The following is a 72,089-nucleotide window of genomic DNA, read 5'->3' as shown; positions in this document are numbered from 1 at the left end:
AGCTCACACTTCATACCTGATGACATCACCTCTGGTTTCCTTCTCTGACATGTCAAACACTACCTGACATCACAAAAGAAACAATCGGGGAGTTGATCCACTTTGAACTGAGAGATGTTTGATTTTTTTTTTTTTTAAACAGCAAACCCTCAATACAACTACAAAAATGAATCAGTTTGTGTCAGGAGTCCGGTTTTCCTCTGTTTTCTCTGAGATCCCCTCTCCTCCTGTGTCCCCTCAGTCCCCTGTCTTCTTGTCTGTGGCCACGCCCCTCACCAGTCCCAGCAGATGCAGCCACTCACCCCTGATCACCACCTGCAGGTGTGCTGCATCTCCCTGATCACCTCCCCAGACTATATGCACCCTGCCCCTGCACTCCTCTGGTTGTCGGTTCATTTTTGTTAGTCCTCCGTCCGTCCGTCCGTCCGTCTGTCCGTCCGTCCGTCCGTTCTGTTCTGTTCTGTTCCGGTTCCTCCGGCTGTCTGTTCCTCCTGCGGATCTCCCTGTCAAAGTCACCAGTCGGTGGAGTTGCCCTCCCGACTCGGAGGATTATTGAGTCCGTTCCTTCCAGCGTTCCTGTCCGCTGGTCTGCCGGCTGCCCTGCCAGCCGTGTCTCCCCGGATCTGTCGGTCGAGTTGCCCTCCCGACTGGAAGCAAGTGGACACGATAGGTGCCACCTTTTGGTTTGTTTTTGTTTATTGCAATAAAGACTGTATTTTGGAACTGATACCTAAGTCTGTGAGCTTGCATTTGGGTCCTTGTAAACGCCACCACATGACAGTTTGATCATTTATTAACGGCTTTAGCCATTTTTAAGCAGTAATGTCAAACATTTTGACAGATTTTTGTCATTAGGGAGTATTACGTGTCAAATAAACTGAGTTGTAGGAACACATCTCTCAAAGCAGCGGCACATTCAGACTCAAACATGTTATATTATATTATGATATTATTGTGAAAACTAGTTGTAGTCCTACATTTGAAAATATCACAAAAACCTGATGTTGTAATAAGCCGAGCTGGAACATTATGAAAGCTGTGATACGTGAGAACATGATGAACAGGAAACTGCAGTGGAGAGACTCTCCACCTCACCAAACATCCGGTCCTCCTGCAGTCACACCAGGCTGCCAGCTCTTGTCCAGCCCCTGCAGTCAATCCCCCAGACCAGAACCAGGTGGTACCAACAAGAGAAGCCCGGATGGGACGGCGGTCGCAGGAGTGAACTCCTGCAGCACGACGCCAGGCTTTCCGCAGGAAAGAGGCTCGTCAGGACGACCGACGCGTCGTCGATCTGTCGGAGTTTCCTCTGATCCATCGGGTTCATGTCTGATAGCTATTTGATCAAACTCCTAAATTCTTAATCTGTCATCTATGTCAGGAACTAGCTCCATTCTTAGTAACCAAACCTTCATCTGCTCCCATCATCACTGCTGCTATTCTCTTCATTTCATCATAATTCATATGCCCAAATAACAATTCATATAATTTATCCTTGGGGTAAATATCATTCAATAACTACACTCATTGAGACCCATCTGTTCTGTGTATTTCCTGGAAGACATCAGGAGGAGATCCCTTTAAAGGAGAAGTCATGCTTTAGATTATTTGACTGATCATTTTTGTGTATTAAAATCAAATCTTTTTCCCTCCGTTCGTAGGGTAGTGCCAGGAAAATCTTAAGTACAAATATGAATAATTGTGGCTTTATACTGCTACAGGTCTGATGCTTCGTTTTCACACTTCTGACATACATGGTCAACTTACAAGCTTTTTCCAGGGCTTCCAATCGCATCACATGGTGCTCACCAATGGAGGGAGTTTGCGCCGTTGTCATAGAGACGGATCTTTTGACATAGACCTCACAAGTATATTGAGTAATAGTAGTTTCAGAACGAGTGTCTCTGTTGAAAGCTCGTAAGTGGACCATGAGTTGGGATTCTTGTCTGACCACCTCAAGGTGTCCGTCGGGTTCACCGAGCGAGATTTAAGACTTCGTAAGACCTTTTTATTACCTCATAAAAAGCAGTCCGTTTCACGGCTGCAGTATTGCAGCATCACAGAAAACCAGTAGGCACCATATCAAGTAGAATTATTCTTTATTATATTATCTAAATTTAATATTGTTATTCTATGATTCAAGCTCAATTTATAGGAGAAGCCTGCAGCAGAATAATCCCACTTTCAGTGTATAAAATCTCCTGGAAACCTACAATCTTTTCTAGCAGAATTTAAGACTTTTTAATTCCCATTAAAGTCCTTTTTTGAGGAAACCTACAGACACCCTGTATTTCCAAAGCCATAAGTGATGCTAAACTTGTGGCCAACGTGGAGGAGAAAGTCTCTTGAGTTTACATGCCAACAGATTCATCTCATCAATGAAGCTAAATCAAATAAAACAAATAAAGATATAAGTGTCCCTTGGAGAGGGAATGTTTTTGTCAGTGTCCAAGTCTGCACACAAGCTGCCATGGAAGAATGTTACTGATTTAAAATGGAGTAAAACTGGCACCAGTATGATTTAAGATTTTGATACTTGACTGTTTTTGAAACATCTTGTGGTTCATACCAGAAGCAGTGTTAAGGTTTGCCTGGAGATACTTTGCTTCTACACGGCTAATAAAGTCTACTGAGAGCGGTTTGGCTCGGGAAGAAGAAGAGAAAGCTGCTGAGGCGGCGATGCCATGAAGATGTTTCAAACCAAATCACCACCAATATCTGCGCTGCGAGAGTGCACGGTGTATCGGGGCATGAAAAGAGCCGGGTAGAAAAAAAGCTAAATCAGGAAGCTAATGGAAACCAGTGAATAGCTGATAACAACCACATGCAAAGTCTTCTCGGTAGCCTGAATGCGTGCAGCAGGCAGGAACGCTGCATGATGTGATATAACTCGCATGGATCAATACTAACACAGTTCAGCCTGATGCATCTGGCTGAGCTGTGTGCTGGGTTAAAGCAGGATACAGACTACAAAAGTACATCCCACCCTGCTTTTATTTTAAGCAAAAAAACAAAAAAAGTTGCTGACCTTTTGTGCGTCCACCTCATTAAGACACAGTTCACTTCAGAGGCCAGCGTGCCAATTTTGGTAAAAAAAAAAAAAAAAGAAAAAAAAAAAAAAAGAGCACAGCTCGGATCAAAGCTTTTTTTTTTTTTTTTTTTTTTTTTTTTGAGCTGGGCTCTAAATGCAAACCAATCTGCTTGGATCTCAAGGTGATGTAATGCAGGGAGAGAGCAGCCATATGTTCTCTTATTTCACCAACAGTGAATCAACAGACAGGGATGAGGCAGCCTGCCAGAGAGCCGCCTGTTCAGAGATCCATATCGTCCGCACACCGAGAAGCTGCTGTTGCTGTAGCCACCGCTAATATTTTGACATACACTTTATGATGCAAAGCAATATTTGGGACGTGGCTGCAAATGATACCGAGGTCTACCTGTAGGTAGCTGCTGAGTCAGCGGTATCTCAGTGTGAATCCAGGCTATCTACCAGAGCTGCAGGAGGACAAAAGACCTACTGAGGGACAAATCCAGACAAACGGACATAACTGCTGTTATATAACACCAAAGCCTGCAGTCTACTACATACAGTCTTTTCTCTGCTCAGAAAAAAAACACCAACTTTATCGACAATGGCAACGCCAACAGGAAGCAGAGGAGAGGACAGTGATGCAATCCAAACTCTCCACGGAGTACATGAAACACCGAGTGTGACCGTACGACTTTACAGCAGCTCAAATCACAAAGGGTCAAATCAAGTTCAGTTTGATTGTTTTTCAGCTCTTCGTTTTGATACTTTACTGGTGAACATGGTGGAGCACAGGACAGACAAAGAACCAGACATTTCCTTCTGAAGTAGGTAGACACCAAAACAGAGCTAAAAGAGAGTTAATACTGGACTTACAATAAATATGATCTGCTGTCACTCCACATCTGATTTTCATTCTTAAATAAAACCTGGTCACCGTTCAGCTTGAAATAGTTTTAGCCCGGAACTGGTAGCTCCGATAAATTTGAGACTTTTAGCCACATTTCGACCAAACTAGTTGTGGCAGGTCACAACACAACAATCTGGCTCTTGGATAATACGAGTATTTGCTCCAAACTGTTTGCTATGTGATATCTATGATATAAACAATAACTGTCAGAAGTCTTTTTACATCTTCGTACCTGCAGACCCAAAACTTCTGGAGTTTGTTTTAGCAACGCAGCAGTTGTATTTGAAATGTTGTGGCTGAGAGTTGGAGCAGCAGTCGTATCATTAGTCTTGATATGTTTGTGTACAAACTGAACTTCACCGCTGAACAGACCAGACTGTCTGCATTTGCTACAAATTTCCATTCATAACAAAAGTACAAAGTAACTCCAGCTTCCTCTTGCCAACATTCAGGGTGCAGACATCTTTTATCATAGCAGCTGTCACGTTGCAGGACTGACCGAGGCTTCTGCGATTACCTTCAGTGGGTCTGGGCAGAATGTTTGATTTGATAGTAAAATATTTCATATGTTTTCAATAATGAAATAAATCATAATGCATTTAGAGTTGATAATTCCTTGGATTATGTCACAAAAGTCTTCTTGATATAATCCAAACAATAAATTGAGCAGTTGATTATTCGATCAACAGAAAACAAATATCCAAACATTTTGATTGGGCAAAAAGTAGCAATCCGAAGACGTCACCTCACCTGTGATGGTTAATGTACCAATGAGACATACAGGAAACAATCACATCAATAAGATAACCCAGATAATGAGCAGCAGCCCTCAATACCACTGTGACATGGTCATAATCTCATTTTCCAAATGTCTGACATGTATGGAGTCAAACATTAACCATCCTCTGTTCTGTTGATTGTCACTGGCACAACAGTTATTGAAGTTATTAGTGTTTAATAAGGAGAAATGTAAAATGTCTGACCTGAAGAAGCCCCGTTGAATAATGTAACCTATGATATAACTAGACATCTCATCAGAGAAGTTTCTGCTAAATGTTGTATGAATTTAGTCTTTTCCAAAGAGCAAACGTAAGGCATGAACTTAGGCCCATTTTGTTGTGTGTGTGTGTGTGTGTGTGTGTGTGTGTGTGTGTGTGTGTGTGTGTGTGTGTGTGTGTGTGTGTGTGTGTGTGTGTGTGTGTGTGTGTGTGTGTGTGTGTGTGTGTGTGTGTGTGTGTGTGTGCGCTAGGTGATTTGTGAATGAGAGCTGCAGCTGACAGGCCTTCTGCATGACAGGCTGCTCTCTCTACGGGGGTCACCGAAACCAGAGGCCCTTCCACCTCGCAGAGCAGCCCAAGCTGGGTCCATACGCTCGCCTCCGGGTCACTGACGGCATCCAACCCCCCCAGCAGAGGGCTGCAGCGCGGCCAAGGGCCTAACAACTCGCAGCGAGGGCACACATGCTCCGATGCCCATGCACCTCTACACACACGCACACACACACACACACGCGCGCACGCACGCACACACACACACACACACACACACACACACACACACACACACACACACACACACACACACACACACACACACACACACACACACACACACACACACACACACACACACACACACACACACACACACACACACTGCATGTAAACACCACACTTAACACCCAAGCGTACGGCGCTCACCGAGCACACGTGCAAGCTTTCCTGCCAACACGTTTTCCTGCACACGAGCACACGGACAAGCGAACGCGTAGGCAACGATGTAAACACACGCACAAACACACACAGGCGAGCGTATCCTTTCATTAACGCGGACGAGAGTCAATTTCCGCTCCCGTCGTTTTAAGCCGGCTGCTGGCGGAGAGGAAATCTGTTCACTTACGGCGGTTCTGACATTTAAGCTGGTGTCTCTGCGGCCGGGGGAAGTCCCCCTGATGGATGACCGTGGACACACCAGCGTCCCCTACCGCACGGCTACCTGCAGTGTTTGCCACCCGGATCCACGCATCTTACACACTTGAGAGTGCTGGTTACGTGACACATCTTAAATCACGAACGTGAGATTTTGCACGAGGAATCTGTGATTTATTACTGCTGTAGAGCTTAGGGTTAAAAAAAGAAAAAAAAGAAAAGGGATTTCACAGGTTGGAGGGAAGGACATGCAGTTTGATGATATATTGCATTGGGAAGAGATTTGTTCCAATAAGAGCAATGCAAGTTCAGCATTATATACTGCAGCCGCTGCTCATTTCCTACCGAGGCTGGAGCGGATGGTCAGAACGAACCCGCTCTGATGTTCGGAGCTGGTTGAGGACATAAATGGACCTCGTTTACTGATAATACATGTTATTATTTTAACAACTCATAACCAACCTGTAGAGAACAGCTCAAATAAGTGCTTTAACTTATGGCCGGGAGATTTCTAGACATTATATGGATATCGTTATATAGCCTAAATAGTGTTTTACGGCGTATGAAACTCTTCCAGCTGTCAGTCATTATATCTGCATTATTGATGATTATTTATCACAAATATTTTGTAAGAAGCACCAAAAGACATCACTACAATGTTGTTGCAATATTGGTACGAAGGTATTTGGCCCAGAAATATTATGATATTTGATTCTGTTCACCAACTGATTCATTTTGAGGATCAATTAAGTCATTTTATGAAGCAAAACTTCAAAAAATATTACTATCTCGTGGAAATTTGCTTATTTGATATTATTGTTCTATGATCGAAATAAAGTGAATATATATTAGTTTTGGACTGATGAAAAAGACAGAATGTCAATTTGGGCTCTGAAAAATGTCAAACACACATTTTTCACCTTTTTCTGGTTCATCAACAAAACCATTAATCAGTTATTAGAGAAATTGAGCAGATAAACAACAACAAAAATGTTCCTAAATTGCAGGATTTTTGTTTAGTGTTGAAAAACTGACCACTGATCATTTTGATGGTTAAACTAGAAAATGTGAAACACCGAGAGATTTACACATTTTTAGAGTTGACTCAGCAAAGTTCTCCAGAACTTCTCCCAGGTCAGATTCCTGTTCCTCTTCCTCTCCATCACACAGTTTAAACATACATGATGTAAAACGGATACTATTCAGTTCTACTATTCAGAGTTGTGTTTGTGTGAACAGCCACACTCAAAGGAGGGTTGAAAACTCTGTCGTCACCAACACAATCAGACAGTGATTGTTTGCATGTGGTGATGACAGTCCGGGATGATGTGTTCTCCAAACACATTCCCACTCCGTCACCGGGAAGACTTTGCTTTGATTCAGTGAAGTTGTGATTGTACGTTTGCTGAGCCTTTTCTCCTTTGATAGGAGCCTGTGAGAGCGGTGTGGACAACATGAGTGAGGCTCCACAGAGACAAGTGCCCTCACATTTCACCTGCTACCAAGGACACCGGCCTGACTGGCACTTGAGGGATGAGGCGCCCGCTGGTGACTCCAGAAGATGGAGCTGCATGAATATCAATGTTGTCCTCTGACTGCGCTGCCCTTGGCTGAACAGAGGGACCTTTGACGGGGTCACAGCACAAACTGGGAGTGTGTGCCATTTCATAATGCAACAGCACGCCGTGGGCTGGAGGGAGTCGCCTCCGGAGCCGCGATGCTCGTGTCAAAAAAAAAAAAAACACCACACACCTTTCTGTCTCCGGTGGTGAACACAGAGGAAGGCATTCGGGCTTCGGGCCTGTCGGTGCCACAATATGTCCCCGGATGGACATCTAGCTGGGAAGCAGTGACTGTAACCTACAGGGACCCATGACAAACGGACACAATCACACATCCGGAGTCGGTAGGTTGTTGTGGATGAACGCGCCGGCACACTGCGTTACAGCAGTTGTCAACAACATTGTTGTTCTGCATATAGATTTCCACTTTACATGTCATTGCTTATAAAATATGAAACAATAATAATTCTACCTGCAGCAGCTTTTCATGAGGATGATTCATACACTTGATTTCTTATCTTATGTGAGTAAAAGTCCAGTAATAAACATATTTACATGATCTTTGAAGCAACGACCATCAACTGATCGGGCTCATTTGATTGTCGGGTTGTCGGGCAAAAGCAGAAACAATCAGGGTCCAAATGTTCTATTGTTTTGATTATTCTCTATTAATTGATAAATACTTTGAAAGGTCAATAATTTGTCCATCGAATGCCCGTTGTAATTTCCCAGAGTCCGAGGTGATGTGTACAAATCCTTTTGTTTATTCGACTATCAGTCAAATATAACAACAAACATTCTCATTGGCGAAGCTGCTTTCAGACAACTCTGAATCCAAACGTGTTCCAAAACAACAAAGTAAAACAAGGTTTGAACGACGACACTCACACAATGAAACGATGGTTCAAATGAACACAGCGTAGGCAGAGACGTTGTGACGTTCAGTCCCGAGTCCACATCGTCCTACAGTTCCCACAATGCAACTCAATTTCCATCCGTTCCATTTGTTGGTGGATGTCTTTCAAACTCCTGCTGCTAGTTCGTCACACAGGCTTTCTATTAGGACTTTCTGATGGTGCAGGCCAGAGTAAACAACTGCTTTCACAGAGTAAACAACTGCTTTCACAGAGTAAACAACTGTTTTCACAGGCTGACAGGTGCACATAAACATTGTTAAATCACTGCTACGTCCTCTTTTTGTGTTACACATAACGCGGCGGTTTCATCGGGCAGCTTTGTGACTTTTATGTAAATATTTCTTCCATTTCATTGAGACGTGAACATGTCTCGGTACACACTTCATATTCAGCATGTAACACGCGGGACGAGAGAAAACAGGAAGTTACAGATGATGTTCGTGGGATCCTTCCAATCCCGTAAAGCTGCCTGGTCACGTTGTCCTCAGCGTGGAAAGGCAGAGCGGCTCTCCGATCTCCGCGTCAGACCAATTTCCAGCCGGTTTTAGAACAGATATTTCTGCCGGTGTTGTCATGCAAAAGAAATCCAAAACACTTTGTATTTGCGGTGAAACCTGCTGCCGTGAGGTCTGGGATCAGGTCGCAGCTTCTGAAGCATCACTTCCACCACCGCTTGGTGATCGGTGGGCACACGATGAATAAAAACATCCCACGTCAAGACGTCATAATCTTGTGCCTGTAAGCGAAGGCTTTCATTCAGACTCATTCGTGCTGAGAGTGAAATATAAATGTGTTGTTGCATCTCTTATTCAGACTTGAGATGGATTTATGAGAATCGGTCACATTTTAAAAGCAGGATGGAACATTTTTTTTAAAACAAAATATTCTTTTAGGAAGAACATCAGGTCCATGTTTTCCAAACCAGCCGTCCTACAACAACCACTGACAGCAGCTGCCTGCTGTTGCTCTTCAGATGAGTGATGGATGCAGGGACACAGCAGAGGACTGTTGTGTCCCTGTGCAGCCGTCTTAAAGTGAAGGACGACACCAGGGGAAAAGAAAATGATAGTAAACAACCACGGTCACAGCCACCGACTTTTCCATGGACTCTTTTGAGGAAAGAAATTCCCAGTCGAGGACGCGGAGTGACAAAAGAGAAGCCGGAGAGTTCGACCCCGTCGAGGAGGAGACGGCAGCACGACGAGACGCAGGGACGACAACACAACAGCAACAAGCGAGACAACACTTCACCCGCAACGACTCACGAAGCACATCTGTCTGGATCCGCCATGGATCACCGGGGCCGTCACGATCCAGAAATTTCAGTTGATGATTAATTGGCGATCAACAGCTTCTTTTTAAGTCACCGTTGTCGTCTGAACCTCCTGATAAACAGTCGGTGGCGCTAATTGTCAACTCGTGGGCCTTTAAAGCGAAGCAGAAACACACGGCGAGATGAGATGACGTCATTTAAAGAGCGCCACTCAAACATCAAACAGGGGGAAATATGTATTGATGAAAATATGACGTTTCTGTTCGTGTCATCCAGCTGTTTTTTTATAGCCACGGATGGAAAATGATTCTAACTATTCGGTTCAAATAATTGTGATCAGGCAATATGTCAAAATTGTAACAAGTCTTTGCATTATTACTTCACAGCAACGCCTTTTCCTTCATATAATAGGAGTTACAAATACATGTAACATGTGGTGCGTGTTCACAGACATCAGATTCATATTTCAAATGTTACGCTAAGTAAGCCTAAAATAATTGATCACAATTCATTCTGATCTCAATCAACTGATAGAGAAATGAATCAGTAATTTGAATAATTTACCAATGAAAAACTGTGAAACCCTCACGGGCTTCTTTAGTGGAAGTATGCAATCCAAAAAAAGCCCTTTAACAGACCTCACGTTGGGATTTATTTGTTCTCTTTCATCACATTTTACCAATAGATGAATTGATGATGAGAATATCCATCATTTAATAACTTGTTCAGGACCGGTGGACGCTCCCTTCCTCCCGGTGGCATGATAATATCGTATTACTCTGAAACATGGAGCTCCACTGAAACTCTGTGTGTCTGTGGAGAATCGACTCATCCTGAATCTAAAACCGATCATGTTCAGGTGGAGGGATGAAAGAATGTGTCCTGTTGAATTGGAGGGTTTTTGCAGCAGAGCTGTGTTGAAGCTGTCCTCAGATGCCCCCCCCCCCCCCCACCACACACACACACACACACACACACACACACACACACACACACACACACACACACACAAAATCCAGCAGGCATCATAGCACAGAGGAGTGTCTGAGAGCTGCAGAGCTGATATCCGTGCAGTGGGTCATGTTCTTGCTCTCAGTGGGCTCATCCTCAAACATACCGTTTATATTTCAGCGGGATGTTGAAGCTTATCCACTTGGTCACGACACTGACACCCAAATCAACCCACCAATTTAAGCTCAGTTGTGATTATATAATATTATCGGCGATTTGATCCGACGGCTAAAAAAACCCAACAACAACAACAACAACAACAACAAAATCGGCCCTGAACGAGGCTGTTTGTCGCGCATGATGTCATGTTGGATTCCTTGCGAGCAGGTTACGCAGGAATGTCCAGGCAGCGGGAAGCACGACGCTGTTGGAGCGGGGCGGCTGGGTTTGCTGTTGCGTGTGGCCGCGAAGCAAATACATCGCTCGTGTTAAGTTCAGACTCCGAAACGAGGTGCACATATTGAAGAAGCGAAGTGCTTGTATTGTCTAAAGACTCGGGGTCTGCTTGTTTATTCGGCATCCAGTCATCCAGTGAATGTGGACCTTTAGTCCTGATTCTCTTCCAAAGCTTCCTCCGGAATAGGAGTGAGCAACGGGGGCAGGAGGAAATACAACATTTAAAACGAGGCCGTGCTTGTAGGTGGATGATATATTTGCCAAGGAAAAAAAAAGAGGACAATTTACGAAACGTCTTGAGTCATGATCTTTTACGGGCATGCGCGCTCGCAGACGAATTACTAAATATTTAAGTGCCGGATTTTTTTTTTTGAATGGAGGCTGGTTCGCTACAAACGAGGCGCATAGTGCTGATGGAGCCCGGAGCACCATCACGCGCTGCCCGCTGACACGGCCAATATCCACGAGCCATACATGACCAATCACACACACACACACACACACACACACACACACACACACACACACACACACACACACACACACACACACACACACACACACACACACACACACACCTGTGTTAAACAGTCTCATTTGGGCTTTTTTTTTTTTTTTTTTAAGATGGAGTAACTGGGTAAAAGGCAGTGGCTGCTGTTATTTGAGGCACAACAACACCCGCACCGCGGGGTGCTCGAGCGTCGCACCGGCGGTACAAAGCGACGCAGATTAACAAAACACTCGGGACACTAGTTTTTCTTCCCAATGCCACACACACACACACACACACACACACACACACACACACACACACACACACACACACACACACACACACACACACACACCGACCCGAGTTGAGCTACTACAACCAGCGTCAAGCTACCAGGAATAACAAACCCTTCAAAATAAAACTACCCCACAAAACCGAGCGCTCCTGCCCCTGCCCGTGCTTTCACCCCGCCCCCCCGCAGCGCACTCCGCCGCTGTAACACCGCCTCGGCGGCTCCACGCGTCCACTTCCACACCTGTTTATCCTCACGCGACAAACGCGAGGCGTTTATTTTGAACTTGGGATCCAAACACTTCCTGTCTCTCGGAGGTCCAACTCCGGATAAATTGCCGCAGCTCACCACCACCACCACCACCTCCACCTCCACCTCCACCTCCTCCCTCTCACAGACAATGAATGAAGCCGGTTTGGGCAACGGGCAAAAGCCCCAAGACCGGTCCGGGTAGTCAAACACCCTTCTGACATGTTGGTGACAAACAGCACAAATACACGGCAGCGTGCCGGCTCAGCTCCATCCGCGCTGGTCACCTCACGGGACGTGGTTGGATCTCACCATTCAGAGGAAATAGAGATTTAAAACAAAAACAACAACAAAAACATGCAAAATATGAATACCCGTCCTGCAACACCGTGTGTGCGGTTGCAGGTCAACAAAGCTCCATATCAGCAGATGATAGGTGTAACAACGCCTCGCTGACAGCGGTGTGGTCCTACGTTACCTGCAGGATGCTCAACTTCACTTGTCTGCGGCGCGGCCGCGGCTTCACGCGCTGCGTCAAGTCCGGCGAGCTTCACCGCGACGAGACCGGAAACTCACAGGGGACGTCTTTCAAAGTAAAAGCGGACGGGTGCGCGTCTTCGGCCCGGGGTGTTGACAAAACAAAAGTCTCGGCTTTTAGTGGACTTGAAAACGTATGCGGCTTTCGGGTTTTGTTTAAATACAAGCAATTTGAGCTGTTTTAAGTAAAAACCTCACTCTTCTCGGCCAGCTGTTACATTTTAGACTGGAAACGCCGTATTTGATTGTAGCTGGCTTGATAGTGGCAGTTCATACAACACATCAGATGATAGGCATTATAATAACTCATTTATCATAGTACCTCCGGCTGCTGACTTCTGTCGGGTTTCAGCTCCATCGCGGGGGCTTTGTGCTTCACATCAGACTGTTACAGAGAGGGAGCTGAGCTGTTTCCGGCCACCACCGTGACTGGTCAGGTCCAGATGGTCCGCTGGTAACGGGACGGAGTGAATGCTCTTTAAAGTTGATGCTGCAATTTGCCTCCGCGCTGGCATCACCGCTGTCAAACCCCGGCAAGGAGAAAACATACACTTCCGGCCAAAAACTCCAAAATAAAAGCCAATGAACGTAGCCGACGTAAAGGTAAAAAAAAAAAAAAAAAAAAAAATGTGGCATTCCTGACACTTTAAAAACAACGTTTTATAAAAAAAAATAAAAAATAGCGGCCTGATACCTGATGGAAGATAGACGACAAAAACGCAGAAGTGACACAAAATGCAGGTAGTAATGCAAACTTGAACTAATTATTACCAAATATACCTTATCGGAAATCATACGAGAAGAAATTAAAGCGCTATATCAAATCAAAATCTGTCCGTTGTCACATTTCTGCAGATATTTTGACAGCATAATCGCTCAAATTCCAGTTTGTGTGTGCACCATTGAGGTTCACTTAACTGCTGACAACATCCCGCCACAGCTGGAGCGGAGACATGCTGCTGCTTCCAGTAACATTAGAAAATAACAAAGACCTTCAAATCTTCTTCAAAACCTTATTTTAGCAGTAAAGTCATCCACACACATCGTTGTTATTATTATCATGATTATTCGGTTCTCTAATGTTTTTTGTTTTTTTTTACAGTTTGGACAATTTGTATGAAAAGTGAAATTATAGCACAAGGAGACTCAAAACAAAGGATGCTGAAGATGATTGACAAAAATAATGTTTCAATTGAAGGATCTCATTCTTGATGCTGTCTTATAAGGATCAAGAGTTGCCCTCATTAATTATTCAATACATATTTGATTGTCTATTGTGTATTTTATTGATTTGGAGATTGAAATGTAAAATGTACAGGTTTCCCTTTAAATACGCCATGGCACCATCTTGATGAGTGATTATTTTGTCCTCACACACTTGGTCCTGAGAGGTGAAAGTCACAGACGTTCAATGAAGACCTCCGGGGCTGCCTATTCAAATATCTTCACGTGTCTCAGGACTCCATTTAGCTTGTTTTTCCACCTGGGTTGCCAGAAGCTTTGAACCCTCCACGGTGGAGGCTGCAGTCGCTGTTGACGACGACGACGACGATGATGATGATAAAGATGATGATGATGATGAGGTTCCTCAGGGAGGAGGGCGGAGGAGAGAGAGAAGAGTCCCCCACTGAAAGCATGATCTTATAACTGGCTTATGCAACTGATCAGAGCCTTGTTCAGCATTATATAACAGCATTAGCCCGGCCGGCTGCTGGCAGCTGGGCCGGGGACTCCCACTGTTACCCTCACCCATAACAATGTGGGTCACATCACAACTTTTGGCAGGAATATATACAGTACAGTGTTTAGTGTGTGCCAAGGTGCAACATCCCTGCATGTAACATCATGAGCCACTACATGGAGAATCAGGGTGAGTTTCAAGAGACAAACTGGATCAACAACAGATTACTGACATAACCGTGTGTCATTGAATTAGCCAGCTTGATGTTGTGGATGTCAACAAACCTGATAGCTTAGAGGGGACATTGGTTCACTCTGTTCTCAGTGGAAAAACAGGATAAAACTGGACGTTTAAGTATCAGAAATAAAAGTAATTATTAATCAAAATGTCCAAATTTAGAGAGTAATATTTAACATATATGAGTGATTAGTACGTTGCGTTATTGTGGCCGTGCTGAATAGTCTAATCTCCATCTGATCAAGTTCGATGTTGATATGAAACGTAGACAAGTGGAGGAATAAAGTCGCAGAAAATGGAAATGCTTGAGTAAAGTAGAGGTACATTTCAATTGTACTTGAGTAAATGTACTTAGTTTCCACCGCTGAACCTTCCCAACTACTTCTCACAAAGCAAAGGGATTTGTATGCCTCTACAGTTTAGTGCTGTATGTCACAATAACACTAATAGCAAATAAATAGGCAGCAAATTTACAAACAGCTTTTAAGACTTATTTATTATTTAACTCTCAAATTCTCAGGGAATCTTCTTTGTTCGGTTTATGTCGGTGCAGTTGGCTCAGATTTGACTGAAGGTAAAAAATAACGACTGTCATCATGTTGTGATTCAAACTGCTGAATCCTCACTGATGACATCACCTTTTTCCTACTGAGCCCCGCCCACTTCAAACCATTGAAAAGAAAATACATAAATCTCTCATGTGAAATACTGAAGCTGCTTTTGTTGGATGGAAAATACGTGTTTTTATGCAGCATCCCATTACTCACAGTAAGAGGCTGTGAGGAAATTAATTCTGGGCCTTTAAGGCTTTCATCAATAATTTTTGCATCAACTAAAAGTCTAAAGTCACTGCCATCATCTCTTAAACGTCTTCTTCAACTCAGAGAGGTCTGTTGCTGATGGCTGTTTCTGCAGTTGGGAAAACAAATGAGCCGATCAGAGCACAGAGGGGAACTCCACTGATTTCAGTACAGATGTGGCATCCGAAAGGAGGGAGCTGATTTGAGGCGTAGATACTAGTAATAATCCTAAATCCCCAGGCCAGGTGCATTTTGGGTAATGTAGGCACCAGCTTTTCACAAAAAGAAGAATTCATGAAATAAACAGTACAATCTGTAACTCTATTGCATTGATGTTAGATTGCTCATCGGTGGACATCGAGCAGCTTTGCGGGCTGTAAATAAACTGACGACTCTTAAATCTGAATATTCGCTTCACAGATGAGAAACAAACTCTTGAATTTGCTCATCAGTGTTGGTCTGGTGAAAATGGATTTTGGTAAATGTAGGATTTTGAGGTAAAAGTGAATATTTTGGTCTGTTATCTGACTTATATAATTTCATTTTGTGGAGTCTTCAAACAGTCTGATGCCGTCGGTTTATTTCATCTTCTGAATGAACTAAATGCAGATTTGTAATATTCAAAGCATAAATTAGTTGGTGAAAAACAAGCAGCAGAAATGGTAGATTTTATCCAAAGAGGAAGAAAACATGATGTGACTAATGGGCTGTTGTATTGCAGGTACGGCGTGTGGGATTTGCCCAAAAGGACTTCCTGGGCCGGTCGTTTGTCGTTGTTCCCCCGACACAGGCCTTGAATGAATATTGTGAAGGATAATGAAGTGTTGTGTTGGGCCGCCCTGCTCATGCTGATCTTGTGATAGAGGGGAAAGCACATTCCCTCTACATTACTTGCCAAATGTGTGTGTGTGTGTGTGTGTGTGTGTGTGTGTGTGTGTGTGTGTGTGTGTGTGTGTGTGTGTGTGTGTGTGTGTGTGTGTGTGTGTGTTTTGCACCAGGGAATCCTGCACAGAAGCAGCGCAATAAATCACATTTGAGCAGAATCATGTGATTAATGGAGGAAGGGCAGTGAAGCATTTGGAAATCTCTGCTGACCAGTTGATGACATTGTGTTTGCAGCTTCTAAAGAAAACGGGTTGATTCAGAAGGTAGTGCATGTAAAAAAAAAAAGATCGATTTACAATACGGGTTTAGAAATCTTGCACCACATTTGTCTAAATTATTTGAACATAATGAAAACCTGCTACAGAAACCGATGAGCTTGAGGGACAAGGCGCCACCTACAGGACACAACGAGGCCACGCTGATTTTAAAGAAACAGTCAGCTTTATTTATTGTCATGAAAAGTAAATGTTAGCAACTTACGTGAAAACTGAAGATCATAAAAACTTTTAAAGATTTCAAAGATGATCCCTCTAAATTATGTGTGCGCAAAATACAACAAGGTATTCTGGTTATTAATCTGAATAAAATAAACATAACTACAACAAGTAGACCTCTGAAATTTAGACTTCGAATTTCCCATGAAATCAAAGTGATTGAAAGGGAATAATAAACAGCGTAAATGTAGTGAAACAACCACAGCAGTTGCCCACAGAGATCCTTTATGATTCGTTTGGATATTTCTATAAAGACATGTGGTGCTTTCAGCTCTAATAATTGCAACAGTGAAGTGATAACGAGACCTGAGTAGAGAAACTGGAATGTGATTAAAGCTCAAACTCAAACAATCTTCTGTGTCTACAAAAATCAGTACAAACTGAGAGTAACTGTTACTATAAGCACTGACCTGAGGAGCATTGCAAGAACATCAAACATTCAAGCAGGACAATTTAAAGCTATCGTTCCTCAAGGTGCAAATAGTAGGAGGCGAGCGGTCACGTGTTGACAGACCGTAAGACTTCAGCTGAAGTCTCTGTCGGGGAGCATCAGCGGGGCCACCAGGGTCCACAGGTAGAGGCCCAGGCCGAGCCAGCTGGAGCAGATCTTCACCCAGACGGCCGGCATGGAGGTCTGCATGGCGTGGTAGTCCGTGTCGGGTCTGGTGGGTCAGAGAGGGTTCACAGGGGGGTCAGTGCCGGAGGAAAGGCGATCTGTCTGAGGCAGCGACAAAACGAACCGTAAACTACAGGTACTTACTTGTACCAGTTGGTGAATGTCATCATGATGTAGAGCGAAGCCAGGAACAGGCTGAAGTGGAAGAAGGAGTAGCTGTAGGTGACTTCCTCCTCTTCGTTGTCCACGGCCCGGCGGACTCCGTCATCGCCTGTGGCGGCCTCAAAGTCGGTGGCCAGACCCTGGCCTTCCTCCGTCCGCATCAGCTTGTTCACTTGGTTGTTGTTAGAAGAGCGGATGCTGCGGTGGGCGAGAGACGCACAAGTCAGCTGGACGTACGGGAGCTCAGATCAGATCAGATCAGATCAGATCAGATCAGATCAGATCAGATCAGATCGGTCCTTTTATTGGTTTCCAGGTTTAACTTGATCCTGAATGATTTGATTTCTTGCAGAACTTCTTTGTTTTTTCTCATATGAGTTGGCTGGAGTTTGAGCTGTATTTACATGTCAACATTTTCATAACACATAATAAGCACAGATTTTATTCTAAACAGGGTTCCCACACATCTTTACCAATCACCTTTCACACCTTTACATAATATCTGACCCTGTTTCTGTGACTTTATGTACAGTTAAAAATAGGAAGGAGAGTGCACCGGGCTGAGCTCTGAGCTCCTGTGATTGGTTGTTACGCTGTGGGAGGGTGAAGGTTAGCGACCAGTTGACTGACAGCGACACAACCAATCACAGCAGCGTAGTTTAGAGAGCATGCAAAACCACAGCAAGTGATTCTCCCACCGTCACGCAGCCTGTGAAGCTCTGGACTTTAAAATGAGTTCGACAAGGAACATATTTCCCTCAATGTTAAACATGTTTTGGGATTTTTGGGAACATCTTTTAAATCAAACCCCAAATGATTGCAGATTCTAAACTTTTGCAAACATTCTGTTAATTCCAAACCTCTTCCAGGCCGAGACAACAGTTTTTCTGATTTCATAACTTTTTCAGGAGTTTCATGACCGTGGGATTTCTGTGCAAAGCCAGTTTGAAGTATGAGATAGAGGAGAGTAACGGCCTGGGTGAAGCAGTGAAACCAAGCAGCTGTCTGGATCTCTTGGCGGTGAAAGAGCAGTGACATCACTCCATCTGAAGGCAGTCGCTGCTTTTAAAAATCCCCCATCCATGAAATGGTCCAGGTGCTTCTCTTAAAGACAACTAGATAGGTTGTAGCTGCCAGCTACATCCAAATGCAAACCAGGACACAAGCAGCAGTCCTCCACCTCTGTTCTTACTACCGTTAACTAATGGAGCGTTTCTGGTTTTGAGGCGAGAACACCTGCAGCACCAATGAACTACCTGGCATAAAGAGTGCAAAACAAGAAGATGATCAGTCCCACGATGCCCTGTGCGTCCCACCACTGGACGTTTTCGGGGGCTGTGGTGGGAGCAGGTTCTGGAGGAGGAGTCGGACTGCCGGACTGGACCAAACTCAACAGACTGGGGTTACACCGGCGGTCTGAAAACACAGGAGACTGTCAACAGCTGGAAGTAGAACCGTTGGTAAATATCGAGGTCGTTATTAAGTCCACACCAGCTCGGAGATGAAATCACATTTGTAGCAAGTGTCCTGGAAATTTCACTTTGTTTTGTTTGTTCAGCTCCTCTCCAAAGTCAGATATTCTGCTTCAAGTTGTGAACTCAGACTTACTGGGGTTGTTGGTCATGGCCGACCAGGTGACATACATGGTGTACAGGGAGATGAGGGAGGCCTGCAGCAGACCTGAGCTGGACTGAGCCTCCTGTGGATACAACGAGGACGGCAGGAGTCAGAACATCATCGACTTTTCCAGGTTCATTTACAAACACCCAAGTTTATCAATACTGTTCCATTTCTACATTTTCTTATTCACGGAAAAAAAAAAAGTTTTAAGATTGTCTATTTTTAATCTGAGAACAACGTTATTGACGCAATCACTTAACGTCCAGTCTTTTATTTAAACACACAGGTTGAGTAAATAAATTACACTTCTGCTTAAAATCTGAATTCCTCATTGGATCACATCAAATTTAGTTTTCATTATTTACATGCAACTAAAGTTGTAAATAAACTCAATGATAAAAATGTTGATCTGTAATTTGATGAAATAAAACAAGATGAATTAATTCTAAATTAATCAACCTGAATTTAAACAACCTGTAGCTCTTCACCTGAACGTGATGTGAGCAGCAGAAGATATGAACTATGAACGACTATATGAACTATTACTTCTCACAAACCAGCAGATCGCTCTGCTGAAACACAACAACTCAGGTGGTTGGAGATTGAAGTTACAGAGACGTTCAGGCAGAGGAACGTTTCAGTGCAGCTACAGTTTATATAAATATCATGTACTGCTGGTGGAGATCTAACTAGCGTCAGCGCTGGGCTATGAGGGCCGGGCGTCTCAGGGTTTCTTATACAAGTTTACTGCACTAACTTGGAGGCGTCTTACAGTCTTCTTCATGGATGAAGTGAAGTGTAATATGGTTTAGTGCTCTGCTGCAGCACCAGTGGAGAACAAACTGTCTGCTGCAGCATCAGCAGCAGGGCGAGCCGTCAATACACAAAAACAAACAAAAAATCAGGGAAATGAAACACATTATCTGGTGTGAGCTGGTTGAAGTGATGCAGTGCGTGTTGGCTTCAGCCTTTTTCCTTTTTTCATTGTGTCAATGTTAATAACTAATGTTGTCATTACAAGTGATTCCCGGCATCACTGAATTGATTCCGAACTGTAAAAGCCAAGAAGAGAGATTCTTCTGTGAGCTGCTGACGCGACCGACATGTTTTCATCACCGGATAACAAGAACAGATTAAAGGTTCAATAGGAGATTTGTTAATGTCAGAGAAGAGCTGCTCTTTAATTGAGCATAAAACAGCAGCTATCCTCATTTCCTGCTCCCGTCACATCTTTGGTACAGCGTTATAAATTAGATACAAAAGAGGGTCACGATTTGGACCAAAAAAAAAAAAGGGCCGCCATTTAATAGCTTAATATCTGAAGTGTCTCCATCACCTGAACTTTGGGCAGAATGGCCACGATGGAGACGATGATGCAGAACAGGAAGTTGAGGCTGATGAAGACTTTGTGCTCGGTGCAGTCGTCAGGTTGGGTGTAAAACACGTAGAAGAGCACGACGGCGCTAAACGCCAGAGCGTAGTGGATGATGGTGACGGACAGCAGAGCTGCGAGAAGAACAGAAGAACACCATCATCAAACAACCACATGGAAGCTGACAGAGACGCTGCTAAGTAGTACAACAATATTTGTTTCTGATGCTTTGTTCAAATGGAACTCGTGGTTACAACACGGGAAGTCGTGTTGTTGGTATGCTCGGTGTTCAAGTGGTTAAGTTGTAAGAACACTGTTGCTGGGCAACGGCAACATGAACAGCGTCTAGAAGCCAAAGAGGCTAACATGTTAGCAAGCCAGCGGGGGGAGGGGGACATAATGCAGGAAATGAAAAGACACAGAGGGAAAATATGAGGCCTTTAGGAAGATCAACATTTTCCTCAGACGTAGACTATTATCTAAGTTATGAACCTCTACATGACTAAAATTACAATATATTAGCTTCAGTGACATTTCTGTAAACATCAGTACAGACTTCACAACTCGTGCCTCGGCTTCTAGAAAATTTTGAGTCCCGACATCGTGAATCTCATACGTTCATATGGTTCTTCTCGTACACGGTAAAGACCACTGAATTTAAACGCAACACCAGTTTATTATCAAAATCCTAAACTCTTACATGGAAACTTCACTGGAGTCTCTTCAGTGTTTTCTCTGGTTTGATTGGTTTTATGATTTCTGGGTTATTGATCAGTATGACTTCAGTCCACGGCAGTTCCACCACAATTCACTGTAATGCAATGTTCTAATCACACAAGCATATTTTAGTATTTAGAATCATAACATTTGTTTTAATGTCACCATTAGGGATACATGTTTTGTAAAATTCTGACTTAAATTGGTTCTTTATTGGCGTTCAAAGTAGCTTGAATCCTAAAATAGAGGTATTGCCTTTTAAAAAGCCTTCGGGCCAAACATCCAAACATTTGATCTGAAAGCTCTTTTAAAGTCCTGTTGGTGTAAAGTGAGCTTGTTATGTTTCTACCTGCAAACCAGCACTTGGAGTTTCCATTCTCGGCCTTCTCCAGCCAGGACTGGTTCCAGGAGTGAGTGAAGTCCACCAGCAGTATGAGCTGGATGATGATGAAGATGAAGGAGCCCACCACGCCAAAGTAATACCACACTGAGAGCAGAGAGGAGGGTTCAGGAGAGAAAGCTTACTGTCAACATCACTTTACAATCCTAAATATTCAATCAGTGGATTGTCACTTTTCCTTTCATCCGTTCTTAGTTGTCTAAACCTTGTTCATGAAAGTTCCTCAGGTCCATCACAGAGTAAAACTTTACTTGGTGGTTAGAAGTGGTTAATTACCATCAACAGAACTAACAATAAGCCTGTGTGGAAAGAAAGGAAGTCGCTGGCCTCCTCCGGCACTTAAAATCACCATTGACATCTAAAAAGTGGTTGAAGTCTAATTGTAACTAAGGCAGGGAATCATTTGAAATTGTTTGATTTATGAAACCTGAGTTTAAGGACACTTTCACAAATTTGACTAGAAAAACTAAATCACTCAACAAAAGAGATCAAAGCTCTTAAAATGTTGGCCCAATCGAAACAGAAACTCAGCCTCATTAATAAGCCATTTACAGTTATGACATGAATCAGTTAGCAAAAATCTGAGCAAATATTCACACTGACTGCAAGCACCTTTTGGTAAACTGCTGAAATGAAAATCCACGACCGAATTAAGGCCAAACTGGCCTCATGCTGAAAAAGACCGTGACACCTGGGCCCAGGCTTCATACCTGTATTAAATGTGCCATCTGGAATGAAGAAAGCTCCCACAGTTATGCCAACCAGCACCAGAAACTTGAAGAACCAGAAACTGAGAGGACAGAAGTTAAATTATTCAACGTATGTGCAGAACAAACGAGTTTGGTCCTTCAGTGCAAACACAACCTGTAACGTGCAGTGTCCACATTTGGCCACCAGAGTGCAGCGTCTGTCATCATACAGCGCTGTGGTACTGAGGCTGCAGTACAAACCCGTTTTGGAGGGCGGCTCGGGGGTCCTTGCTGTTGCGCACTCGGATCATGATGATGGAAAAGAGGAAGAAGAAGCACGCCATGGCGAAGCACATGCGGTACACAGACTTATAGCCCACGATGACGTCACAGTTCACATGGCTCTCGATGCCGGGTATGCTTGAGCCGCCCACACAGAAACCTGGAATCTGATCATGTGAAAGCACACAGAGGAAATAATGGGAGGAAGCAGGATTAAAACGGGTCAACTGGATCAAAGTCAAGAAAAATAAATCAATTCCTCTTCTAGGACTTTTCTGAGAAAAATCCAGCACACACAATCCAACCATCCAGTTGTGTTATTATTACTTGGTCTGCTGCTGGGTTATAGCATCATGAAACCAATCTGGGTAATGTTCCTACTTTTTATTCTTTCTAATAAAATTGTTGTACACTTCTGTGGTAAAGACACCCGATTACAGCAATCACAAGTCGCTAACATGAACGAGGAACGATGTGAAACTTTGGCAAAACAATGTGCGACTCTCGGGACCTAATCTGACCAGTGATGATGTGGTCAGCTGTCGAGGTTGAGTCAGCAAACAACGTGGACTTTACAGACAAAATAAAACGCCAAAAACCCCGGAGACTGTGTCTGAACCTTGAGGCCTTAAATAAATCAAAGTCTCATCAGGGGAGTTATCTATAGAAATCTATTCAAAATCAACACTAACTGAACAAAAAAAACTGGAATATTAAATATTAGATCTCTCTCTTCCAAATTTCTGTTAGTAAATCTGTTTGATAACTGATCATCAAACAGATTTATATTGTCTTACAGAAACCTGGCCGCAGCAGGAAGAACATGTCAGTGTAAATCAGTCCTAAACTGCGGTACGTGAGGTTCTACCCAGGAGTACTCGGGTTTCTCGCTGAAAGGCCAAACGATGACACACTAGCTGACACAAGGCCAAAAAAAGTGAATTTTCTTATTTTGCCTTTCTGAAGCTCTCGGAGGAAATGATGTATTTCCTTGTGGAGAAATGAACTAATAAACAATGACACAGCAAACACCTGTCTTTTGTCAATTAAATAAAGTAAGATAATATAAGAGTTATTTCAGCTGAAAGGACAGAGCTCATACACCGGAGTCTACTTGGTGAGTCTGACCAAAACAAACACAGATACAGCCTCACATTTGTAGCCAAAACATGTCGTCAAAACCTCACAGGGAGATCCTCCATCGTGAGAATGAAACGTTCCCTCATCGCCAGACACAGCAAAGAAAGTTTCTCACGCAATAAAATGTACTTCAGGTCTGATGGAAATCTACCAAGTGGAAAGTTACAGAGTATCATAACAGTACAAAGTCAATACAAAGCTAGTCTATAGTTAAACCAGTGAATTTCATGATTTTTTTTTTATGAAATAAACTGTTGGTATCTGCAGTGGGAAGTGATACATGAACAGGTGGATTTGGTATATACACTAGTGGTACATGGTCTAAAAAGTTTGGGAACCTCTGCCCTAAATGAATCAACTCCCTTCAGTCATATTAATTGTCAAATTCCTTGAAGCACAGGAAGAGGAGCGACAGCCATCTTCAACTCCAGCTTATTCTCAACCTGAGACCTAAACTTAGTTATAACTTACTCGCACCTTAACCAGAAAACACAGAATCTAGTTTAAATTGCCGTTACGCCGAACATTTTTGTTTTCCTCACCAAAAGCAGTCGAGGCAGATGGCCGCCCACCTCTCAGTCTGATGTTTCTTCCTGTTAAAAGGAAGTTTTTCCTCCCCGCTGTCACCAATGCTTGCTCATGGAGGAGCTGTTGAATTGTTGAGTTTCTCTCTATAATATTGTCGGGTCTCATTTATACTATTTAAAGATAGATATGAGAGCGTGATATGAGAGTATCAACGGTCACTGATACAGCAGCATGTTTGGATCATTACATCAGCTAGTTTTATCTAAAGTACCTTTTTAAGATGTTCCTCCATGCCCGGGAGAATCATAATGATGGAGACCAGAGTCCCGAGCATCAGCAGGAAGGAGAAGGCCAGCCGGCTGATGGTGGAGTTGTACGTCGAAGGGCAGCATGATGACAGGAGGCAGGAGGCGGAGCCGCACAAACAGGACGCCTGGAGAGCGGACGAGGGAGAGACTTATCAGGACATTCACACGGCTGCATATTTTATGAAACCCAGGGCTCTGGGGTTTGGGATAATCAGGGTAATGCATGCATGGCTTGCAACGACTGTGCTCGGAAGAAAAACAAAACAAAACAAATGATTTGTCCGCTGTCAGGGCAACCATCTTTCTCCTGCTTCTGCAATCTTTCAGGAAAGCAGAGACAAATGGTGATTTACAGCGGCAGCATTTAGCCCCGTGAATAGAGCTGCCATCGGAACAAATCTCCATCTCTCTGGTTGTCATCCTGCAGGATTCACATGCACACTGCTGAGAGGTGCGTGAAGCACCGAGGCAGAGACCGGAGCTGAGATCAGCCATCCTTCGCTAAATATGAGCATGCACTAGAGTACACAAGCCCCGGGTGTAAGCACACCAGCTGCAATGACAAGAACCCAGTTTCCATGGTTCAGCCGGGCCGATCCAATACTGCTTGGCAACACACAGTACACACATACCTGTAATCCTCAGTCAAGATTAAAAAAAAAAAAAAAAAAATCGACCAAAACCAAGCTTTAATGTTACGAGGAACTAGGGATAAACAATACATTACATATACTTGATGTATTTCATCTGACACCACCAAAATGGAATAATAAAGGTCAACACTTTTCTGGTATCAGAATGGAAATATTAAAAACGGTCCTCCACTTTGTACAATAAGAAGGTATGAATCAATGGCATAACAATCAACAGAGAAATGTGTGAGACACACTGGGGCCCAGGGGCGGCTAAAAGCAGATTATCGTGCACACTAATCATCCCAATCCTAGACCTGATCAACCAACTGGGTTTACCATGCTGCTGGCTGTGATTGTTACACCACTTTAACTTGTCGCAGCCCTCTGAAGTATCATTACTTGTCTTTATAGAAATGTGCCAACACGGCATGCTTCAATAAAAGTAAATGTTATTTTAGACCCATTTAATTTGGTTGCTTTATTGACACTAATGTACTGTAATGGCCCGAATATCAAAAATGTCCTCTCTCTCCAGTTACCAACACCCAGCTGTTGGTAATAAGGCAAATAATACATAAATAATACTGCTCGGTGGGCCACACACTCAAACACCACTGTGACAGTTCATTCAGAGACATTTACTGCAATGAAAGTCTTCATTACTTTCACTTAACTCAATCTGTACATGTTTGTTTTATCGTTGTCAGTTATCTCGTGTGTTATAATGTTTACAACATGTGCTGTGCAGCAGAAACAGTGACGTCTTGATGGCGTATGTGAAACCCGGAAATTGGGCCTTCTTAAGAAAAAAAAAAAAATGCAGATGTTACAAGGAGAGTTTGGTTTCATTTTGTTCATATTACTCGTATCGACTGCAGCAAAACAAGCTTTCAATCTGACATGTTTCTCGTATTTTCACAACATCACGTAAAGCCTTTAAGTTACTCGGTTTACAAAGTGCGTGCACAACGAAACGAGTAACTTGTGACCAAGTATTCAAAACAAGTATTTTGTCACATCAGACTTTGGTTTAACTATATAAATAAATAAATAAAAACAGGTAAATACGTGATTTTATTCACTAGTTTGTATGATGTCGATGTTGTGACGTAATGTTGTCAAACAACGCACGACTGTTTGACGAGTTGGTCAAGAAATGATGTTTAAAAAAAACAAAACATCAAAGTGTTTGTACTTCATACACCGACAATACAAACGGTACATGTATACTCACACAACTGGCGAGGGAGCCCAGTGCTAAACATGCGCCCATGGCGGTTTAATTCTCAACTCCAGAGACGATCGTAAAAACCTGAAAAACTTCAGGAAATAAAGTGGCACAAAATGGCGGCGTCAAGTTAATTAAAGAGGATAGAAGAGCATCCGGTGAGTTCTTCAAAATAAGAGCTTCGTCAAAATGTGCGCGGAGACTCACTGAACCACAAACTCTAACGAGATATTATTTCAGGTTTTAATGTAGATATTTATTGAGGTACATATGAATATGTAATGTGGTTAATCTACGGGGTGTTCTGGGATTGTTACTTCGGTCGAGACAACTCTGGAGACACACTGTCTGTTGACGGTGAGTTTTATTTAGAGGACAAAGTTACGACACTTCCGGTATTGTTCGGGTAAATTCCGACAACAACCAGTGCTGATGTTTTTTCTTTCTGGGCGTTGGTGATAAGACAGAAACTTTTCTGTCTCGAAGCCAACATCTATTCTGATTGGTTCAATCGGTTGTCTCTCCAAAAGTTTGACCAATTAAATGCTAATGCGCAAAAAAGAAACCCTCCCTTTGTTACAAGTCTAATAACCACTTCAAACCACAGCTTCAAACTAAACGCGATTAAATTTACGGCAAATTTTAAAAAGCTATTGATTTTAAAACAGCATAACAGAAAAACACAATGTTATCTAACTGCATTTAGTATATTTCTAAATACAATACATACTTCGTGTAACCATGTCTTATATTGCTGCTGCAATGCTCACTGTGATCATATTGTGTTTTATTGATGATTATGACAATAATTAAATCATTATTCTTTTATTTTTAGTCTTATTATCATAATATTTCTTACATTGTTTTAGGATGTGTTTGTGGTCATCAAAATTGTGATTACTGTCGATTTATTATTTGTGAAGTCTTTTGTTTATCTCCCATGTATTATTCTAATAAATTAAATTTGTATTAAAGCCTGCAAAACCTGCACGTCTTTTAAATGGAAATTTTAGGAAAAACACATAGCCCACATGCAAAATAAACCCTTTGCAAAATCATGGCAATGCCCAATCATTGGAACAAAATTATAATCTTTGTTATTTAGTTTCTCCAGAAGTAGCACACAGTAAGAAAAGGTGGGGGAGTGAAGGTTAGGCAGTGAGTTTAAAACAGCAGGGGGAAAACCTCCATCTGTTTGTGTCTGACCTTCAGGAACACAGAAGGTGTTCACCTATGAGTGATCAGTTTCAGTGCAAAAATAAAGCCTCTTCCCTTCCACACTTTCATTTCCCTCCAGTCTAAATAACACAATGTCCAAATGAAACCCATTAATGCAAGGTTTAATAAACATAATGAATGAGGGGCCATGTTTCGTGACTGCTCTCTGCTTTCTCTTTTAATATTTTGTAATAAGAGTGTTGTGTGTCTGGTGGTGCCTGGTTGTATTTGCAGTACTATATATGCCTATTGTCTTATGGATTTTAAGCCTGTTGGTGGCACTGAGTTCACAGGGAACACTATACGTGATTTAATGATACTGTGCTGTAATTGTTGTCATTTCATGCTATTAAATGAAATAAACAAAAAAATATTAAGACAATAAAACGCTTATTGACTGAGGCAATTACAGAAAACATGTTTATATTTCTGGACCACTGTTTGTCTTTTACTGTTTTGTTCCTCATCTTTTATAAAGCGCTTTGAGACCGAAAGTTGATAAAGCGCTATACAAGTACATTTACCATTTACCATTTACCATTTACCATAATCCCTGATTTGAATTGAGGACAAATTACGAGTTACATGTGATCACACGACAGGTAAATAAGTGTTTCTTTTTATGAGCATCAAAAAGTGTAGATAAGGCGCACCCCTTACGAAAAAGACAATGGTACAAACCTTTGACCAGCAGTGGCAAGACAAAAGAGTGAAAAGTACAATACAGGAAACCGTACTGTATGGACTTCAAAATAAAAGAAAGTATTTGACAATTACTTCCACCGCCACACTACTGCGCTTAGTATTGCCACCAGTCATAGAAATACTATTGATAACATTTACACTATGAAGTAGGACACCATACAGTTTACCATCCCGGAATATGTGAAACTGGACAATGTTTCCGACTTCATTTTGGATTTATTCACATTCTATTTGACTGTTTATTCATGATGTCATTTGCTTTTTCTGGGATGTTCCAGATCTCTACAGCGACAGCTGTGTTGTTGTTTTTTTTCCTTTTCCTTTATCTACAGCTGTTCTGCTCTTACTTTGAAGGCCAAATACCCTCTCTTCCTGTATCCACCGGACTAAGCACGTGCATCTTGTTGCGCCTCCCGGTCGCTGCTCATCACGCAGAGGAGCGCTCGTGTGTCCGTGCGGTGTCACCTCTCTCAAGTCCAGTGTACCGGGGTCCGGCGGTGTCAGCTGGCATGAGGCGGTGGAAGGTGTCGTCTCGGACGGACTCCCTGACACTGCGCACGTTCTCCTCTTCGTCCCTGCGGAAGATGGTGGCCGGCGGCTAGTTCAACTTAGGACTCCTTGGGGTTGTTTTTTTCTTCGGCGAAGCGCACTGAAATCAGTTGGTGAGTGTCCGTCGTTGCGCACATCCACCGTCACCTGCTCTGCTCTACAGGTAGGACAGCACACTGCTGACGCGCCGGCGAACCTCGAGCGCGGTCAGAGTGACTGCTGGAGACGAAGCTGCTGGTTATAACAGATACAGCCGTGCAGGGAGGAATCAATGAGGCGTGCTGGGGCCATTATCTGCACTGAAACTGTCTTTTTTTTTTTTTTTTTACAAAAGAAAACAACAATAGGAGCTTAAATAACACATCCACATGTGACCAATTTATGTGCCAGCAGCAGTCATATCTGATATCAGCTGGATGGCTTGCTCAAATTTACCAGCACCTTAATGTAAATGTTGACGGAAGCGTCTCCTTCCAGCAGCCTACCTGTCACCTCCATCTGAGCTCCCAGCATTGTCTGCATTAGCTGTTCACATGAAAATGCCACTGGCTCCCAGCAGAGAGGTCGATGGCATCTGGATTATCTACTCTGGTTTATTAAAAAGGTGTGCACCATGACCTTAAACTGTTGAACTCAGAGCAGGCCATGACTCATTTGGCTAGATTTGAAATGTTAGGCATTATTAAAGGAGAATAATGATCACAGGAGCCATACTTTTGGTTGGTATATTTCAAATTAAAAGACCCATATCACTTTTTACGAAATGCATCAGGCCTGCTGTTAAAAAGTGAGTCAGTTTTAGGGTCAGTGGACAGTATAGTGTGCCAGTATTCAGGGTTTTCTTTGTGACACTTTGCATCCCTAAAAATAGACATCGTTTACCACTTAAACCCTCTGAAATTAATAATTAAACAAAACCTTGCATAAAAATAACTGAATATGAATATATATATATATATATGTATATATATATATCGCTCCTCTTATTCATATATATGAGCCAGTTATTTTTATGCAAGGTTTTGTTTAATTATTCATTTCAGAGGGTTTAAGTGGTAAACGATGTCTATTTTTAGGGATTTTTCTGCTTTGGTGAATATATATATTATATTATATATATATATATATGAATGAGCCTCAGGTTTTCTGCTTTGGTGAATGTGAAGCTAAAAACTTTCCCGGAAAAAAGCGGAGGATTTTCAGCCGTGCTGGGGTGTCCGTCTGCCTTTGTGTAGTCTCGCTCCTTGCATGAGCTCTTTAGTGAATCATCGTTGTGAAACACCATGTCAGGTAAGTAGGATGAGGCGTGGGCCTGCTGGGCCACCGGCAGCTCCTCCCTGTCTTTTCATATTCATTCCAGCTCCGGGGCACTTCCTTTTAATTCTCTGATTTCGCCTGATGGGAATTACATCTCCATGAGGTCATATTTGAACATCAGTCTGAGCTCTTGGCCTCGGTTCGTTGGCTGGCTGCTGGAGGTTTCTTTTCTGTGTGATGCAGTGATCACCTGCCAGTCAAACACACTGGGTAACGCTACAATTTAATTCTCCGTAGAGGGTTTGTGTGCTCTGCTGAAGTTTATGTCTTGGTTCTGTTCATGCTGACTGTCATGCTAACTTCTGGGAAGAACATTACTTCTTCCAAGGAAGTACTTGAAAAACAGTTTGAAAAGTAAATGTATTTGCTTTTTTACATGGGCTCTACGTCAGTCAGTAATGTTCTACGTCAGTTACAGCAGTATATAGCACCAACAAGGTAATAAAGATATACAAGGGGCAATCAAAAAGTCCAGCAACTGTTCGGAGTAGGTGGAAGCCATAAACTTTGTGAGTAAATATTCCAAGTTCTGACGCTTCACCGACATCAGCACCTGAGTTAACCATGTTTTTGTGTGTTTAACAGAGAGCCCACAACAAACTTTGTGTCAAACTCAGAAAATCCGCAACAGTGAGCCTTGAAATGCTGCAGAACGTTTACAGCAATGAAGTGATGTGGCAGCAGAACGTCACTGTCCAAGACCAAAACAGATGCGGTCACCAATATTATGAAGGAGGTCGATTTTTCGGAGCTTTTGCGAGTAAAAGGCATCAACCCATCACGTCATGTGGAAATGGTTCAGATGTCACATTACAACCCTTTATTCATTAATTAATTTATTCATTTATTTCACGTTTATTTGTATGGGGACAAGTATGTTGCATAAATAATGCGACACACCACAGCATTTATAGCCTAAACTCATGTGCAATGCCCGTCCCTAGATGGACTTTTTAAAATACAGAAAATCAACGACTCACAACACTTTCACAGGAGACAATCCAAATCAACGCACAATCAAAACACAAAAGTTAACGAGAAATACAGACAGATTATATGACAAATTGATATAAAAATGCACCACAAAAAGGGGCACCAGATCATTCATGACTACATGACTGCTCCCTCTTTAAAAACGATTTCAGTTTGAGTTTAAAATGGTCTCAATCAGGATCCAGTTTGAGTTTGGTGGGCAGAGATTCATGCTGAACCCCCAGAAGGAGAAAGATGTTGGTCCAAACGAAGATACCAGATCATTACTGCCTGATGTTGAAATCTATAATTTTTCTGAAGAATGAACTGATGCAAATCTATTCAAAATCTTTTTTTTTTTTAACAAACGTTGCAAATTTACATCACTTTTTTGCAGGTGAGTATTTTGCATTCAACCAAAATAGTAAATGTGCAGACATGAAAACCAAAATAATCTGCTAAAAGAGGCTCAAAAGCTTCATAAGGGTTAAGGGAAATGTTTGGGTTTGTTTCTACAGGTGTCACTTTTGATGTTTAATATTTAATAGTCATTTCATATGGTGCAGCTTTAAGTTGACCATTAATGCAATATATATAGATATATGCTGTATCTTGGGGACTCAAATAGCTCTAAAGTCGGCAAAGGGAAATGTAGAAAAAGCTTAGGATTGGAAATCTTTCAAATGTGCTTGTGTAAGTGTTTTATGAAGCAGCACCATAGTCATGGGAATACAGTCAGTTCTCGTCATGTTTATACTCCCCCAGTTAACATCATGTCAGGGGAAGTGAGAGTACTTTGCTCACACAGCCGTCCAGGCATCCTGCTCTGTTCTGTTACCGCTGGCAGAATCATCAGACTTCCTATCATCTGTTCTTCTGCATCCTGCTCCTTCTTGGAAATCAGCCTCGGTGTCACTGTGTGTTAACACAAATGATGGCAGACACACAATGACATCGCACCAAATGCCCTCCTTTCACCCGTGCAGATTTTGGAGTCCCGGAGGTGTCAGACGAGGCTGGTTGCTCAACCCTTTATCACTCACCTCCTAAACAGCCCCAACCCGTCTTATCTGTCTGTTTCACAAGGAACAAAGTCTTCCGCTACAGTCAGTAAACAGGTTACTGCTTTACCTGTAAACTCTATTTAATCTTTGGTGGCCTAGTGACATTGCTGAGCACCTTATCGTTATCCTTTATCAAACACTTTTCCTCATTAATGAGCCAAGACGGACAAATAAACAGCAACCATCCCTCTAAATGTTACAGAATGTTTAACTGATATAACGTGTTGGACGCCTATTTTCCTAATCCGAAATCTCAATAATTGACAAGTCTGGTGCTGAAATGAATATTTGTTTGATAACTTCATGAGTCATATATCCAGTAATTTTGATGCAGTCTGTATTTATTCACCACATACAGCTAATGTGTTGACTGTGCAGAAGTTGGCTCTCATTTAGTCATTTATCAGGTAAAAATACTACATTTGCTGGTTGTAGCTTCTAAAATGTAACGTAGTGCTGTATATATATATATATAGATTTTTTTTTACCCTTTAACTTACAAATATCTTCCAGCTTTGTGTGATGAGTGCAAGATCTGCTGGACTGTTCATGCAGTGTGTGTTTTTTCACCTCAAACAGTGAGTGTACCAGCAGTATGGAGGTTAGCTGCACCACCAACCGTGTGAGTGATTTGGCCTGCTGTAGGTGTGTGATGTTCAGCCTCGGACTGATGTCCGAAGTCACCAGAACCATTCTGCTGTTTGTCTGCAGATCCATCATCTGTTGTCCTTGTCTTTTTCTGTCGGACAGTCTTACAGCACAGTCAGAGGATTATCAAATATTTCCAACACGTCTTGGCCCCAATTTGCACGACTCAGTCCAAACACGGCTTTAGACAGTCAGAACAGACAACATGAAGAGATGACAACAGGTTTTGAGTAATTCCAAATGCTACTTTGCAATATTTTCTAAGACACCCCGCTGTCAGACACAAGATGGTGGACGACAACCATGTAGATCATGTGACCTCTGTGGTGGCTGTATTGTAGGCTGGTGTATCCTAACCCTTACAATAAAAAACTGAAGCTGTGAGCAGTAGTTGGGCTGAGCCAGGCTGGAGGTACTGGCCTTTGAAGTGAAACACTGTTGGTTTTTTGCCCATAACTTATTGGGAAAAACATAAACTTTATCTATGCAGATAAGTGGTAAAGTTTTCCTTGTAAAATTTCCCTTATAACCTTTATTAATCACCAACAACTTTTTCCTCAGATTTTTTTTTTTAAATTTTTTTTTACTGATATTCCTACAGTCAAACTAAACTTGAAATAATCAAACATTACATGTAGAGATTTTAACAGGTGTGTATCATCAGGGTTGAATTTCTCAGTCTATTAATGGGAGATAATGATTTCAAATGTGCACATCTATATTTATGAATATGGTATTTTGCCTCTTTATTAATTGCTTTACTGCTCAGGCTGCTGTCTGAGCCATTGGTTCCTACAAACAAAATACAAGTTCAAAATAAATGACATGTAAATCATTTTTTGAAATTTGTAATTGGAATGATTTTATAGGTCAATTTAATAATTTGATGTGCCTTTTAAGCCGCTTTCAATCTTGGCACTTGTCTTTAAAAAAAAAACTAAGTTCACATGATGATATTGTAAAAGATGTATACATGTGAACAACACTTGTACAAAATACATCAAGTACATCTCAGAGTTTCAAAGTGATCTTTTTTTGTTCCCAATGATGGGCTGCAACCAATAAGGTGGTGCTATCTAATGTCATCCCACTGGAATTACATTTAAAGGTCAAAAAAATGTTTTATATTTAAAATGATATGAAATTGAACTCTTTTCTTCCAACCATACCAACCAATAACATCTCTCTCATTTCTACGGCTGGTTGTTAAATTTCGGGAATTGGAATATGTATGTTGCAGCGAGTATCAAAACCTGTCAACAACCGAAAGCAAAAGTCTGATCAGATTTGTTTTTTATCTGATCTAAATCAACATTTTTGAACACAGGTTTGAACACATGACCATGTCTGATTTGTTCTGTTTATCTCACTGACTTCAGCAAGTGACTCCACACACTCCAAAAGCAAATTCAATTTAACAGAGCAACATCTTTACCCGTCATTCATAAAAAGAAAGGGTAAAAAAAAAAAAAATCATTGACAACCAGCCCATCCAACCCAACAACAGCTACTGCGTGTAAACACGATCCGCCAGAGAACGAAAAACTGAAGAAGATGGGAGGCTGTGGCTCAGACGGTAGAGTGGGTTGAACACTAATCGGAGGGTTGGTGGCTCAATCCCCAGCTCCTCCTGTCCACATGCCTAAGTGTCCTTGAGCAAGACACTGAACCCTAAGTTGCTCCCGATGGTGAACCATCGGTGTGTGAATGTGCTCCTGATGGCAGCACCTTGCATGGTGATCTGTTTCATTAGTGTGTGAATGGGAAAAACCATGTTAAAGCACCTTGAGACCAAAAGGTGATAAAGTGCTATACAAGTACAGACCATTACCATTTACCATGCTGACAAGCCTGGATGAGGTCCACACTGTGGGTCCATGTACAGTACAATTTTCACAGAAATAACTACTCTTTAACAATCATATGTGTTTGATCGGCATGAAAAACATGAAGTTATCTGCTCTTAGCAACCAGCACAGCAGCTCCCACATTAGGTGAAACCATTAACAACCCTTCCATAGATAAAAGTGATGCCATGGAAAAACCAACAGTAAAGTGATACGAAACCACCGCCCAGTCTGATTATCAGGCTGTAATTTTCATATATTAAAGGTCTTTCCACACCGGGAAAGACATAAACAACAACCTGAAAAACCTGAAAAAGAGAAATTCTTGCACCAAAACTAATCATTAGTTATTCTAATTTCAAACAGATTCACAACATCTCATTCTCCCTCAAAATCAAAATGGCAAAATTATCATTTTAAAATCAGCACAGCTGATATTAAGGTAATGAAATCTACCACTGGAGGAGGAAAACCTTCAATACTGTCAAAAATATGCGCTCCTTTTTCCTTTAAACTGACAGAGAGATGGTTTAATATGACGTGTCAGTTAGTCCTGGTGAAGCAGCTGGGCAAACAGGGAGACAAGCCGATCTGAGAAAGAAGTTTTGTTTGGCAATATTTTGGTTTCAGACCTGATGATCTGTCTGTCTGCTCTGAATGAAAATTCTCCACAGCTAAAACTCGGGATGCCACCTATAATGCAAAATCTGAATGGTTATTATTCAGTGGGTAAACTCAGAAAAATCTACCTCGTTCCAAAACTCTGTGTGAAAGTATTCATAACAAAAACAGCAGTTCAAAAAAATATATTGACGTACCAATTCATTGCACAAAAATAATGCCCCAAGGCCTTAAGACTATTTTATTTCAGTGTCTGTCTCGTACTCGTACCTGCAGCCTTGTAGAGTTTTTGAGAACACAATGTAGATTTCACTCATCTGCTGTCTGCTACAAAACTGAAATCAAAGGAGAGAAATTTGTTACCCACTTTTCAAGTTTGAAACGTGTTTCTCTGCAGCGAGATGAATAACATCCAACATGTCGCCTGCGTCTTTCATTTTTACCACTAGGTGCTGAATTCAATTCCCATTGATTGCAGGGCCTCGCCACTTTAAGGATGGAAACAGTAATTTGCCGGGCTAACTGCTAGTCATTCATTATATTGACCAGTGACCTATAAGTGTGGCGTCCAAGCAGCTGCTTCTGTAAAGCCCATTGCCCTTTACTGTGACCTATGACTGGCTGCCATTTGGCTACTTTTATCTTCCTGCCATTAAAACATACCACTCCCCACTCTTTCCCCACCTGGCCGTGGAGGACGAATGGTTTGAGACAGTGGACATGTTTCGCAGAGATGTAGAGGACGGAGGATGACAGTAGGAACAAAGGGGACCTTTTTCCTCCTAGAAGTTGTGTTAAACTGATCTGACCTAAACCTCTGCGTGCTCATTTTCCCAGCAGCCCTGCCTGATGAGAGGCAGGACGGTTGCAGCATAACTCGATAAACTTCCCTCAGCATGCCGCTGGCCGACTTTATGGGAAAGGACTGTGGTTCGTCAATGTCATCTCTGCTGCAGCCAGCCTCTCCATACTGATTATATGGGAAAGGAGCAAAAGGTGAGATGGGATGGTTCCTCTGTGGAGACAAAGGCTTTATTGTAATTCCTGAGGCATCCATCTCATCCACAGATCAGTGACCTTTTCAGTGTATCAGACCATACAATAGAATCAGCTGCGTTGTTTTCCCCTGTAATTACCACGTGGAATTCCCTCTGCCCTGGAAACAGGCATGCCATCTCCAAACAGTTTGTCAGGCATCAACTGTCTGATGGGCTCATTCTGCTGATTGGCAAATGGAGAGGCTGTAAGAGGGTGAGAGGTGCTGTTGCTGTTTCAATTGGATCTCAATGGGTGCCAACAAGCAAGCTTTTTTTTATTTTTATTTTTTTTATTGAAGATGCCTCTTCACAGGTGCACCTGACAGGTTTGCATCTATAAATTGCAGTAAAGTGGAAAAATATTTGAAAATATAAGCATCCCCAGGTAGAAATCAAGATAAACCTGTCCTCAAAGTTAAATTGACTGTAGATCTGTCAAGAACCTCAAAGATTACCTCAAAGATTAGCTCTGCTGCTAATATACAGGAGCAAATTTTTAAACTAAAACTGCTGTTAATGACACATCAGGTCACTGTGTGTAAAGTTGAAAGTATTGCAGAAAATAATCAGGGTTTAATAATCATAGTTTACTTCACTTCTTGTCTTATTTGCCTTGCTTTTACCAGCAGCCGCTAGTAATGCATTACTACCACCAGAAGGTGGTGGTAATGCACCTAAAAGCTGTTTTCCAAATGCCATTTAACAACGAAAGGATTAGAAGAACATGTACCATGCTCCAGTAAAATGTTTGTTACACTACAAGATTAGATGCTATGGAACCAAGCAGGAGAAACATTTAAAGATGACTAACCTCAAAAAGTTCTGTGTGGAACTCTAAATAGATAAATGAATAGATACACATAGGTGCAGTGCAAACTACCAGGTAAAGCTAGCATTTAATAAGATTATCACTGCTATGCACAATCATTTGTGAGCAAAGCAGCGAGCAGACAGTCCATCCACAGATCAACAGTCAATGACTCGATCTGAGACCAGGGAAAGTTAGTTGGATGGTAGATGTGCAGAGCAAACAACGACCCTCATCGCAAAGATGATCGCTAAAGACTTCTGCTTCTCCTGAGCTTCGTTTGTTGACATTAGTTGAGCCAGAGTTTAAGTTGTGATTAACTCTCGTTCTGTGTTTGTGTGATCATGGGAAGGGGGGAAACTTCAGAAAATGAGTGTTTGAGTGTTTGACTGGTCCGTCCACAACTTTGCTGTTTTGGTTCCCTCTTACGTGACTCATAGTGTAATTTGTAGTAGGCAGGTGCTTTCAGAGAAATAGCCATAAAAGGCCACCATACAGTACTTCCTGAGCATCAAACAGCAGCTAGCTGATGAACATAGTGGAGTATTTAGGAGCTTAAGAGCCAGATATTCCCAGCAGGAGTTGGTAGAGACCAAAAGCAGAGCTTAAAGAGAATAAATATTGGACTTAAATTCATCAGGTGGCTAAAAACAAGACTCCAAATAAATGAGTGTTGCTTCTTAACAGCCACAGTTGCCAAAATAATCTGATATTGCAGGTTTAAAGCCGCGCGTATCCATATTTTTATATAAACAATGAATGAAGGGATATTGTGTCGTGTCTGATGGTGTGTTTGAGAGAATTATCACCTAATTTTAGTTCTTTTCAGCTCTGTGGAGCTTTTCAGATTTCTTTCAGCCTGCAAAGCAGCTTTCATCGCCTCATTTTAAGCAGCAGCTGCTTCCTCACATAATCAGACTGAAACCACTGATAAACATGCAGTATGTTTCAGGCCCAGCATCAAACAGCAGACTGACACACTCTGTGACTAGCTGGTGAACATGAGCTCTCATTAGCCTCGTTTCCGGCTGTAGCAGGAGCTCTGATAAACCCACTGTACGCTACATGTTCAGCACTAAATGGCTGACAGAGTCAATATCTAGATTCTAAATGGATACACATTTAACTCGGACCCAAACAGAGCAAAAACAAATATGTCCAACTAGTTTGTTTTAAGGAGGTGGACAGAAAACACAACTGGGCGGGGTTTGGATACAAGTAGGCAACTCCTTGTGAACATGTTTACCATAATAAGGTGAGATGTGTCCACAAATTATTTACTGTTGCCCTGTAGGTGTAGTCGTCATTATTGTGGTTTTGGATGGTTGATTAGTTGTATTTTTTATTTTTATTTTCTAGAACTCTCCCTCTTTCCATATGATTTGCTGCTTTTGTTTGTCTTATGAGCGAAGATGTTTAGTTGTGATGTGATGGTTGGACAAATCAAGGAATCTGATATCATCTTGAGCAGTAGGAAATCGTGACGTACACTTTTGTACATCTCAATTAAATCATCCGATTGATTGACTAAGAAAATAATTGCCATGTTAGTTCACATCAAAATTTCAGCTAGTTGCAGTCCTAGCCACCATGAATTCAGAGACAAGATGAGGTTCTAATGCGTCACCTCTTTCTGTGGAGGGAGAAGTGACCCTACATGACATCTCAGGTTTCTTCTTCCTTTCAAAGAAGCCAGTCAAGGTGAAATATAATCAGGATGAAAACCTCTCTGTGGAGATATTTCAGGGCACCGTACCAGCCCCAGACAAACACTTGGGGTCGGGATAGATGCTTAGATAGCTTTGAAACTCTTCTTACCCCCACACCTTTCTGATGTCAGATTCGCCTCTTCCTATAATTTTCAAAGCCAACAATGCGACACACTTCATGCTGCGACTGGCCAGCTGCACCAGGGATAATATTTCTCTCTCTTTCCCATCGTAGCACAACTGTTTGACTTCCTGGAGAGACTGTTGTGCACAACTACGCTTGTATTTAAACAATATCAGTGTATATTATTTCTCAGCAAATCTGTCACTGACCACTGACTGACCACAGTTCAGCCCTACGTCCTGTAAGGTCTTGGAAAACCTTGTGATTTTACAAGAGAAGCTGAGGGAGATGTTTGGGAAATATCTTCTGATAAACTCAGACCTGGATTAGTGTTTCAGGGACAGGTGGAAGAATTTAAATCACATGGTTTCTAACTGGTGGGAGATGAAGTCGTCTTTTGTTTTCTCTTTAATCACAAACACAGACCCAACATAAGAGCTCGACGCGTCTACCGATGCAGGGTGGCGGCTGCGTGTGTACGTTAGCTCTATTAATTTGAGTGTGTGTGTGTGTGTGTGTCAGCCGATGCCCCATTTGCCAGGGTTGTTGTCAGTGAGTGCCAGAGGCCTGTTGGTGGTGGCCAGCGTGCCGGAGCAGCACGTGCAGCTGCAGCCGCCTCGCTGTCGACACGCTGGTCTAGTTCGGAGCGAGCGCCCGAGGTGGAGGACGGCCTTGGTTACACTCTCCGACACAACGGGCTTTATGGTGAAATACTGACGTGACACTAGCACATGCTGGTGTCACATATACATCAGACATGCCGGACACATACAGTGGATTTATTCTCTTGGCCTTCGTGCTGCTACGAGGGTGATCGATAGTCTCTGCAAGCTGAAAGTAGTTTTAGATTGAAAACGTGCTGAAACAAACGTCAACATTATTATTTTTTCCAAGTCATTTATCAAGAAAAAAATGTGTTTGCAGTTTCAAAGATTAGTTTGGTTAAGATTTGTCTGTTTCATATCAAAGTAAAGTCTTTGTGTCACCTTGGACTCTGATGTCAGTGTTGGGATTATCAACATGTATAGTTATTCACCTCACAGGTACTGCTGCTGACAGACAGGGTTTATGCTAAAATCAGGAAATTCAATCTGCGCTCACGGATTATTAAAATACTCATGTGCACCATTTATTAATCCATTCTCTTTGTTTGTTTATCTGTTTGCATCGATTTATATGTGACTTGTAGGGGCCCGTGTAATATTTGGATCAAAAAGCTTGTGGATTTTACAGCTCTTATTTAAATATGTCAGATAAACATGCAGGTGAATTTAAGCATCAATTGAATTCAGCCAGATATTCAAAGGACTTTGTTTCAGTTATACAGTGCACAAAAACATGTACATATTTTATATCCCTCTAGTTTCAGTCACTTTGAGCTTCTCTTTTTACAGTTTAATGGCTGTCTCATCCCATTACTTCATTATCCTTTTTGAAATTAAAGTTAGGGTGTAAATTATTTGTAGTTGACATCAAAAAAATTACTAAACAGAGGCAGAGATATCCCTGCTTTCAGGTCGAGCTCCAGTGATGCTAAACCCTTCATGTCCCACAATACAACTCAATGTGCTGCAGGCGTCCCATTCAAAAGGTGTAGTTTCCAAGGTCAAGCCCAGATAACCCTGATGTCATCACAAGGGTTATTGTATCAGATTTAATAAAGACATTACAGCAGGCTTAGTAGAAGTCCCATTGACAAGTGAACCAAGTTTGATACGTAAAATCGGTGGGATTGACCTGTGAAGGACTGGGGTCTAACTAAACAGGAATAAATGGGAACCAGAGGCTACCAGTCTAATTAGATTCAGGGCGGAGATCAATGGCAACTGTGGTGTTGCGTGTGCAGCCGCACGCAGATAGAAATAGGACGATCTGTAGGGTGTGACCTCTCTACTGGAGCGAAGCGGGAGGTGGATCTGTATGGTCTGGATTAGCGGACAATCTGAGCTGAATCAGAAAAGGACGTGTAAAAGTCGTACTTCTCCCCAAACATTCTGTTCTTCGTTCGACATGTTTTGTTCTTCAGATCTTTGCCAGCGCTGCCTGCCAGCCATTCTTTACCGCTTTCTGTCAAGTGTGCACATTGCTGTAAATAGCTGTGTGTGCCCTTGTTGTGATTGACCCTTATGAAAAGCTGCTCAATCTGTTTCATATTTGGCAACATGGAGGCCACTTTGTGGGCCTCATTTTGTATAATGGCTTGTTGTTATTGTACATTAAGCGCAGTTAATTACAGATGGTGGTTTGCTTTTCGGAGCTATGGGAAGGACTATGATGTGAGGATCTCTTTGTATGTGGGAACCAGTAAACAGTATTGCTGAATGATATCAGTGAGTGTCTATAACTCCCTGTTGTGGATGGTTTATGAAACTTAATTGAGATATAAATTGATATGTAATGTCTTTATTATTGTATCTGTAGGATTAAAAAACACGAGATCGAAACTTTGCTAAACTTCACCTGTAAAACGTTCCAATCTGGCACAGCACATGCAGTTGATATATATGTAAAGATAACACAACAGATGTATCAACAAAATTATTGAAACAAGTCTTCCATTTCAAACCCGGTATCACAACAAAGTCTGTAATTCACCGGTCAGTCCACTAGAGGATACCGTATCATGTTTTGCGTCGCCCAGGGGCCTTAGGTTTATTCACGAAATACTATGTGGCTAGTTTGAGGAAAAGATCATGGTTTGGATTAAATGTGACACCAAAACTACTTGGATAGGGTTGTGAAAAGATCATTGTTTGGGTTAAGAGGATTAATTTGACACAAGTAAGGCATGTCATGTAACATATTTCACTAATGCTACGTAAGTGCAATTAGTTATGTTACATTTCGTAACGTAAAAAAACGTAGTTACGTAATGTTCAAGAAATCCATGTTGACTGTGGCTTTCTCAATACAACTGTTGATGGCACAGTTTATACGCAGTTAACTAGCTAGACATTTTATGTCATATTATTATGTAATATTGTGATAAATAAGACTTTATAAACTAAAGCTACATGCTTGAGACAAAAAGTTTTCATCCTTCCTGGTCAATAATCCACTGAGACGACATGGACATTGTTCTTATGTTGCAGATTAAGACATGTAACTCTGGTATATTATATCTTTAATACTACTGTAAATATATACAGTACAAATGCCAGTAAAGTGCTGATGTTTTTGACATAATCGTGAGTGGGTGAGTAGTATAGAAAAACATACTTGGAAGAATAAAACACATTCACACATGCCTGTTTAGTGAATCGTTTTTCCTAATTCTGCTTGGCTTTAGAAGTCACATTAGGTTTAATCCGGTTAGCTGGCCACAGTCATGTTTGCAGCTAGAGTTTGAGTAAACACAGTATTTAATCCATTCCTTAAAATCTGTTGTTGTTTTTTTGCTTTGGGAAAGGTTAAAAACAGAGAAGCAAACCTGCAAACTGTGTCTCTCTCAGTACTCTCTTTAACCACTAACAGAATCATCTGGCTTATTCTACACATGCCCACACTTGTAGCACAAGACCTTGACAATACCTCTCTCGAAAGACTCGCCCCTTTAGCAAATTATCCACAAAGTAAAAGGAGTGTGCTGATGCATTTCTTTTTTTTGTCTGGCTTCAGAAACTTGAAAGCAGGCAGCCATAGTGAGAAGAAGAAGGGCTGCGCGGATCAGCGGAAAAGACAGGAAGATGTGCCCGGGATGTTTGCGAGATGTGAAGGGAGGCTGTGATCACGCTGTCTCATTAGATCAGTCTCACCTCCCTCTCTCCGTCTCTTCACTTCTGCTGCTCAGAAAGGGAAAAAAACACAGCTTTTTTTTTTGAAAACCCACTGCTGATATCAGTCGTGCTTCACCTCCAGCTTTTGTGCATATGCATGACCTTCTTTGCACCTGCTAATGGGAATGTGAGCAGCGAAGCTGATTTTACTCCTTCACCCCCTCCTCCCTCCCCCCCCTCCCGTTGCTATATTTCGCAAATAACTTGATAGCTTTGCACTGCATATATCGCACTCCATCGTACTGTCGATGCATTTGTCATCCATGTTTTGTAGTTAATGAATTTGAATAGTGATCAGAAGAATTTCAAAAAATTATATTCCTCTTTACCAGTTTTTTACCATGTTTCAGAATTACTTTCATTGCTTAACACATGTTAATATTATACACAATAACAAAACACATCTCCAAAAAAACAACAACAACAATATAATTGCAGTACAAAGATAGTCTGCTTCGTCCTTGCCTCCCCTCCTCCACTATATAGCTGCCTTTATAACAATGGTGCAGTTTCCATGGCAGCTAGCGCATGTTAAGCTTTAGGATAACAGTGAAAAAGTGGGGAGAAGGACGGGGAATAATCACACGGTATGAGGGACTAAAAATAGCCAAGGACTTAATCCCATGCATTATTTATTCATCTAAAACTTCTCCTGTCTGCACCGGCTGTGTAAACATCGTTTTGTCTGCAGTTTTCTGACCTAAACCCCCACCGTCTTACTGACTAATACCACGACAGTTGGAGAGGAGAGGAAGGCAGAGACAGTTGGCAACACAAAAGCGAGACTCTATGGATGGATGTGCAGGGGTCGGATTTGCTGTGGTGAGGCCCTGGAGTCATCTGCTACTATTCCTCTTTCCCTATCAACCGCTGTGTCAAGGAAAAACATCCACGCTGACAACTGTCTGATACGTAATGAAACATCTTCCTCAATGATACCACAAATGACCAGAAAATATTATCATGATTTAATTTAATTGCTGCCAGCTCATGTGTTAAATCCGCCTTTATGCTATGTTTAGATGATAAAGGAGCTGTAGTCTGTGCTGTGGCTGTGGCTGTCACATTGCGAGTGTTGGACTGATGAGATGCAGAATAGAGGTCAGCCTCTGGCAGCAGGCAGGGCCAGGCTGCTCGGCTCCGACAACCGATTCCTATCATTGTCTCTTGTTTGGAGATAAGAACGCATTGACAGATATGGCTTCTTAAAGGCAAGTAGCAGCACAGATATTATTAAACTGAAGCGGCTGATAGTTTATAGTGTATGCACTTTATACCGAAGGATTACAACCAAGTCTACTCAAGCACTTAAAGGTTCAGTGTGTGGGATTTAGGAGGATTTGTTGGCAAAAATGAAATGCAATATTCATAATTTTGTTTTCATCAGTCTATAATCACCTGAAATTAAGAATCGATGTGTTTTTGTTACCCGAGAATTAGGCCTTCACATCTACATGTGGAGCGGGTCCTCTTCCACGGAGCACACCGTGTTGCACCATCATATTTTTACGGTAGCCCAGAAGGGACAAACTAAACACTAGCTCGGGTCTCTTGCATGTTTGTAAGGGGAGTTAAGATCACTGCTGGAGGTCTTCTGCACTGATTCTTTAAGTACAAACTTACAATTTCAGATTTTTGTATACAGAAGATATTAAATGCTTATAAGATTTGATGACTTATTATGAATTAAAATGATGTTAACAGGCTATTCAAATGTAGTTGTCAAGAATAGTCCATAGAAACTATTCCAAGGGAAAATATTTCATGGCCCCAGCTTCTCAAATGCTAGGATTCGCTCCTTTATGTCATAACTTCTATAATTTAATAATTTGTACTAACCACCCCTTCATCCCCCCCAGCAAAAAAAAAAGAAGATATGAGTTGTAGTCTTTTACGTATACTTTAGAATAACGTTGACCAACTGTAACATTCAGATTTTATATTAATCCTTGATTTATATAATAACATAACATGTAATAGTTCAATAGTCACAGGGAGTTTTTTTTTCAGAACAGGGTACTTTTACTTTTGAGTACATTTTCGTGATTATGATCACATATCCTTACTTAAGACCAAGTTACATTGCGGGCCTTTTACTTTTAATAGAGTATTTTTACAGTGCTGCCTTTAGCAACCAAAGACGGTCATTGTTGAATAATCGGTCAAGTATTGTCACGTTTAATCAATTAGTTGTTTGGTATTTAAAATGTGGACCCCTGTTTCCTAAAGATAAAGGTGCAGCCTAAAATGTCTTGTTTTGTCCCAACCAACTAACCAACCAACCAACCAACCATCTACAACAAAGATATTCCGTTTATTATCATGAACCAGAAACCCGAAAATATCCACTTTGAAGAAGCTGGAACCATTGTAACTTTGTCTGTACTTTTGGGTATTTTCCAAGAAGTGTCCTGCAAATAACTAATGTAATTAGGAGAGTGTTCTTGTGTAAGACTTAATGAGAATTAATTCCCAGTTTAACCAAAGAGTATTTTAATCAGTGCACAGAAAAGTTAGAGTGATAAATCAGTCAGGAAGATTGCTGGGATAGTTGGGACAGTGTGTAAAATGCAAATAAAAACAGAATGTAATGATTTGCATATCATGTAAAGTCATATCTAATTGAAAATTTACCAAAGACAACATATGTTGAAAGTTAGACATTTTTTTTGTTTTACAATAAATATGTGCTTATTTAGAATTTGATGCCAGCAACACATTTCAAAAGAGTTTGACAGGGCATGTTTACCACTGTGTTGCATCACCTATTATTTTATCAACACTTTTTAAACATTTGGGAACTAAGGAGAATAGTTGCTGGAGTTTTGAAAGTAAAATGTTGTCCCACTCTTGCTTTACACAGTGTCCCAACTGGTTCTTTACAGGAAATTTCTTTGGATAATATAGAGAAATCTTAGAAGGTAATTCCGCATCTGTAAATCAGAGTCTTACCAAACGCACTACCAAAGCTGAAACAAATAAATACTTGATCATCAATCTACATGCACACCTCACACACAGGTGCAAAAATGTGCTGGATTTGTGGTTTTCTTCAGTGTTTTCAACTAGTGTTAAAACATTTTTAATCCAGCATTAATCTTCAGTGCCTAAAATTATGCATTTCACTTCCATTTTTATTCCCTGTGGTATTCTGCGTTATAAAAAATGTAGTTTATGATGCTTGAGAATCAGATATTGGAGTTTTCCTGACCTATTTAGAGAGCGGTTTTCCCAGCTGCTTTACTGCTAAACACAGCACTGTTCCAAAGTGTCTGCAATCTCTAATGGGCCTGACATTTTCAAACAGCTTCCTTCTTTATTTGTTGTACACCTAGAAGATCCAACTGGCACATGTTAAAAAATGACCCATATATTAGCATTTATTTTCGATATGGTTCCTCGTTACTGCATATTTTTCAGGTCTGAAACCAGTAAACTGAGTTCACGTATTTTGTGTTATTCGTTTTTCACAACTGCAGCACCAAAATGTTAAAGCCGCCCCAACTTACATCCAACTTACATAAACAATACACCAAATGACAATGTGTATAGTGAAAGATGTCACTCATGATGACAATTTCCCTCAGCTTAATGGGGCATTTTAACATCTTTCAGCTCATTGTTTTGGTATTACAGCCATAAGAATATGCCTGTTTTGGTTCACGCTCACTGTTACACATCAGTGTCCTTTTCAGCAGCAGGCAGCTGTTTTCAGAGACCTGCTCAGCACCACAGTAGATGCTAATGTTCTTCCATTTATGCAGGTTTAACAAAATCAAGAACTGATTCACCGTAATTCAAGCAACCTGATATTATGCCAAAGTGTACAATACATGTCTCAGTCCAGTAGATGATACCATGACCGTGTGAAAAGTTAGGTGCCTTAGATTAAGATGCCAAAAACCATGTGGTTAGGTTTAAGAAAAACTCAAATCAATGGTTTAGGTTGAAATAAGTCATTCTGTGTAAGGCAAACTTCAACTGTATTTTGGTTTAGTCGCTCTATAACTGCTTGTGTTTAGGCAACAGTTAACATTTGAGAACTCAAATGGGGCTACTTTTGTACTTTTAAACCCTGGACTATTTTTTGAAACATCAACCTGAAAAAACGTCCCCATATTCAGGAAACAGCTCCACAACTGTGTGGCCAGAATGAACAACCTTAGGCTCTGTGGAGAAGAGACACTTGGAAAAATTGAATATGTTTCCTTGCCAGGTCAGAGTGAGCTTTAAACAACTTCAGTGAAAAATGGCATTTTTACCTCCATCTTATCAAAACTGTAAATTAGAGAGTAAGTCACAGCCCTATTCCTGAAAGCAAAGCACTGAAAACAAGCATTTTTCTGACATCGGTATCAACGCCCAGGTTTTGTTTTTACTATTTGTTCAAGTATTGCAAAATCTTTGATATTTTACATATTGAGGCTTTTATGTAGTATAATATAGTGTAATTTGAGGGTAGGCGCTTGCTTAACTTCCAAACGACTTCTAAAAGTTTAAACTGAAATGCTGTAAGAGATATAACATACTGTATGCTGGCTGGATGCAAAAAGTCCAAGATATCGAGCTCTCAGCATCTCTTTCTGTTTGCCGCTCGTGTTTCTTTTCTCTTGCTGTCAGGGAAGCTGAAAGAATTCATTCAATGTCTGTGAAAATGTCTGCTGAGACACGATGTTTTTGCTCAGGGTCCTTAAACTTGCATTTCCATTCAGAATAGCAGGCACTCTCTTGAAAAAGCCAGCTAGGCTTCATGTGAAAGGATCCACTCTCGTCGACGTTGAGAGGTCTTCGTGACAAAGCGCCTGCGCTGCTTTGGTCACAATTAGCCTTCAAAGTTGTGTGTTTAGTGGTGTTTCAATTCAGAGATGCAACAGAAAAACAACACAGAAAAAAAACACTGGTGAAAGGGCCTTTTTTCATTTGCACTTATCTAACTGATGTGATGTAAGAAGAGAATTCTCACTGCATATTTATTTACACAAGATAGAGGAAGTTTCAAGCACATACTGTATAATTTGTTTCAAAATTATAGAGGTCAGTGTGTTTAGAAATAGCCCAGGTAGCAATTTACAGCATTAATGAGCTCTTATTTAATTGCAGAGCTGTGACATGTTCAAAGATTTGCAGAAAAGTGAAAATCTTTTTTTTTTGTCCTCTTTTATTTAAACTGAGTGTCTATGGCAGCTTTCTGTAAAGCACACCAGAATTACGACAGTTCTCCAATCAAAAGACTTTGACCTGATTGCGTAACATACCTGCGGCTTGTTCCTGTGTCTGACTGAGCAGGCACAGATGTCATAGCATCTAGGTCAATTTTCTTGACAAGATAATCCCATTTAAATAGTTGTTGGATTATCGTCTAAAATAAACCTGCTCCCATGAGGAGTTACTGCCTGTTCAATGGTTAATCCAATGGCGTAATGAAAGTTACCAGATATTCTAGTTAGGGCTGGACTACCGGTGGTTTTCGAGGACTGTAACTGACACTGATACTTCAAGATTAACAGCATTGAAAAACATCTTCTTAACCTGTCAGATAAAACCCCCAAAACTAAAATATACTGTCACAGGGGGATTGTGACTGTGAGGGATTGTGGCCAGTAACTAGTATTAAATAAGGGTCAATATGGCACTGAGTTTACAGCGAGACAGTTTATCAGCCACAGTCTTATTTTAATTATCCAGATTAACAGACAAATCCAAGCTTCTTGTTGATAATCACCTGCTCGACTTGACAGGCCTGACTGAAGCAGGAAGAGACCTTCTTGTTCCTCGGCTTCGATTAGACTCCGATTGTCGGAGGTTGAGCTGACCTGTGGCATCCCATCCAGGACAAAGAGCAGCTTTGATATATGGGGCCTGAGAGGGAAATTTGGAACAATACTCTGGATTCCCTGAACGCCCACAGTGCCTTAGTGGAGGGCCAAATTCAGTTCTGCAGCCACAGAACACTTTCAATTCAACGGCCTGAAAGCAGACTGGTCATAGAGGACACTGAGGCCACGTCTCTTTTGTTATATGTGAAGTGAAGTGAAGTGAAGCTCAGCGTGAGTTCAATCAGGAAGACTGCCTCAATGACTCATTCAGCCTCAGTTCTCTCTCACTCTCTCTCCCCGCTTCATCTATCACCTGACTCAGATCAAAGATCAAATTTTACCGCGATGTTAATCAGCCCATCATTCCTGTTGAACTTTAAATCGGCTCTCGTCGCGTCTGCATCAGCTTTCCCGTCAGGGCGAACCGCTGTGACCCTCCTACACCTTGTTCACCTCCAATCCTCATACCCAGTGCCCAGGTCGAGCTCATCAGAACCCTTTTCTCATCACATCATTACCGGAAAACACAGAACTACCCAATTTTTATCGTCATTTGTCCTTGCGCTGTTCTTTTCTCTCTCTGCTTTCCCCTTAACCCAACTGGTTCTGCCGGAGGGTTTTTTCCTGTTCAAAGTGTTGTTTTTTTTTCTTTCCTAATATAGAAGGATTTTCTTCTTGTTAAAAGGATGTTTTTCCTTCCCGATGTAGAAGGTTTTTCTGTCTGTTAAAAGGGAGTTTTTCTTTCCCGATGTAGAAGGTTTTTCTGTCTGTTAAAAGGGAGTTTTTCTTTCCCGATGTAGAAGGTTTTTCTGTCTGTTAAAAGGGAGTTTTTCTTTCTTAATATAGAAGGATTTTCTTTCTGTTAAAAGGGAGTTTTTCCTTCCAGCTGGCGCTCATGTGAATCATTAAATTGTAGGGCTCCTCTCTATAATGTAAAAGGTTCTATGTCGGGACTGTGCAGTGTTAAGTGCCCTGTGATGACTTGTTTTGTGTTTTGGTGCTATATGAGATTTTACTGAGTTCATCCCATCACCTCCACTATTATCCCAGTCTAGGCCTTGGGAGATTTCCTGTATTACGTGCTGCCTTACCCCCTTTAAGTATGATGACATCAGAATGGGTTCTATCCACCAAAGACTCACATCCTTTACATTTCTCCTGTCTTCTGTTGTTGCCATTGGCAATAAAATCGTTGCTCTTTGTTCACTCAAATGAATCTCTCTTGATTGAGGTTGGGTTGTCAAGCAACATAGGGACAGTTGACATTGTACAATTGACCCCTTTGACCCACACTTGAGTTGAATTTCCACCAAAATGAGGTGCTCATTTTAAGCAGGTTTCCCAAAAGTGGGCTGAAGAATTTAACACATCAAGACGAACACCAGGTGCCACTGAACCAATACACATAATCACGGAATTTAAAGGGACAATTTATGGTTATCAAAAACCAATGTGGCAAAGAAAAATATGTATATTTTGATCATGATTTGATCTGCTTTCAGGTACTCAGTTTAATTTAGTTGAATTTAATATTATTCTATTTTTATTGTAATGTGCATTTCAATTTTTTTTTTATATTTGATGATTTTTACTACCTCTATTTTATATTATGTAATTAATTGCTTTGCCCTGTACATGCTGCTGTAATGACAAAATTTACCCTTGCGGGATTAATAAAGTATCTCTATTTGTGTCTATCTATACTAATTCACACTTGGTTTTATCCACAAAAGTGATTTAGAGGCTTTATTCGTCCTCTGAAACCACGACTGGACAGCTTGTTTTGGACAGAAGTCTTGCTGATAGGACTCTTGCGTATTTATTGAGTGAAGTCTGTGATTGAAGGCTGAGAAAACCCGTCTTTGCTCAGAATTACAATCCGACTTCGAGCACCTTCACTTAGTTCTGATGTCATGTTTCTCTCTATCACAGTGTTGAATGTTGTGCTGTTGAACAATGGCTGCAGGTCGATTTACGTGACCGAGTCGATCAAATCCACGTCAGGGTCATCTGAACGCTGCTTCACTGGAAGGGTTCAACTCAAGGAAATCTGACCTTTTCAACAAAGGAGCGAACATAATCAATACCACTGATCTGATTCAGTTTGATTGCTGACCTGGAAATAGAACAGAATCCGAAATATTCCTTCTTCATTTTATATTGAAGAAGTGATGGTGTTTTTTTAAATATATTTCTAAATCCTCAAACTTTCCGGTTATTTCTAAGTCAACATTAAAATGACCGATTTTCTCTGTTCTCTCCTCCGCTGTGCTTTAGTTAGTCAGCTGTATTTCTTGACTCAATGCATTTACATTTGACTGCTTTAAAGCCACCAAAATGATAAATATTTCAACAGTTTTGCTTCAGAGTTTTAGTTTCTGTAATGTGGGGAGGGTTTCGAAACACCATTTAGATCCTCATGTTTGGAAATGTACAATTCAAAACTCAAGCATAAATACATTATAATTGTTGATTTATTGTAATTGTCTTTTTGTCAACCTGATTAATTTAAATAGGTGAAAAAAATATAACCACCTGAGTATAACCCTGTGCAGTTCAACAGCACCACAATTTAGAGTCTTCAAAATGACTGTTAACATAAATCAACACTTCCCAATCAGATTAAACTACAACTGAACATTATGATCCTCATAAAGGGATGATTTATTGCTGGGCCGTTGTTGCTGTCGGTGTTCTTAATGTTATGACTGGTTGGTGTACATATCCCCCCCCCCCCCCCCCCAATACACACACCTATATCAGCATTTAAATCGGCCTTGGGCAGTCTATAGTAATGGTAACAGTGCAACAACATTTTGACATCAATAAATCAGTGCTGCATGAATTATTAGTATGTTTATCCCGTGCTGTAGGGGGAGGATGGACATAGGCGTTCTGCGAAATGTGGTTATGAATTAAAGAAACACTATTTGTACTGTTAAAAGTTATCAATCATTTACATCATCATGTAAGTAGCAAAGTTTGATTTGATAATTATATAGTGAGATTTAAAACTGACACACACTGAATGTCACCTTTAAACAAACAAAGGAACACAAGCTGCCATTTCATTGTGTTTACATTTCCCGGCCCACAGCACGCGGTCCTCACTGCTGTCACAGTCTGAGCTGTCAACGTGTGATTATGTGACAGTGTCTGTGGAAATATGTTTATTCTCAGGGAATTATTAAAAGCTCTAATGAACTGAATGGCTAACATACAACAGCGCTTTGAGGCTAACAGATGGTCAACCTGTGGCCCTTTTTCTGCAGATCTTGAGTGTGTGTGTGTGTGTGTGTGTGTGTGTGTGTGTGTGTGTGTGTGTGTGTGTGTGTGTGTGTGTGTGTGTGTGTGTGTGTGTGTGTGTGTGTGTGTGTGTGGGAGAGTTTATAGCTGCGAGTTACACATGAACTTACATGTCATTCCTTTGTTGAAGGAGGGCGTTGGGAAATGGCTCCACAGACCGGTATGGTTATTTAAAGCCAGCCAACACAACAAAGGAAGACGACTGGGAAGAGAAAGTCAGATAGTGAGAAAGTGGATTTGAGTCGTATGTTTACCTGCCAGTGGTTGCTAGTTTTTTTTTTTTTTTTTCTCGGTGTTGTTGCCATAGCAACAGCAGCTCACTGTATTTGTGTGTGTGTGTGCGTTGTGTGTGTGTGTGTGTGTGTGTGTGTGTGTGTGTGTGTGTGTGTGTGTGTGTGTGTGTGTGTGTGTGTGTGTGTGTGTGTGTGTGTGTGTGTGTGTGTGTGTGTGTGTGTGTGTGTTGTGTGTGTGTGTGTGTGTGTGTGTGTGTGTGTGTGTGTGTGTGTGTGTGTGTGTGTGTGTGAGTGGGACAAGGGATGTAATTCTGCCTGTCACCAGTGTAGCCCAGAGCTGACTCCCCAGCTGCTGGTTGCCATGAGACCAGACAGACACATCCTCTGCCTCAGTGATAAATATTTTCCCTTGATGCTCCAATCACACACAAGTAGGTACATTTTGCTTTCTGAGAAATGTCAAGATGAATGTCCACTGTTGGGCTCTGTGCAACTCAAAATGTAACACGAATCGTCTTTCAGGAGATGTCAGTAAAAATTAAAAGGATAAACATCTTGGTGAGGAATGATAAACAACATCATTTAAAATGTACTTAAATTAGCACCTTTTAACACGTACATGTCGTTTCATCCTTATAGTTAAAGGGCAAAATCAGACAGACTAATTTGATGGTACAGAAACAAAACACTGAACCTTAATTTATGTTAGACTTTCGTATATCAGGCTAAAATGCACATCAACCACTGCACTACTTCCATATGCTCTTCGCTAGAGAAATCTCACCAGCTACAGTAATCAGGCTTTTGGTCAAACCAAGCAAACCATCCAGTATAATGGTACTGGACAGCTAATGTTAAATCCTGAATAAATTATAATGAAGTATTTTCAGTGAAAACAGTAAGTTGATTTTGAACTTTTCTTGCATGTTTTTTACACCACAGAAGTGTTTTTAGTCGCACACTACCAGGACAAAAGAACAAAAACCTTGCTGGTGGCTTGTTAAGACTCTCAATCTGATGCAATTTGTGTCAATGTGCTGTGTTTTAAATATGAATATCCATTACTGCAGTTCTGTTGCTATTAGTCACTTAACTGTCCAAACTAGTTAGCAATAGTAAGCTAACTAACAAACCAAGTAAATAAGCATATGAACCATAATGACTTAACTCTGAAAAACTAATGACACAAGGGAAATTTGACATATGCTCAAGATAAGCTTTGACTGCAAGCCAAAATTTAAAAATTCAAACCAAAAGATAATCAGTTGTATCATCTGTCTTTCATATTTTTGAATTGTAGTACTTTTGGGTTGGCTGGTTTTAATGTTGTTTTCAATATTAACCTATATGTTTCTTTTCTTTTTAGCCATCCAACTGTCCAAGAAACTCGTTAGTAAGCACTAGATAACAAATAAATTAAGCAAACAAAGCATACTTTGTGGACAGACAATATCAATTCAACATATTTCATGGATCATAACAGTAATTTACAGTTATTTAATGATGTTTCCATTACAGGAGTTAATTCATAAAACACAGCAGTCTGTCCTGATAGATAACTAACCGAGGAATCAGAATCAAAGTGTACCCTTCCTTTCTTGTTGTACAGCACTATTTCAAGGGGAAGGCTAAACTCTAACATTTTACTCCTTTTTGTCTCTCTTCATGTCTTTAAGGGGTCCTGAAATGACAGAGGTGGAGCCGGTGTTGGACTTTGCCACCTCAGGGCGCTCAGGGAGGAGAAATGCCCTGCCCGACATCCTGGGCTCTCCGGCAGGCGTGAACCCCGGCGACCTGCCTCTTAAGCTGGCTGAGCTGTCCCTCAAAGGTAAAGTAAATTGGATTTAATTTGTGTTACTGATAAAATAATGAGCACATGGAAAATTGTCGTTAACTTGTACATTGAACATGTGCTTTAAGACCATTTCGGGATGTTGGGAAATAATCACTTCCGATTCATATCCAACCAAGGCCTAACACCACTACTCAGGGTTGTTTGTGAACTTGGCTGTGATATTTTGTCCCTTGAGGCCTGGCTCTGGTTTATTTTTGGTTGGCAGATAAGGCAAGGATTTGGGGGTAAAGAGTTCGGGAGTAGTCTGAGAATCGACTCCAGTTAGAAGCAGGTGGGTTAAATTTGGGCAAGGATTGCCACTTGAGAGATGACTATACAGTAAGTGGCCATTTTGATGCTAGAACCATCCGGAGCTATTCATCATGACTCTGCTGTTAGTGTGGCTGACAGGCGTACCAAATTTAGGCCACTCAGCGTTTTTGCCTGCATGGGTGGTAAAGAAATTAACATGCTGCTTACTCAGATATGGTGATGCAATTTATCTTATCCAAAAAAATTATTAAATACAATTCTGTCTTTGTTTAAGAAGCCCTCACATCTTGACTTGTTTACTGACTAATTTAATTTCCTGCCTGCTGAGTTCAGATAATTTATAATGTTGGAATACATAAGTGTGTTTGCAAGGACTTAAAGTACGCATGTTTCTACTTATTTTCCCGAGATCCCACACGTTGTATATCCCACTATGGTGCCAGATGTGTGAGAAGTAATGCACTAATGCTGTGTTACCTGTGGTGCTTTTTAAACAACACCAGTGGCAATCAAAAAGTTCTGAGACTGCTCCTGTTACGTGTGAACCGGGTGAAGCACCATAATGCACACAGAGCAGGAGGAAGCTGTAATCTTTGTGAGAAAGTTTTCCAAGTTATGTTGCTTTAACAAAATCAGCACCTGTGTTACACACATTTTAATCAGCAGTGGTGAGTGAACTCCTGACACTAAAGTCAGGTCAGGAGTTCTTTCCCTGCGTTCCGAATCGCTGACGATTTCTTTTTACTTTTAGTACGAACTGCATCTACCCTTAAAAAGTACGTACTGTTGCATGTCGTATGTATACAATTGGGACATACTACTTCGTCACAAAAATGCGTCTTGAACTTCGACCCACTTTGTCATATCCGTTGCGACCCGTAGCGCGATGTTTGTAGGAAAAAGAAAAAGGATGTGATTCTTCTTCTTCTCCATCTTCCTTTTGTGGGCGGAGCATCAGCGCCAACAACTGTCTCGGCGGCTCAGTCAATGTGACATATCTTTTGCTGCGCAAAGGATTGTGGGTCAGAACAGCCAGCATGCTGGCGTGCATACTGCAGAATACAACCAGATGTAGTAGAACATCCTGGTACTTTTGGCATCCTACGTTTAACATAGTAAGTATCGGGACGTACTAAATCTTTTGTTGGCATACTAAATAGTTTGGTGATACGGATGTTGGAACGCAGTTTGACATTCGCAGGGTTGTGCACCGTGAATTTGTTCCTCGGGGTCAAACTGTCGACGTCGAGTTAATCTGTGTGATCTGAGGCGTCTGAGGGAAAACATTCAGTGCAAAAAAAAAACTCGCTACGATGGCGACTGTTTTTTCCAACATGACAACCAAATCGCTGCTTCCCACCTCTGCTAAGCATCTGATTTGGCTCCCTCTAAGTTTGTTCCGTTCCCCAAATATTTGATGTAAATTTTGATGTTCGCTCTCTCGTCAAGTTGCAGGTTTATGGTGAAATCGCAAATGCCCACATGCCAGAGGTCACAAAAACGTGTGTAACACAGGTGCTGATTTTGATCAAGGAACTTAACTTGGAATTCTTACTAACAGAGGTTGTAGGTTCGTTTTTCTCCGCGCATATCACGGTGCTGCACTACGTTCATGCGTAACAGGAGCAGTCTCAGAACTGTGTGATCAGCCTTTGTATGAGCCATTAAATGACCTGAAAGTAAAAAATATCAGGTATGTCACCATCACAAGTATGGATCAACAGCAGCTCTGGAAAGTAATTCTTTGTTTTTTACCCTTGAAAGTAATTTTTGTGTCTGTGTGCAGATGGCCCGGGAGGGGCACAATCCCCCACAGCGGAGGAGCCTCCAGCGCCGCCGGACAGCTCAGAGGGCAAAGAGGGATCATAGGGACTCCTTTATTTACTTCCCCGGTGACCTGCGGAGATAACCTGAGAAACGGGATGAGGAACGAGGCGGAGGGCGACCTGTGGGAGAATGAGTGATGATCTGTGGAGAGTCAGTCTGCGAAGCAACTGAGCCACAGACGGGAGAGTGACAGACCGACTCCCAGAGGACTGGAGCCTGGAGCTGAGGACTGTTTGGCACTCAGCACTATCTGAAAGGAGTCCGACGTCCCTTAGTTCAGAACCAGTGAGTGAGTGTGTGTGACTTACACACTCACTGCGGACACAACACTGAGAATCAAAGGGACCATGACGGACTATAAACTGTTTAAACTATTTTTGTATGATTTATTTAAAACTAAAGAAAACAGGAAGTTGTGAGTCAAACTGTAACGTACAATTTCCTTGCATTTACTGCTGGTTTCTGTTTTGTAGTGATGTGTGTTGTTTTACGTCGACATTAGTGAGAGTTCGACAGCAGCCTGTAGTGGCTCGAAGCTTTCTAACGCAGCGAAATGCAACCTGGTACGTGACTTAGAAAACCTGGGAACTCTTTGTGTTGTCTGGCTCACTTATGCTTTTACACAAAACGTGTATGAGCTACTGTATGTTTTCAAATCAGAGGCTGTTGTACAGTATATCTACACTGCAAATGTACAGTTTCTGGCCCTCATCACCAGACTGTTTCAATTCGACCAGGGATTCAATTTACTTATATTTTTAGGTGTCCATGTGGTGCAAGGTGATAACGTGGATTGCATCCAGTGTGAAGTCTGTATCTTGAGACATCCCTTTAGTGAATAGTGTCCCACTGCCAACAATGTACACACAGCTTCATTATAACACTGAGAACATTTCCTTTAGTTTTTTTTGCTTAAGGTTGCTTTTTAAAGTCTCCTCGTTTCCCAAACCTCTGAAAATGTGCCTAGTGGCAGTTTACAACCGAAAACGTGTGTTGTGTCTCTGTGACGTACTGTTACCTACTAATTTGGGGCTGCTGATATTTCCTCCGTTTTAATAGGAGTTATCACCTTTTCTGCTTCGACTGTAGATGAAAGAAAAAAACAACAACCCCATTTTACAGAAACACTGAGTTTTGCATCAACTTTAAGCATTATTTTTTTTCTTTGCAATGACAGCAGCATATGCCTGCTGCCCGGGCACGGGAGCACGCATCGAGCAACGCCACCGCCGCCACAATGTGTTTCGAGTGGCAAAAAACGGCAGCACGCCCGCCTTCTGTCTCTCCGCACGGAGAAAAGTCTGCTCACACTCATCAACACATCGGCAGAGCTGTGAAAAGGACGCGGGACGAGACACAACCGCGAGAGTCAACACTTTGTCAGCCATCCACTCACTGCTGCTGTATATATAGTGTATTGTAGTATAACCCATGAGTGTCATACATGCTGTCTGTATGATTACCAGACTGTATCCAAATACTTTACCCACCAAGAAATGATGTTCTGTAATTGTCTCTATTTGAAGATGTGTTGCCGGTGACTGTGTCTTTATGTGGATGTATTTGCAATATATGCAACAAGGAAAGCCTGGTGTGCTGCTGCCCAGCCTCTGTTTTCGATGCTGTACTACTACTATTACTGATGAGAACATGTTCACGGTCGATGTGAAGCTGTATAATCCATACTTTTTTTAGGGGTTGATGAATCAGAGGTGTATTTTGTAGTGTCCTGATCTCTTTAAGTGGTGCGTATATTTTACTTAGCTGGATCGAATCCTTTCTGTTGATTCTATCTGGTGGTGAAACCTGCCATATTAAACCAACAAGCTTTACATATACCACGGTGTGTTGAGTAGCTTCATTTCAAGGGCAGCAGTCCTGCTTTTAGACCTTTATATGAAGCAATATGTTGGAAATACGGAAAATATTCAAATTATTACAATTCTGCACTCGTACAATACACTTGGTCCAGACTAAAAAATATGGCTTTAACAGCTAACAGCTATAAATTTGTATTGAAGATTGTTTTAGTTTTTCTCACTGGATAAATCCTATTGGACTTATTCAGTACTTTGATTTGGACCTATTGCCAGCAAACTAATGTCGTTCCCATTAACCTCATCTGTTCTTTGTTTTTAGTAACAAAAGTCCCATTGTGCTCTTCATGTGTTAACATATATTCAGCACAAAAAACAAAACAGAAGGTAAAAAATACTCAAAGATTCTAACCCTGTAGTTGAAAAAATACGCTGAGTGATGTTCGCTGCTTTCCCGAATCAAAACAAAGATGGCTGACTCCTTTTCAAATCCAGCTACCATTGTCACTGTTAATGTTAATTTTCTTTGATAGACACCAGTCTGAATGCATACTAACACACGAGGGGCACAAACTGGTGGCCAATTAGAAAATGTTGAGATGCTAATTGACAAGCACAGTAAATGGTACCTTCTAAATACCTTGAGAAGTCCAATAAATATAATGTCAGTGAGTCAGTGTCGGTTGGAAGAAACCAAGATTGAAAATGCAAAGAAATCTTGAGGGTGTGGAGTTAGAAAGAAGTGTCCCCAACGACTATACCCTGCTGATCGTGTCTGCTTGAGGCTCCAAGCTACATTAGATGCTACTAACACAACACACCCACTCTCAGACTGCACTGTCACTGATCTTGTTGGTAATGTAGGCAGGTTTTGACAAGTAAGAAATGTGTGAAATAAAAATATCTCTGGTTGGGCTTCACTGATTTTTACCTCATATAGTGATGATGTTGTTTTGTTTTTTTAAAAGATTAAAATCAACCATATATTACTCCAGGTAGAGGCCTAATGTGGAAGGACTAGTTTGTCCAATATGTAACCATGTAAAAATCTCTTGACACGGGATATAAATGGAGGACCTTATTGACCTATTGTTTCACACACAATCACATCCAAGTAGGTCATATGCTTCACCTTTCTTTAATGTATTTTATTCTCAGACATTTCCTGGCTTAACTTTGGAAGGCTATAATAGAAATGTACCTGGAAATAGGGAAGGAGGAGTAGAGGAATGGCATGAAACAGTTTTCTATACTGCACTGCACTAAAAGTGTAGAAGTATTAGACCCAAATTCACTGTGAAGACATGAGTCTGGACACGCTCCATCAGGGATGGTTTCCAATTGCTGCATTTAAATAGGCGGAGACCTCAACTTAAGTTTCAAACTAGTAGAGCAGCCTTTAACTAATTAGCATTGACCACCTTGTACCATATGTTGTGCGAATAAACTCTACTTCACAACATCTTCACGACATCACACTCACTGGTTGCTGATTGGTCCGCCCCTCAGAGTGGCTGAGAGAACCGTAATGTGAGCAGGGTTTTCAGACTATAATCACAGCCAAGACTGAAGCTGTGAGCAATAGTCAGGCGGAGACAGGCGAGGGATGTTGGGAAATGTCAATTTAAAATCCAATGGACAGATTGCCATGGAATTTTCAGTGCACATCTACACTACCCAGAAGAAAAATGTGTACCATGTAAGTTTATGAAGTTTCATCCTTAAGGCCTCAAATGCAGGGGCATTTTTTTTCATGCCTAATTTGTACGTAAATATATTTTTTCAAACTGTTGTTTTTGTCATGAGTACTTTCACACAGAGCGTCAATATTGCACCGTGGAAAAAAAAAAAAAAAAGAAGAAGTTTTTCTGGAAGGAGGTTGATTTTTCGGAGTCTTCGCACCACAAATAGACATCAACCGATCACATTGTGTATTTCAGGTGACAGGTGTGGAGAATTGTCAATCCGATGCTGCACTTGAAGCACACATGCAGAGGGATGTGAAGTCCACCCCCCACTACTTTAATGGAGCAGACAGCGCACAGCTTCGTCTGTGGGGGTTGATTCTCCTGCATCTGAACCCAAAATATTCCTAAACAAAAGTCCTTCTTTCTCAGATCTGCTGCCTGCCTGCCGTCTGCATCATGACTGACTGTCACGTTAAAGGATCTCTGTTTCACTGTAAAGGAAAAAAGAGCGCATGTTTACAACATCTTTTCCTCCTTCACTTATATACCTTAATACCAGCTATGCTGATTATAAAAACATATTTTTGCCACGTTTAATCCATCTTTTTTTTTTTTTTTTTAAGAATGAGCAGGCTTGAATCTATTTGAACTCTATTTTGGAAAACGGTCATATATTTACATTGTTGCAGGTATGGATCATTTACGATCGTTTTGAAATATATACAAGTAGTATATATTATAGTATTATAGTATATATTATGCTATAATATATATTATAATATTATATTATAGTAAGCAGTATTTTGCTTTTTGGTGTCGTTTATTTGTCGTGCCCCCGGTGTGTAAAGACCTTTCTGCCAAAATTGTCAACATCCGTCATGCAACAGCACCCTTGGTGGTCGGAAAGTTTAGGCAGCAATAAGGAACTGCAGCTGCAACGCCCGTTTACACCCAACTCAAAACCTTCGCTGCTTTCATGAGTTTATTCATTGTCTCAAGAAGATGAATCCTCTTGATGTTACTGACCCTTATCCCTACACATATTGCAGTATGTCCTTCATTACATTGAACAGTTCCACAATTTGGGTTCTGAAAAATATTGCAACCTCTTGTGGACAATTTTTTGGATCATCTGCAAATAAGGAAGCAAAATAACATTTCCCTTCCTCTTTGCAACAATGTAGAGGTCGTTCATATTTCATACATAACACAGCAACATGCTGCATATAGTCCTGCTGCTGAAAGTACCTCTTGACCACACGAAAATGGCAAACCCAGACCGCCCAATACAACTGCGAAGAATTTCATGATGTGGCTCAAGTAGCTATAATTTTGGTAGCCATAGTTCCTGGGACATGTAGGAGATATATTAAGCTTTTGGCAAATGAAATATCAAAAACAAATTACGCTTGTTCTTCTACTACACAGCAAAAATAGAGCTGTGTCTATTTGATTGCAGCCATGATCTCTGAAGACACTTGAAATGGGACCAGTCATTTTCTGCATCTGTTGAAGAGTAGAGGAAGAGCGTACAGTTCGGGGCTCTTGAAGGTTGCACAAGGCAAAGACATGCACTTGTTCTGTTCCTTCCAGGATGGCCGCGTTAGCACACTCCTCTTACATAATGCAGCAGTTCCTGTGGGTGTGCAGCAGATGGAGACATTCACTAAATTATCATTCACCCCACATCACGCTGCCACACCAACGGGAGAATTTCTTTGTTGTGTCTGGTACAAAGAAAATGGCGGAAATGCAATTTTTAACAAGAATTCTGACACAAGTACCAAGAATCGCTTAAACATAGAGCCGAAAAATATGACTTGAAGGCTTTAGATTGACACTCCTGCACATATCTTTTGTGTTTTAAACCCAGTGAGGAGTTTGGACCTGGACACACCCAGTGTTGTCTCGATGTTCACAGACACTAAATCATTTCAACAAAATATTTAAATATTTTTTCAATTAGTTTTGCTTTAATTAACTCAAATGCAGCTCCTAACCTGTGGAGGTGGATGCTGAAAGTTGTGTGTGTTTGTGTCATACAGGCTGGGTGTCTGGCTGTGTCCCAGCATCCCTGCTGACAGGAGATGAGACCATGCAGACATGCATCCACCCAAAGGCTCTTTGTCTCTCTGCAGTCAGAGCCACAGTAATATATGTCATATGTTCTCTTTGTTAGCTGATGCTGAGGTCTATGGTTATGTAAGGGAGACATAATTAATTAAACACATATAAATGTCTCTACTACGTACAGTGTGCATTACTTTTGGTCCCCTGATCGAGCGCAGCAGAAACATCTAATCCGTTTGTGACTTAATGTTTTCACTAAAAAAAAATCCCCATCAGTCTCAGTCTCCATTCTCAGGCATCCTCCCTCCTCTGAGGTTTCTCCTTCACCCAGACTGCTGCTACGTAACTTGTTGCTAGGGTAACCTCGCCTTGAGAGAAGATTGGACCTTATTCCATTGTATGCAATCATGCTTTTTTTTCTTAGAGCATGAGGAAAAGGTGAGGGACGGATTTGAAGGCGGTGGCCACAAAATGAGGACAACACGCGTTTGCAGATTGTAGCCCACATGTCACTATTAGCCTTAAGTGAGTGTTTGATCGTGTAGATTTGAATAATTGTAATGAATGAAGCAAAAACAACAAGAAGTCATGAAATGTGGAAGCGATATCTAAAAATAGCTTTAGCTGTAGCGAACTGCCAGCCCCGAATTTCACGATCAACATTCATCTTCTTAAACCTGACAGACTGCACACACTTTTACAAATGTCAAATAACTAGACAGAGTGTTCCTGAATCTGCAGAACAGAAGAGCAGCTGAGAGGAAAGCTCGCTGTCTCCTTACATAATTAAACAGCACGGCATAAGCAGTGAGCTATTGGCTTTCTTCAAGGAAATTTCCAGCACGCACGGATGAGAGCCAAACGCTGGGTTATCAATCGAAGCTAAGTGAATGAAGGGAAGCAGAAGCCTTTAAGGTACTCCACCGCTCTCGGCTTTACAACCTCCATCACATCTCTCACCCTCGATGACCAGGCCGGAGGGAGAGTGTCTGAGCCGCTGTGGAAGAGACAGTGAGCGTTAGAGAGACATATAGAAAGAGACAGAGCGAGGGAAAGGCAGGCAGGCAGGGTGGGGGGTGATAAGACTGGCACTGAGGCCATGCAGACGTGGGTCACAGAGAGGATGTCAGGCAGGCAGGCGGCCCAGCGAATAGCAATGCCTTCACGTGGAAGTCAACGTGCCATTTCCGACACACAGGAGCCTCAGGAGGAAAGATGGAAGAGAAGAATAAAAGATGGAAGACATGAGAATGAGAAGAAGACGGAGAAAATAGAAGCACGAGGCACAGAGGGAGGAAAAGAGTTTGGAAGTTGCAGGAACGTCGGTTGAGTACATTTCTAATCCGTGCCCAAGTTACATTTATCATTCACCACCAAATATCTATATATAATACATCTTAAAGGAAAAGGCTGACTAGTTTCGAGAAATGTCTTCTTGTCAACAAATCCAAAACCATCACTGTGTCAGGTTGTTTCTTAATGCAATCACAAAGGACTTTCTGGGGCAGTTATTGAGTTTGAAACCAAGGCTCACATGTGCTGTTGAAAACTGTCAAAGGACTGATTTGGTGCAAAGACAAGAACGTCCATTTTGTTGTGATTTACTTGCAGGACATATCCAGATACTGAAGCCATTAAGACAATCCTGTACAATGGGCAGAAAGAGTAGGAAGCTTAACCACGTTTCACAAATAGATACAGCTGGACATCATCAGTGTATATTGTTGCGGTGATGACACAAAGAGAGAAATAAACATGTTCTTGAGGAACTCCGCAGGTCAGTTACATTGTTTTTTTTTTTTATTATTATGTCTCATTTCAGGTGTCTTCACTTCCTGTTTTTAAATATGTTCATTTATCTCCCCGCCCTCATGTGCATAAAGTCTGTGTCTCCCTTACCCCCAGTGGTCCAGTATTGCTTAGTGATCTGTGAGCCTTTTGGCTTTCTTGTTTTGGCAGCTTTATGTGGAGTTTTCATGTTCCTTTTATGCCTGCATAGGTTTTCTCTTACAGTCCAAAGACATGCCTGCTAGTTAATTGGTGATTCTAAATTTGCTGTAGGTGTGAATGTTTTTTGTCTTTTGTGTTGGCTGTGTGACAGACTGGTGACTTGTCCAGGATAATCTCCTGCCTTCACCCAAAGTCACAAATAGATACAGCTGGACATCATCAGTGTATATTGTTGTCTAAAGCAGGTATACGTAGATAATGGATGGATGCCTTCAGACCCAAGACCACTCACTCCTGTCTGAAGGCCACGGACAGGGTGTGAAGGAGACCTTTTTGGTCCATTTACACTGGACTTCCTGACAGTAAGATTAACGGTGGAAAACAATCAACTGAAAGCATTCGATCAGACACAATTGAGCAGATAGACAGCGGGTGTTTAGACCTTCCACGTTGTATAATCAATAAACAGGCTGATGAGCACCAACAGAGTTAAGTAAGTGGAACCAAAACATCACTCTAAACCCTCCGTCCTCAATGTATGGAAGATACCAAGACTGTCAGGAAAGGAGGGGGGGGGTGAAACTGAGCAAAGCTAATGTGCTAAAAATGAGGTCAATTTGTTTATTTTCCCATCAGATCCAGTATTTGTTTCTGAATTTGTCTCCCTTTCTTCCTTCCGTCCTCTGCATCCCAGCTTTGTGGTGACTTCATTCTTTGTCCAAGGATGGATCACAAGGCTGCAAACACACATGCTCACACACAGACATATGACATCACCCAAGCAGTGATGGGGCGGAGACTGGCAGCGTAAGTCTGGCATCGCGCACACACACACACACACACACACACACACACACACACACACACACACACACACACACACACACACACACACACACACACACACACACACACACACACACACACACACACACACACACACTGCAGGGCAGCACAACTCCTCGCCCTCCATAAGCTCTCTGTCAGACAGCTCAGCTTGGCATCACTCTCTCCCGACAAGATGAAACGAGCATTAGCCTGACCCCGTTCTCACGGAGACCAAGTCACTCGGCAACAACATTACGTGCTGCCATCCCTGCGCTCTGGCATGTTTGTCCTTTTCCTAAAGCCCCATCTCCCTCCTTTTCGCCAGCAAATACACTCAGATGGAAGCGACAGACTTTCCCCGCCCTCCGAATCTCGCCCTCTCCTCGGTCTTTCAGCTGCAGTCCTTTCTTAGTGGGTTATCTTCAGCAGCCGACTCCGGGAGAGGACTACTCGTGTCCCTGTTCAATCTCTTTAATATTTTCACTGCTTTCATGGGCCAGCCGTAGCCTTCACACTGCCTTCTATAGCCTTTTAGAAAGCAGAGATTACATACCAAGCGGCAGCCAACAGTGTTGTCACCCGTTGGTTTGTAAACGGTCGTTATGAATCCTCAAGTTCAGATTTTGGCCGGCGCCATCGTGCTAGTTCGCAGCGGTTTGCGGCCGGTAGTGACCACATTTGTACGAGCTGAGGAGGCGCGAGCGATGGATCGGACTCGTTCTGATTGGAAACCCGAGGATACTACGTCCGGACCACCGATAGCCGCAACCTGACTGCCCCACAGGCCTGTCAATCAAACAGACACGGCCCCAAAAACACGGCTTTTTGAAGCTTATTTTATAATTAATGACGGGATTGTTTTCAGATTAATGGCCAGGAAACTGATAAGAAGGCGTAACTTTAGCGAGCAAAACCGAAATAACTCGTGGAGAAAATGTATGGATTTATGGAATTGTATGAGTTGAATGGGAGTCTACGGAGTCGGAGTCAACCTCGAGTGACACCCGGTGGTATCGTAGTTTAAGGCACTTTGGCATCGGCTCATTTTTCAGAGCTGGAAGCTACGTCCAGCTTTATCGACATTTATCTATGATAGCGTAACTATAAACTACTTAGTGTTTGTAAAACTCTCAAAATGATTCGAATATGATTGTAGTGACGTCTGAAAGGAGCGATCGTGAGACACCTGGAAAATGAAGAGGTGTTCAAATACATGAATGAACACATTTCCACAGTGGACTGATAGTATTGAATCACCATGGTCACCGACTGAAGCAGTCGGGTTTTTTTTTTTAGCAGTGGAGCTCCTCACTGTGATTCCCAGTCCATTACTGTCTGGTTCCTCATGATCTGATAACACAGCTGAATATAACAGACTGCTGAGCTGTGAATGTTATGTCAGTGATGGGGACTAACTCGTGCAATGAATTAAGGAATTAAATTGCAAAATTCATGTAATTGTAAGCAGTTACATTTACTGATTAAATATATGTGATCAAATTACAGTTACTATTCCAAATGTTTGTGAGTACAAAAAGGTTACATCTGAATTATTTTCATTTAAAAGCTTTTGTGTGTAATACAACATTCATTCTGCTGCTCTGTATCTTCATACCACTTCTGTCTACGTCCAGACAGGCTCCATTCATTTGACAGTATGCGCTCACATTTTGATCTTTGTTTTTTCTGATTGGTTCTTTTGACAAAATTCACACCGCCTCTCGTCTGCCAATCAAGTCAATGTGCATTGCCTTTGAGCAACCACATCAAGGCGGTTGGCCATGTTGTCTAATAAGACAAAGAGGTATTTGAAAAGTGTCATTCAAGAAGATGTGTGAAAACCCTGTGAACAGTATCCATGTTGTATCATCACTCAGCATGGAGTCGACCTGAATGTAAACCGGGTTTGAGGTTCTGGGAACTTCGTTTCTTCTCTGCAGTCAGTTGTGATTTTCATACTTGTGATTGTTTTTGGTGGTTGTAAATAAAAACCATTTAAATCTTAATTCAAGTTATGCTGAAGAACTTTTAATAAAAGTTTGACAGTAATCAGTGTTGACTTCTGTTTACACTGACGAGTTTACATTTAGTTTAAGGACTCTTTAGCTTTATTGTCCAGTTTAAAACAAATGTCAAAAAATAAATCAAGTGTAAAAAGTTACTTTACATTAATGAAGTAATTAAAATAGTGATAATACTTGTTACATTTTCAACAGAGTAAGTACTTTTGTAGCAGCTTGGTCTAGAAACCCACTGAACAAACTGCTGAACTGAAGACAGTGAGTCAGCACTGTGTGAACGGTGATGCGTTCACTTACTGACGTACATAGTGCATTTGAACAGTAACAGCTGCTTCTCTTCAGGAAAAAAGTGTAAACCGTCAATAATGTGTAACAAATGACATTGTGAGAGGCTATAAAGCTTTAAATTGAACTGAACAACACAAATATATATTACTTCACATTTTTTGGTATGAAATGTTTTCATGGCTCCATCTGCTACAGTTCCTGCATTACCCAGCATGCCAAGACAGCATGACTGATGTGAGTTGATATAATGTAAATCAGTTTTCTTGCAGAAACATTTCACATCATTTTGACCTGATATATTTCCCGTAAATGCAGCTATTGTTGCTTCACGGGCCTTTGTGCAAAACAATGCATTATGGAGCGAGCGGCGCAGGCCTCCTACAGCTTCCCAAATAAATGTGATTGTTACGTGCTTTTGTGTAGCTAACAAAACTGTAGGGAGCTGAACAGCACGAGACTGTGGGAAACATACTTGTTAAAGAGGCAGCGCAGACTTCTCTGTGAAGAGATTTCGATGTGGAAAATCTATGGAGTTTTTCTTTAAACTGTAAGAAACGATATATTGGCATTCGATTTTCAGCTTTAAATTCGATGTTTGTACGATACCGAATATTTGCAGATGCTCTCTCAAAGGTGGGAGACAATGAAGGCCGCAATGGTTCCTTCCTTTATTTCCTTTCTTGCACCACTTCCAGGCAGCTGTATGGAACAACGAGGAGAGAGAGATCAGTGTCATGTGGAAGAGCTGAGAGCCGAGAGCCATTAAAACGCTTGGACAGTACAACATAATACTCTGAACTGGGCTGAGCTTCGCATGCAGACATCTGGCTTGTAGGAGTGCATGTTGGTATGATAATATCGGGATAACACTAATCACCCAGATTGGGATTATGATTAGCACTCATGAGCAAACCTCCATATCCTGGACTAATCTAACAGCACATGTTACGCCCCTGAAAACGGGGAGAAATAATCACAAGAGTGATGTGGTGATATTTCCTCAATGAACTCATTTACTGGAATGAGGAGAACACCGCGAAATCCCCGGGTTTGCAGGCGAAGACGAAAGCAATCGATCTCAGGATAGCTGATCAGGCTACTTAGCCTGATAAAACATTGATAAAACAATAATGAATGAATTTTGAACACAAAAATAGATTAAATAAACAATGAACAAATCACTCGATATTTCAACCTATTTATGAATATGAATGGACTTTTCTTAAAATGCTAACAGATCATCAATATTTATACTTGTCACACACACATTGGTTTCCAGTGCTCAACAACAACAGTTCCCTGGAGCTGCACGTCTCTGGTCTGAAATTACCGGCCCCAACAGACCAAGTCTTGGATCCCTGAGCTCTCCTGGTCTCTCTCTGCTCTCCCATCACCACAAACGCTTGAGGCAGATTTCCGCTCACCACTGAGCCCGGTACTGTCAGAGGTTTCTTCCTCTTAAAAGCGGAGTTTTTCCTCCCAGCAGCTTACGTGGGATGTGTTGGGTTCCTTGTTATAATGTTGTAAAGTTCCACCATAGTAACAACAGTTACAGCAAAACCATATCAAAACTAGGAATGATTTTTGGGATGATAAGTCTTGTCATTAGCTGGACTAGAAATCCATTCTGAAATGTCCAAACAAGGTTGGTATGCTGGTTTGTCTGCTACGTGAAGGTGCCTCCAAGCTGCAAGCAACAGTGGCGTCACCCATTCTTTTGTGAACTGTCGTTATGAAGCCTCAAGTTCAGATTTAGTCCGTCGCCATCTTAGAAGTTCGAAGCCGTTTGGAGTGATCATAAATGGGTGATCGAGTGGGGAGTGAGTGGTGGATCTGATGCAATCTGATTGGAAACCCGACAACATTACGTCCCGCCCACTGATAGCAGAAACATTGTCAGGATTCCTGTCTGCTCCTACTGTTTGCTCCTCTGTTTTGTCCCCAATCACCTCTCCTCATGTTTTCTGTCTTTCCCCTGTCTGTTTGTTATTGTGTCCCCATGTGTTCTGTGTCTTCCTCTACTTGTCACCTCCCATGGCCACACCCCTCACAGGTCTCAGCAGCTGCCACCGCCCTCCCCAATCACCACCTGCAGGTGGCTGATTCCACTGATCACCTCACCAGACTATATCTGCCCTGCTCCTGCAGTCATTGGGTGTCGGTCCATACTGCTAGTCACTGCTAGTCACTGCGAGATCCTGCTAGATCCTGTTAGTCACTGCTAGATTCTGTTAGTCACTGCTAGATTCTGCTCTAACCCTAAAATGTATTGACTTTGTATTTAATGAGGGAAGTTCAATTGGAGTCTATAGAGCTTGTGGCTTTTTGGAGCCAACCTCTAGTGGCAGTCGGTGGTATTGCAGCTTAAGGCACTTCCACATTGACCTGATTTTTCAGACCCGGAAGCTACATCCACTTTTATATACAGTTTATTTGTTGCCTCAGTTTGGTAGATGGCTGTTCAAATAAAGTTATTCTAAGTGGTCGGAGCATCATCTACAAACAACAAAAAAGAGCTATTTACACTGTCAGTAATGTTGGACAGAGGAGTAGGGTGCAAACTCATCAGCTGGACCGGACCACAAGCAGCACACTTTAATGTGCACCGTGAATGACAGACACACAGTGACAGTGTCGGTAAAAACTGGATGGATTTTTGACAGTCCCAACACCTCACCAATGCAGTGGCCCTTAGGGATGTGTCCCCATATACCTGATTGCCAGTACAACACCTACGTTACATTATTAGCAGCCTTCATAAGCTATTGCTCAAGAGCTGTCCCTAGTGGAGGTTAACTAATATCACTTCAGTTTTTTCAAGAGTTTCTGCTATCGTTGTGTTTATGGTTCCATTCATCATAACTAAAAGTAGAATACACTATTTCTTCTACTTCTCATTGTTGGACTAAGGGCAGACTTTATGCTACAGTGACTTGACTATCCCATTTTGTTCTATGAGCGGTATTATGGGATGGCTTGAGGCAAGCTATTTAGCATGCTAAATAGTTGGTGACACCAACAAACTCAACAAGCTGGTTAAGAAGGCCGGCTCCATCATCGGCTACAAACTAGATAGTCTGGAAAAGGTGGTGGAGAGGAGGACGCTGATCAAACTATTGTCCATCTTGGATAATCCTGTCCACCCTCTCCACCACCTGCTGCAGGGACAGCGGAGCACTTTCTCTAAAAGGTTCCTCCAGCTCCGCTGTCACAAGGACAGATACAGGAGATCATTCCTGCCCACTGCCATAAGACTTTACAATAACTCACCTCTGGCAAAATCCATCACAGTACAATAACACTGTTGACTGTGTTTCTTGGTTTCTTGCTTGTATATTATATGTATATTATATATATAGATATATACTGTACCGTATGTATATATATATATATATATATATGTTGACTGTGTTTATTGGTTTGTTGTATATAATATATATAGATATTTAATGTACTGTATATATACTGTATGTACTGTGCATTTTATATTTTATATTTATATTTTTTATTTTATTGCTTTTCTATTATATTATTCTATTCTATTATTATTTTATTCTATTGTTTCTATTATTGCTCCTGTATGTATGCTGTTGTGGCGAAAAAATTTCCCCTCGGGATTAATAAAGTATATACCTACCTACCTACCTACCTACCTACCTAACTTCAGTAGACCTCTACAATACCTTTCAATAAAATTTATCATTCTAGTTGTAAAACTAATTTCATTATTGGAGACAAAAATCTGATTTGTTGTTCACTAATACATCCTTATTGACATCCAGTGTTTGCCTGCAGCTTTCAGCAGCCATCTGCTGATCATCTCTGCAGGTCTTCTTTGTCAGTCCTCCTGTGACTTCCCTCACCACCTCCACCTCCCTCTCCTCTCTTTGTTTGCCTCGCCTCCTCTCTCTGTCCCGGGGCTGACATCACAGCCCCAGAGGATCCCTGTGATGGTAACAAGCCCTGATTCAGCACCAAGTAGTCCTATCTATGCCCCCACCTACTGCATCACTTTGCAGTCAGCGGTTGCTCCCTGTTTATAACGGCATCCCTCTCCCATCTTTCTTCTTACCCTCCTCCCTTCAACACGCCTGTCACGCCCCCATCACCCCACCCCTGCTTCCCTAAGCAGGCTGCGAGGCTCAGACTTCTTTTGCAGCGCTGAAACAAGCTCTCTCATGTGGGCAGGGCTCTTATTTCACTGTGGGCTGTGCCGGGGACGGCTACACTACATTACTGGGAACATCAGGGCAACACCAGAATTAAATATTTATCTGAAGTGAATATGAAGGAGAACATCAAAGTATTACCTTGTACATTTCAGATTATTTTCAGACTCGATTGCTTCCCATTTTCAAGTCAGTGCATTTGGCTCTCACTTGCAGCGAAGATATTTCAGGCTAAAAGTAAAACTGAAAATGTATGAGTTGAATTTTTTAAAGTAGCTTTTAGAGTCAATGTAAAAATGGGAGCTGGTTGGAAGAGCAATGTGAAATGTTTCATGTAATGTACAGACAGCAAATGGAGACAAAGAAAGTTGAGAAAACATTTCAGTCCAAGCAGTGTAATGATGCATTCCCCAAAAAGCATTAAAATAATATAATATATCGGCTTCCCTAACTCAAATATTGTAACCTGGGTGAGTTCATTAGGGTCCAAATACATCCAACAAAACCTTTCATTTTTTATTTTTTTTAAATGTAAGTTGAAACAAAGAAATACATAAATAGTTAACATGTTGGAAAATGTTTTTGCTTTCTTTCAAGCGATCAATGGGAGTCCTGTTGTAGTTCCTATATAATGTAAGTTTTTATCTACACATTTCTCACATTGATATCTCCACTTCAACACTAAATATCTCTCCTCAGCATCCAGTGTTTATCCTAAGGTAAGCTAATTAACTCTCAGCTCCAGCTCCTTATAAAATATGCAGACATGAGCGTGATCGAGGTTTTACAGCGTAATCCAGAAAAAAACTGGAAAAAAATTATATTTATAAAGAAAATTGTTTTATATGGTCATACTATACAAATAGTCCAATTTCTAACGTGATTTGGTCTGAATTGTATCTAACAGTGCTTCTTTAGTGTGAGCTCAGCTGCCAGTTCATGCTTCTAAGGATTAATTCACCATACAATTCAAATCATTCAACAGCAGCTTAGACTAGAATACACTCTCAACAATTAAATGTCCCATATTTTACACTAACTTGTGTTTTATTTACAGTCTTGATATCCTTCATATTTTTATGGCTTTAAGCACCAAAAATCATCTCAGTATAGATTGACATATTTTTGTTTCAAACTTCTCTCCGAAAGTTTTAAAACTCTCAGTAATTACACAGCACCTAGTT

The 72,089-nt window shown here is 41.5% G+C and overlaps 3 protein-coding genes across 4 annotated transcripts in view; 1 reads left to right on the top strand and 2 right to left on the bottom strand.

The window, feature by feature from the left end:
* Window positions 1–13,070, bottom strand: part of hivep3a (HIVEP zinc finger 3a) — a 42,643-nt gene extending 29,573 nt beyond the window's left edge. Inside the window, exon 1 of one of the 2 annotated variants that reach the window (XM_069711502.1) lies at window positions 12,919–13,070. The gene's annotated coding sequence lies outside the window, so the exon portion shown is untranslated. Of the gene's footprint in view, window positions 1–12,537; window positions 12,674–12,918 lie in introns of those variants that run through there. The other variant, XM_069711503.1, reaches the window with a different exon arrangement.
* Window positions 13,071–16,621: 3,551 nt separating this feature from the next.
* On the bottom strand, window positions 16,622–26,490 carry LOC138628467 (serine incorporator 1-like). The gene is made up of 10 exons (XM_069711527.1): window positions 26,397–26,490; window positions 24,491–24,652; window positions 22,531–22,718; window positions 22,291–22,370; window positions 21,530–21,667; window positions 20,428–20,597; window positions 19,080–19,170; window positions 18,728–18,887; window positions 17,454–17,669; window positions 16,622–17,355 (listed from the first exon to the last, which is right to left on the bottom strand). Exons 1-10 carry the CDS (start codon window positions 26,433–26,435, stop codon window positions 17,217–17,219), a joined length of 1,383 nt encoding a protein of 460 aa, XP_069567628.1. The 5' UTR covers window positions 26,436–26,490; the 3' UTR covers window positions 16,622–17,216.
* Window positions 26,491–28,706: 2,216 nt separating this feature from the next.
* pkib (protein kinase (cAMP-dependent, catalytic) inhibitor beta) lies at window positions 28,707–57,912 on the top strand. Its single transcript, XM_069711515.1, has 3 exons — window positions 28,707–28,975; window positions 53,817–53,968; window positions 56,034–57,912. Exons 2-3 carry the CDS (start codon window positions 53,827–53,829, stop codon window positions 56,114–56,116), a joined length of 225 nt encoding a protein of 74 aa, XP_069567616.1. The 5' UTR covers window positions 28,707–28,975; window positions 53,817–53,826; the 3' UTR covers window positions 56,117–57,912.
* The last annotated feature ends 14,177 nt before the right edge of the window (window positions 57,913–72,089 follow it).

Source organism: Brachyistius frenatus, unplaced genomic scaffold, assembly GCF_029030835.1.
Source record: "Brachyistius frenatus isolate BFR_SWC_R1_liver_20210118 unplaced genomic scaffold, ASM2903083v1 Contig_101, whole genome shotgun sequence".
Taxonomy (NCBI): Eukaryota; Metazoa; Chordata; class Actinopteri; family Embiotocidae; genus Brachyistius; species Brachyistius frenatus.
Note: the sequence above shows the minus strand (reverse complement) of the source record. Positions and strands in the feature narration are given on the sequence as shown.

Coding starts and splice junctions, on each gene's coding strand:
- LOC138628467 (XM_069711527.1), bottom strand. CDS start 26,435: ATGGGCGCATGTTTAGCACTGGGCTCCCTCGCCAGTTGT. Junction 22,719..24,490: donor TGGAGGAACATCTTAAAAAG/GTACTTTAGATA, acceptor TCACATGATCAG/ATTCCAGGTTTCTGTGTGGG. Junction 17,356..17,453: donor ACATTCACCAACTGGTACAA/GTAAGTACCTGT, acceptor CTGACCCACCAG/ACCCGACACGGACTACCACG.
- pkib (XM_069711515.1), top strand. CDS start 53,827: ATGACAGAGGTGGAGCCGGTGTTGGACTTTGCCACCTCAGGGCGCTCA. Junction 53,969..56,033: donor GGCTGAGCTGTCCCTCAAAG/GTAAAGTAAATT, acceptor GTCTGTGTGCAG/ATGGCCCGGGAGGGGCACAA.